Source organism: Apium graveolens, chromosome 11 (assembly GCF_009905375.1).
Source record: "Apium graveolens cultivar Ventura chromosome 11, ASM990537v1, whole genome shotgun sequence".
NCBI lineage: Eukaryota > Viridiplantae > Streptophyta > Magnoliopsida > Apiales > Apiaceae > Apium > Apium graveolens.
In genome coordinates this window covers 11800445-11872533 of record NC_133657.1, presented here as the reverse complement: position 1 = coordinate 11872533, position 72089 = coordinate 11800445, and the positions used below count along the sequence as shown (strand labels likewise).

The 72089-nt window shown below is 34.8% G+C and overlaps 5 protein-coding genes, 1 non-coding gene and 1 pseudogene across 6 annotated transcripts; 6 read left to right on the top strand and 1 right to left on the bottom strand.

Annotated features, from left to right (window-relative positions):
• The first annotated feature begins 20452 nt into the window (after nucleotides 1-20452).
• Nucleotides 20453-20911, top strand: LOC141695350 (uncharacterized). Its single transcript, XM_074499603.1, has one exon. The coding sequence runs from the start codon at nucleotides 20453-20455 to the stop codon at nucleotides 20909-20911; it is 459 nt and encodes a 152-aa protein (XP_074355704.1).
• Nucleotides 20912-24523: 3612 nt separating this feature from the next.
• On the top strand, nucleotides 24524-27187 carry LOC141695349 (putative pectinesterase/pectinesterase inhibitor 41; annotated as a pseudogene).
• A 3046-nt stretch (nucleotides 27188-30233) lies between these two features.
• LOC141699178 (small nucleolar RNA R71) lies at nucleotides 30234-30340 on the top strand. Its single transcript, XR_012565660.1, has one exon. It is a non-coding gene; the product is annotated as a small nucleolar RNA R71 (small nucleolar RNA).
• Nucleotides 30341-38958: 8618 nt separating this feature from the next.
• LOC141695348 (uncharacterized) lies at nucleotides 38959-39543 on the top strand. Its single transcript, XM_074499602.1, has one exon. The coding sequence runs from the start codon at nucleotides 38959-38961 to the stop codon at nucleotides 39541-39543; it is 585 nt and encodes a 194-aa protein (XP_074355703.1).
• A 146-nt stretch (nucleotides 39544-39689) lies between these two features.
• LOC141695347 (uncharacterized) lies at nucleotides 39690-40304 on the top strand. Its single transcript, XM_074499601.1, has one exon. It carries the CDS (start codon nucleotides 39690-39692, stop codon nucleotides 40302-40304), a length of 615 nt encoding a protein of 204 aa, XP_074355702.1.
• A 6865-nt stretch (nucleotides 40305-47169) lies between these two features.
• Nucleotides 47170-48845, top strand: LOC141695346 (phenolic glucoside malonyltransferase 1-like). Its single transcript, XM_074499600.1, has 2 exons — nucleotides 47170-47964; nucleotides 48216-48845. Exons 1-2 carry the CDS (start codon nucleotides 47170-47172, stop codon nucleotides 48843-48845), a joined length of 1425 nt encoding a protein of 474 aa, XP_074355701.1.
• Nucleotides 48846-53404: 4559 nt separating this feature from the next.
• On the bottom strand, nucleotides 53405-54049 carry LOC141695345 (uncharacterized). Its single transcript, XM_074499599.1, has 2 exons — nucleotides 53837-54049; nucleotides 53405-53593 (listed from the first exon to the last, which is right to left on the bottom strand). Exons 1-2 carry the CDS (start codon nucleotides 54047-54049, stop codon nucleotides 53405-53407), a joined length of 402 nt encoding a protein of 133 aa, XP_074355700.1.
• Between the last annotated feature and the right edge of the window lie 18040 nt (nucleotides 54050-72089).

Here is a 72089-nt window from a genome sequence, read left to right as displayed (position 1 = left end):
AAAATCTTCTGAAAATCACTGTCAATTATGAATCAATTCCATCACTTCAATGTTGACACTCGATTTACTGTCTGGTTCATGAGTGACTAACTTCCGTGACGTTTCTTCATGCCTTGACTTTGATACTCTTGATTTTCTTCAGACTAAATCCTTGTAATTAATTGATAGCCTGACGAGATCTCTGTCACTTGATTAAATCCACAATCTTGATTTATATCACTGAGGCTTGATCAATTTCTTGAGCTTCTTCCAGTGAATTAAGTCCTCAAGACTGTAGAAGAACAATGTTACTTAATCCTTTGACATATGTTACTTTGAGAGATCTCTATGACGATAGAACCACTATTTACTTGTTATATTCTTATTTGAGTTGAGTTAAATCCTCGAATAAACAAATAGGCTATGACATATGCCTTTCAGATTATCTTATGCATGACAAAGATTTTCAGAAAAACGTAGAGACAAGGTTAGATATATAAGATCACCTTGCAACGATATTTTTATACAGTTATAAACTGGAACTCTGTGTATATTATACATGTTAGAGGATTTCAAGAATTTTGCAAAGTATATATGTATATATATATACTGAATATTTTGCGACTTCATCGCATTAAGATATCAAACTTGGTTCATATCTGCTTGACCAAGACTTTCATGAGTACTATAAAAATGCTCATATATTGTTAATTACTATACGTGTTATTTTGGTGAGCTGTTTTGCTCACCCTTGCTTCCTTTCTTCATCACACAATAACAGCTAGATAAGATGAATAGGACCAAGCTCCCAATTTGCGAGCGGATAGGAAACGTTCCGCAGTTTCCTGTAGGCGTTGATGTCGCTGTAGTTGAGGTAGGAACTACCAATAGGCTAGGTTTTCAACTGTTGATGTACCAGACTTATATATATTTATAAATTGTAATAATGGCAAAGAATATGTAAATTTATTCAGAAACCCCTTTTGAGGTGTAATGACTTATAATTGTGGAATAAAATGACTTGTGTTATTTTTGGTATTTATCTCTGAGACTATAACTTGTGGTGTGTGTGTATATTGTTGGGTCACAGTATGTAGTAGTTGGTTGTTTATTAAGATTAAGTGTTATTAAGGGAAATGGAACTCGTGACAACCCGGATCCCCGACCAAAGATTTGGGGGTGGTACTGAAATGGTATCAGAGCTAAGCGTTATAAACCTCAGAGATGATGTGGCATTAAAATAATAAGTTCACTAAGGTAATAAGAACTCTTGCCAAGTTCATAGTCGGACTACCTAACGTAGTACTGACAGTTAAAACCCTTATGGGAACCCTTATAAATATAGTGATAGAAGCGTAGTTCATTATCGTATATGGTAGCGGGACTCCGAACCCTGAGGTTGAGGAGCAACAACGCGATGATGTTTTGTTACTTATTGGAGATCAGATTGTGGATCCGATAGAGCGTCCTAACGCGGTACCGGATGATGTTCATATTGAGGATGTAGCGGTTGAGGATGTTGTCCTAAAAGGGATTGTTGCTGAGAAGGATCCAGTGGAGGATCCTGACAAGAATGAATAAAGGACCACTGAGGAATTGATGACCATAGTTACGGCGACTACCAGAGGTAGGATTGGCCGGTCACTACCGGAGGTTCGTTCAAGTTTGTAAAGATAGTAGCCCCTTTAACGCGGCTTACTCGTAAGACTGAGAAGTTCGAATGGATAGAAAATGCGAGAATAGCTTTTAAGAACTGAAGCAAAGATTGGTGACGACCCCTATGTTGGCGTTACCAGATGGAAAAGGAGATTTTGTGATGTGTAGTGACGCTTCACATAAGGAATTAGGGTGATTCTTATACAGCACAGCATGGTAATCGCGTATGTGTCAAGACAATTAAGGGAATATAAAATTCGATATCCCCACCCATGAGCTTGGGCTCGTGGCAATAGTTTTGCCCTAAAGATTGGAGGCACTACTTGTATGGAGAGAAGTGCGAGATTTACACAAGCCATAAGTGCTCTAGTGCATTTTCACGAAGAAAGAGCTCAACATGCGCCAAAGGAGGTGGTTAGAGCTAATCAAGGATTACGATTATGAGATTCTTTATCATCCAGGAAAAGCCAAAATGGTGGCTAATGACCTTAGTTTAAAAGAGAGACTCAAGATGAAAATGTCTTTGGGAGAGTTGATAAGAGATTTTGAGAAAATGGAAATAGAAGTGAAGGTAACCGGAGCCGGTACCGAAAAGCTGTTTGAGATTGCAATACAACCCAAATTATTGGAAAAGATCATATTGTGCCAAGAAAAAGTGATGAATGAAGGCAGAGAGCCAACAAATAGAGAAGAGATTAATACCAAAAAAGATGATAAGGGAATAATGAGGTATTCCTACAGAATTTGGGTTCCAAACGTTTAAGAGCTTAAGGACTGGATCTTAGACGAAATCCATAGTTCGAGGAATAAGATTTAGGGCAAACCCTGAATGTGATAGTCAGGGAGGTCGCCATCAAGAAAGAAGGAACCTATAACATAATGAAGTGGAAAATAAGGATTTTAACGTATAAGATAACCCCGATTAAGGGAGAAGGATGAAACATTTCATACTAAGAAAACAGAAGTCGAGCAAGTTAGGGAGAACCAGGACGGTACTCCTATGGGGCAATTCATGGACCTGCCTCAACAAAACTTATACTTTTACCCCCAACCACCACCCTGAGGAAACAGTATGGTGGGAAATTCTTTTAGGACCTTTACAGTCACTAAGCTCTCAGAGTTCCAAGGAACAAGCTGACCTAGCCGAGGCAAGAGCCTGGCTAAAGGAAATAGAGGAATGATTTTATATTCTAAATAATTGATGAAGCGCAAAAGACTGTTTTTGTCACTTACCTTCCTAAGAGAGAGGCCACCCGCTGGTGAAAGGCGAAGAAAGACACGGGGCCAGAGGTTATAATAAACCGATTAAAGTTCAGTCAATTGTTTTCGGGAAAGTAATTCCCAAGGTTATGGAGATAGTGTAAAATATTTGGAGCCAGAACAAAGGCAGACAAGTATGATAAATTATGAATCTAAGATTATAAAAGTCGTCAAGATTCGTCTGAAGGACACGAATCCATAATGACGGGATGTTTGAAATCAACGCTTATGTTGTGTTGATTCATGAAATAGTTGTAACAGAAACAAAATTAAAAGACTGAAGGGACAAGGAGTATAAAGGGATATAAAGGAAATATAGTTGAGAAACAATAAAGGCGTTAGGTATGTGAAACCCTAAAGAACCCTAGCAATAAATAAAGAGAAGTGTGTCATCATCAGCGCGATGGTGACGGATCATGAGATAAAGTCAAGGTTTGAAGGCGTAAGCGATGCGTATAATTAATCCCCTTTAAGTTGAGAGTATTCGATGAAACTTTGAGATAGACCGATAGATTAATAAGGAAAAACAGATGGACTGAGGGGACAGGATAACAAGAAATTAGGAAATTGGATGAATGAAGTGACCTTCAAGAATGTGAAGTGTAAGTAACGCATGTGAATTGATACCCAAAAAGGGGGACGCCAGGTATAAAAGATATCCCATCATTGAGATGACTGTTGAGATAAACAACAAAAGTAAATGAGGATTTAGTAAAAAGAAGTTCACGCTGAACACGACCAATATCTTCCAGAACATCCCTGTTATCATTACCAAATCAGGAAAGAAAAGCGGATAACTATTGTTATCTTTTGGAGGCCATATGGATTGACCTCAGCGTGAATAAGGATGCTATTGTGAAATTTGGTATAGACTATCGAGGTGGGAATGATTGAATAAGATAATATATCAAGGATAAATGACTTGATTTATCCATAGAAGGATGCATATACCTTTTTAAAGGTGGAATTAATGATAGAACCTCAATAAATTGAGATTAATCCTTGGGGAATGCATAAAGGTTGGCATTTCACCCTTAACAGGGACAATATGAGTTTTGACAGTATGAATTGGAAGAGATTAAGGTAACAACAACCTTTAAGGATCAGTGGGGAAATTTTTCAGAAGTACTAGACAATGGTTCTAGTATTAGTAAATGGTATTTTGATATGCCCTGTATCTAGGGAATACAGGAGGAATAATTCAAGGATAACCTTAGAGGTTTTACAAGGGAAAGGTAATCTTCAAAGTTCTGAAGAATAGAAATTTTGATAAAGAAAATATGACGTAATTATAATAATGCCAGGTGGGGCACGTGTTGAACCATAAGAAAGTATAGATCAACCCAATGAAGGTCGAGATTGGTGAAAACAAGAAGGACCCAAGATAAGAGACGTCCTAAGTATGATCGAGAGTCAGTCATGACAATGTTAACCTCTAAAGAACGAGGCAATAACTTTTGGAAAAATGGTGATATTTTTTTTCTCATCAAAGCTTAAGAAAAGAATTTTCACATAAGAAGTGATTGAAATGAGGTAGAAAAGTTAGTTGGAAGTGGTTAAAATGACATTGATTGTAAGGAAATTTTACTGTCAGGAAAGGCCAAAGAGGTGGCCGACACTCTAAGTGTAAGAGAGCAATTATAGGCGCTCGTGCCAGAGGAATACAGTGATGATGGTTAAAGCCGTGAAGGTTGTATTATGGTGTGAAAGATTGACATTCCTTCTGATGATTGTGCGATACTCAACCGTAATAGTAGTTTGGTAAAGATTTAATTCATGTTAATCACAGTGAGCGGGCTATCTATCTTAGAAGGTCCTATCTTGAGAATAAGCCAGGACCATGTTTCAAAAAGGACTAAACAAACCTTTGAGTTAAGTCTTCTATTGAAGGCATATGATTAAGAATGGTATTAAACCGCTATTGTTGCTTTGATTGAAACTCTTCTGCAATTTTATCTGCTTCATGTCATGTGTGTACGTCAGGATCTGGAGTGTTCTTCATGAATCATGAATGGTGATTATGTTAACTCCTTAAAAGATTTTGATACGGCAGATATGGACTCCGTATGATTTGATATTAAGATTCCGAGGATAACGAATGACTACAGTAGGTCAACAATGGACCATAGTAATGCAGCAATGATTCTGCGAGTAATGAGCCGATTACAACCGTAAGAGTTGTATTAGAATGGATGTTGAGATTGAGTACCACTAATCAGGTCGTGGTGATGTATAAGTTATCATTGATAGACTAATTAAGTCGATTATCTACCTATTGAATATTTATTCTTTCTTATCGACAGAGAATCGTATTACTATACGAGGAAGGTTGTGGGGAAAATGTAGAATTCTAGTATCGATGATGTCTAGAATGAAATCCCAGATTCGATTTTCGTTGTCGAGGGAGTTTCAGCAGTGATTGTTTATAAGCTCGAGCAAGAGCATGGGTCCATAGAATGATGGGCGGAATAGCAAAAATATTTAGGCATGTGAAATGCGATGCTATAATACTTAATGTTGATATATATACATTTATGTTTTGTTCTCCTATGACAAACCTCTATAGTTCAGAGATAGATTCCAAGCCAGATATTTTATGGCAGTATTTTTATACAATTCTCTTCAATTCGTTCTTTTCTCTCCTTTTCCTTTCATTTAAGCTGAGAAGAACAACCCTTCCAGAAAGGGAGGTATTGCCGAATGACTATCTATCTGTGTGATAGAAACCTAGTAGGATACCACATGTTGTTTAATTGCTTGTCAAGTACTAAAGGCTGGCCACCTTCTGTACTAATTATGTGATGTAAAAAGTGTTCATGATCATAGTGATCTCTCAATAAATTCTTTTACTTCTATATGATGGATCAAGCTTTCGAAGATAGAAGCAGCTAGAAAGTAAGTAGTATCAGTACGGTGGTATTCCGAATCTAGCACGTTCGTGATACTAAGGTTGACGCGGTTATTAAAAGGTTATACAACGCTAACGAGCAAAAGTGTAACCAATATAATATTAGGTACGAGAGATAGTATCGATTACGAACTGTAAAAGAGTGGGTATTGAGAAGCAAAAGCTATAACGCTAGAAGTTATGATGAGAGTCTGTGCAATAGACTTGAAAGAATTTGGAATGATCACTTAACACGGATTGAGTTTTCTTACGATAATAGATCGTATGTCAGTATCGAGATGTCGCCTTATGAGACCCTTGAGGGAAGACAATATCGATCTCCCTTATATTAGGATGAAGTTGTAGAGCGCAAGATGCTCGGACCAGCAGTGGTCCAAAGGACCAAGGATATAATAGATCTAATCAGAGGAAGGCCGGTAGTAGCCCAAGATGGACATAAGAAGTAAGCTGATTTGACAACAAAAGGACAAAGAGTATGAAGTAGGGAACCTATTATTGTTAAAGGTATTCCCTTGGAGAGGATTGATGAGTTTCAGAAAGGAAGGAAAGCTAAGTCCATGATTTGTTGGACCCTTGGCTTATTAAGATGTATTGGGAAGCTGTCAAATAAACCGGCCCTACCCCGGAACATGCAGCAAGTCCATAACATGTTCCACATATCAATATTAAGGAAGGATAATCCGAATGTCAGACATATAAGGGAATACGAGCGCATAGGCATGCAACCAAACTTGACCTATATGAAGCAACCAGTAAGGGTTATGGATTGAAATGAGCAAGTGCTTAACAACAGGGTTATCAGACTAGTTAGGATTTTTTTGGTAAAACCACAATGTGGGAAGAATTGACTTGAGCTAGAAAGTGCAATGCTAGAAAAGTATCCCTATTCAATTTCTATCTGATTCCGGGACGAAATCCTTTTAAGGAGGGGAGACTGTAATAACCCCAAATTTTGGAATTTATGAGACACTGATAAATAGTAACTTTTGCTGATTATGCTGATTAAGGAAAATTATCAAACCACGCTATATAGAAGTACTGTTATGGAAATTCTAAGATCGTATTAGTATTCCATAAAGTAAACGAGTGTATGTAAAGGTCGTTAGAATTCGGATCCGGACATTTTGATTTTTCTCGAAAATCCATTAGATACCGAAAGAATTGAGTATAAGGTAACATGATTAAAATGATTTAAATTCAAGGATTATAAGAGAGGATAAAAAAAAGGAATTTAAGATTTTGAGAAAGGTTTAGGGGAACCCAAGTAATAAAATCCCGGATATGATCCCTCAAACGATGAACGGAAATGAAAGTTAAGCGAACCGTAAAATAAATGAACGATCAAGAGACAATCTTGTACAAGAAGCCAAGGAATATGACATCATCAAACCACAAGGAAGAGACATGTGTTAAAAGATGACACAAACAAGATGACACAATCAAGATGACATAAGCATGACAAATGGATATGTTTAGTTGGTTGAATGTGAGCCAAGTATTATTTACCATGGTAAAATTTTAATTAACAAAGCAAGAGAGACAACCAAGCAAAATTATAACACACAAAATTGGAAGTTGACTTTGCCTTCAAAGAAGAAAACTCTCGGCCAAAACAAACTTAGCAACTTCAAACTGCCATATCTCCTTCAATACTCACTCAAATGTTGTGTTCTATAGCTCGTTGGAAAGGTATTGAGATGGCCTACAACTATTGTTCACAATTCTCGTCCAAATAAGCATGGTAATACCCTCATTTGTACAGTTCTTTCAATCGGACTTTTAGAAACTTTAAAACCTAACTTGGTGTTCTTGATTTCTTTGGAAAGATCAAGCTTGTAGGAGGCTCTCTAAGGCTTCCTAGCAACTTAACACCTCCCAAGAAAGGTATAAACTTCAAACCCTAGCTTTGATTTTATGATTCCATTAAGTTTTATTCAAGCATTGTTAGTATTAAGGCTTGATCTTTGATTATAAGTAGTTTTGGTGGATTTGTATTGGTTTTGAATATCGGGTCTTTGATTGGTTGGATAAATTGGTAAAACTTGGAGTTGGGGACTTAGTTTGTAGTATTATGGTTGAATATTGTTGTGTTGGTGGTTGTGAGTGAATTGATGAGGATTTAGAGTGGTAATTATTTTGGGAATCTCGTAAATATAGTCGTCATAATTCCCGATTTTCCTTAACTGTTTCTGTGATTAACTTTAGGACCTGTGAACTCACTATAAGATTCTGACCCTTTCCATGTTAGATAGTTCATGTTACGAGCTTCGTTTTGATATGTCGTTCGCCTAAATCCGAGTTACGAGCGATGGGAAACGACCATTTTAAGTAACGACATTTCGCGAGCGAACCCCGAAACCTCGAGTAACTTTGAGACCATAATTAAGACCCTTAAATGATTAATCAAAACACGAGAGAATTATGTCAAGTGAATAAGGCAATTACTAAAGTTCTCACAAAAGAGTCGCCTTAAAATTCGTAACGGTTAATTTATTAAAATTAGTGGAGCCGAGGGTACGCGAGCGATTAACACAAATCGTTATGCGTATAAGCGACCGTTAGGGTATGAGTGAGTTTTGACTAGTTTCTTAAGCGACCGTGGTCTAATTCCGGCTCATGTTGTTGTTCATAGGTTACCGGACCCACTCTAAGCTTAAGTCTACCCCGAAACACTTAGGCAAGTTTTCTACCCGTTATACTGTTGTTGTGATGTAATATATTGATGCATTATCTTGGGATAAGTGCATGGTTATTATTAGCAAAGTCTTGCGATATATTGGAGCATGTGATATTATATTTATATGCATGGCTGTTTCGTAATCTTGATATTCTATTATCAATTCAAATACTTATAAACTGCATAATACCTATGTTAGAGATAAGCAGTAGTTGCGTATACCCTTAGTATAGGGGACCCAAAGGTGAACATTTCTCTAAACCGGGAGTCGATGTTCCCGATTTATATATATATATATAGTTTTCAATAATTATTAATCGAATAAGGTATATTCGATGGTGTGAATAATAATCAAACTTATTTTCGATTATTCAAATAAAGATCGTACTTTCGTATAAGTATATCTTTTGTTATTTATTATTCATTTCAAGTATGAGTTTTAAAACTTCTACTTCAAATATTTTCATAAAGATTATCCTTATGGGAATATTATTTAAATAATAATATTCAGATATTTCCTAATATATCGGGATTGATTTATTTTATTAAATCATCATTACTCTAAACATTCTTTAAAATATTTTCGAGTCTTCAAAATGATTTTAAAAGTTAGAGTGGGTCCCAAAACTCATTTTTAGATTTAAGATCTTCCTTTCGAAGGGGATTTAAATACTCGCTCAAAACCTGAGGGATCCAACTCTGTGGTGTATTTTATATTCGTAACGAGGTTGCTGTTTTGAGAATACATTTTGATTACTTGCCCAACGTTCGGGAAGTAAGTCCATATATTTGAGTCGGCATAAGTAACCTGGGCTCAGTGGGCGTCTATGAAAGTGTAAGTGGCTCAGTGGGAGTCCATTAATGCGTAAGTGGCTGAGTGGCAGTCCATCATAGATCCTAATGCGGCCAGGGTGATGACTAGTGTGGAATTCGTCCATCTACTAGTAGAAAAGGTGACTTAATTGGTATCTTTGCCTGATCAGCAAGATATCAGGTTTATGCCAAGATTTTCTCCTTTCCAAATTAATTGGATATTGCAACTCTGTTTATAATTTTCATAATAGAGGTTTTCAAGGAGTGTATGAAATGTATATATATAGGTGTATATATATCGGGACTTAATGAAGTATCTCGTAACTTCATTCTTTATAATGATATTTCAAAGATTGAATCTATTCAAGTCTTATCTTATAGTCTCATCTATGTGATGAACTTTTGAAACTGATTATACCTTGAACGGTGGTAGTTCAAGTAGTATTCGGAAAAGATATAAGTATATTGGAGTATCTTGTAAATCTTTTCAACTTATATCTGGTTAATGATTATCTTATGCATGATAAAGATTTTCAGAAAAACATTGAGATAAGGTTAGATATATGAGATCACCTTGCAACGATAACTAGAACTCTGTGTATATTATACATGTCATAGGATTTCAAGGATTTTGCAAAGTATATATGTATATATATACTTAATATTTTGCGACTTCGTGGCATTAAGATATCAAACTTGGTTCATATCTGCTTGACCAAGACTTTCATGAGTACTATGAGAATGCTCATATATTGTTAATTACTATACATGTTATTTTGGTGAGCTATTTTGCTCACCCTTGCTTCCTTTCTTCATCACACAACAATATCTAGATAAGATGAACAGGACCAAGCTCCCAATTTGCGAGCGGATAGGAAACGTTCCGCAGTTTCCTGTAGGCGTTGATGTCGCTGTAGCTGAGGTAGGAACTACCAATAGGCTAGGTTTTCAACTGTTGATGTACCAGACTTATATATATTTATGATTTGTGATAATGGCAAAGAATATGTAAATTTATTCAGAAACCCCTTTTGAGGTGTAATGACTTATAATTGTGGAATAAAATGACTTGTGTTATTTTTGGTATTCATCTCTGAGACTATAACTTATGGTGTGTGTGTGTATATATTGTGGGTTCACAGTACGTAGTAGTTGGTTGTTTCTTAAGATTAAGTGTTATTAAGGGAAATGGAACTCGTGACAACTCGGATCCCCGACCCCAGATTTGGGGGTGTTACACTCCACATTTGTTGGAGCCACATCAATTTGACTTTGAGATGGTGCAGTGACTGGGTCTTTAGCTCCACTTTGCACTGTGTGTGTACCCTGTGCATCCCCAAGGGTTTTAAATTTCTTCTTTCTTGTGTTAGTTTGTGGTAAACTTGTGTCCCTACCCCTTTTGTTCTGTGCTCCTGGTTGAGAGCTTGCTTCAATAGTTACAACCTTTTGGGAGGATGAAACTAGAATTGAGCTTTTGTCCTTATTAACAACCACAGTTTGTTGGGAAAATATGGTGTGGCTTGGCTTGGGTACACTATGCTCACCATCCTTATTCTTAGGGCTTCTTTGATTTTTACCCTGTTTCTCACCTGTCTTTCCCACCTTCACACTCCCCTCTTTGTGTTTAGTGGATTTTACAACTGGCATCTTTTGAGAGACACCAGAGGGGGCTTTCTTTGGCTTTGTTTTTGAGACTTTGGTTTTGGTAGCTTGGGTAGGCATCTGTCTGGTCATTGACACAGATGCCACTACTACACTAGAAGGCAAAGAAATGTTTGATGTTGGAAGAGTAGAGATAATTGAAATTACCTTACTTACCTGAGGGGCTTCCATTACTGGAAAGTAGAAGAGTGGCACCTCTTTGTGGTGATCTGCTCTATTAAGATCTGCAATAATTCTTCTTTCTTGAACCCAACAACTTAACTTGTTGGTTGGGTTCTCAAGCACAATATCCTCATAGAGGTGGTTAGCAAGCATCATGAAAAATCTAGCATAATACACACTCTTACCCCTCTTATTAAGCTCCCCTAACTTAAACCCCAACTCAAACAAGACTAGATCACTAAAATTGAAGTATTTATCAGTTACTAGCATGAAAAGCATGTTGAGCATGGAGATATTAACATAATCAAAATTGCTAATTTTACCAGAAAATACTTTAGTAACTACATCACACAGGTAACTCCATTCTTTCCTAAGACCCAATCTCCTAATTTCACTTAATTTAGAGATGGTGAGTGCATAACCATGGAGTTTAACATGTTAACAATATCAGTGTCTGTGTGTGGAGTAGTGACAGTATTATTAGGGATCCTAAAGTATGCTTTAACAATGTCACTATTAACACAGAATTCCTTACCTTTAATAGTGAAAGTGATGGTCTTGTCAGTCGAGTTGTACACTACAGTTGTCCATATCTCCTCCACAACCTCACAGTAGATAGTGGGAGACTCTAGCATGGCATATTTGAGCTTACAACCTTGCACAAAATCCATCATTTTGTGGTAGTCATTAGAATGTTGAATCCCCTTGTTCACTAGAGTTGTGAAATTGTTCTTCTCATGGATAAAGCCAGTTTGAGACATGATTTTGACGACTGGTGCCATTGTTAGAGAGTAAAAATTGTAGAGAGAGAGAGGGTAATTGCTTTTGAGAAAGAAAGAAGTTAGAGTAGATGAATTGATAATGATAAAAGAAAAGTAATGAAAATGAATTTTGCTTTTATATTCTCTCAAAAAATAACTTTCAAAAATAATAAAGTAAAATAAAGTGACCAATAAAAATTGCCCAAAATAGCCATTAAAAAAAATAAATTGTAAAAATTCCGTCACTTATCCGTCGTGTTATGCTTACAAACTGTAAGTATACTCGATGAATAATGTTCAGAGAATTAACGACTATGATTAAGACAATTCGACGAATGAAGATAATTCAGTTACCTGTCAAGTGATAAAATATTCCAGAAAAATAATTGATTTTATTAACAATAGTATTCCGACGGATGACCAAACTCGATGGATAATGATCATCCGTCGGGATGTAAATTTTGACTTAGCCAAAATTTCATCCAAGACTGACAAATCAATTAAATTTATGGCTGCATTACAACTTACAAAAAAATCTGAAATAATTCAAGAATAATTAAGCATACCTAACTCACTTACCAACCTTAAAAAGGTGGATTCATCCAGTGGCTTGGTAAATATATCTGCACGTTGTTTTTCAATTGGAACAAAATGTAGTTCCACAGTACTATTCATCACATATTCCCTTATGAAGTGTTACTTGATGTCTATGTGCTTTGTTCTTGAATGTTGTACTGGATTTTTAGTGATGGCAATTGCACTTGTGTTATCACAGAAAATAGAAATCTTATCCACTTGTAGACCATAGTCCAACAATTGGTTTTTCATCCATAGAATATGTGCACAACAACTACCAGCATCAATATATTCATCTTCAGCTGTAGAAGTAGAAACTGAATTTTGCTTTTTACTGAACCAGGATAGAAGCTTGTTTCCTAGAAACTGACAGGTTCCTGTTGTACTTTTTCCTGTCTATTTTACAACCTGCATAATCTGCATCTGAATAACCAGTTAGATCAAAACCAGAATCTCTAGGGTACCAAATGCCAAGTTTTGGTGTTCCCTTGAGATATCTGAAAATTCTCTTAATAGCTACTAAATGAGATTTTTCTAGGATCAGTCTGAAATCTAGCACAAAGACAAATAGCAAATATTATATCTAGCCTACTAGTTGTTAAGTACAGAAGTGAACCGATCATGCCCCTATAACTTGAAATATCCACAGACTTTTCAATAGTGTTTAATTCAAGCTTAGTTGCAGTGGCCATGAGAGTTTTTGCAGATGTGCAATCCATTAGATCAAACTTCTTTAAAATATCATGAATGTATTTACTTTGACTAATGAATATTCCATCACTAACTTGCTTAACTTGTAAACCAAGAAAGTAAGTTAGTTCCCCCATCATGCTCATTTCATACTTACTTTGCATCAATTTGGAAAACTTTTTGCAAAGTTTTTCATCTGTAGAGACAAATATAATATCATCTACATATATTTGAACAAGTATACTAGAGCCATTAACATTTCTAAAGAATAAAGTTTTATCCACGATACCTCTTGTGAAGTGATTTTCCAAAAGGAACTTTGATAAAGTGTCATACCAGGCTCTAGGTGCTTGCTTTAGTCCATAGAGTGCTTTCAAAAGATAGTAGACATGATTTGGGAAATTTGGGTCTTCAAAACCAGGAGGTTGACTGACATAGACTTCCTCCTCCAAATCTCCATTCAGAAAAGCACTCTTGACATCCATTTGATAGACCTTGAAATTGGCATGGGCTGCATAGGCTAAGAAGATTCTAATGGCTTCAAGTCTTGCAACAGGAGCAAAGGTTTCATCAAAATCTATTCCTTCTTGTTGACAATAGCCCTTAGCAACCAATCTAGCTTTGTTCCTGACTACTATGCCATTTTCATCCATCTTGTTTCTGAATACCCATTTGGTGTCTATGGGATTCTTTCCTATAGGCTTGGGTACCAGCTTCCATACTTTATTCCTTTCAAATTGGTTTAGCTCCTCCTGCATAGCTAAAATCCAATCAGGATCTAACAGAGCTTCTTCTACCTTCTTTGGTTCTTTTTTAGATAAGAAGCTGATATATTGACATTCTTCTTGAGTTGTTTTCCTTGTCTGAGCTCTTGAAGATGCATCACCAATAATTAGCTCATAGGGGTGATCTCTTGTCCATTTTCTCTATTGTGGTAGATTTTCTCTAGATGAAGAGGCCTCATTGTTGTCTTGATGTGTGACTGAGTTTTGATTATGAGAAACTCCCCCCCTGAGTTAGTGATTCTTTGATTTGAGAGAGGGGAACTTTCTGTCAGTGATCTACCTTGACTTTCAGCTTCTCTCAATGACCCGACGGATGAAACACTTTGAGTTCCGACGGATGAGGCTGATTGACTCCCGATGGATGATGCAGATTATCTCCCAATAGATGAAGCATTTTGTAACTCGATGGATGATGAGTTATTAGCTTCATTAGTTGTAGATTTTTCTGCACTATCCTTAGTTGTAGTTTCTTGATCACTTTCATCATCACTGTCATCACTAACCATCTCCACATTGTCAAATTTGAGGCTCTCATGGAAATCTCCATCTTACAGTCCTTCAATCTTTTTATCATCAAACACAACATGTATCGATTCCACAATAATGTTGGTTCTTAGATTGTAGACTATATATGCTTTTCCCTCAGCACATCCAACAAAAATTCCTTCATCTTCTTTAGCGTCAAACTTCCCATGTTGATCAGTTTGATTCTTCAAAATATAACATTTGCAGCCAAAGACATGAAGAAAATTTAGAGTTGATTTCCTGTTCTTGAACAATTGGTAGGGAGTCATGCATTTTGCTTGATTCACCAAAGAGATATTTTGAGTGTAGCAAGCAGTGTTCACAGCTTCAGCCCAAAAATATGTTGGTAACTTTGATTCTTCAAGCATTGTCCTTGCAGCTTCAATAAGGTATCTGTTCTTTCTTTCTACCACTCCATTTTATTATGAAGTCCTTGCTGCAAAAAATTCATGCATAATCCCAGTTTCTTCACAAAATGATCTCATCACAGAATTTTTGAACTCATTTCCATTGTCACTCCTGATTCTTCTTACTTTAAAATCAGGATGATTGTTGACTTGCCTTATGTGATTGATGATGATTTCACTAGCTTCATCTTTAGACTTTAGGAAATATGTCCAAGAGAACTTTGAGAAATCATCCACAATTACTAGGAAAAATCTTTTCCTTGAGATGGACAACACATTGACTGGTCCAAACAAATCCATGTGTAGCAATTACAGAGGTTCTTCAATTGTTGAATCAAGCTTCTTTCTGAATGATGCTTTGATTTACTTTCCCTTTTGGCAAGCATCACACAATCCATCTTTTGTAAACTACACTTGAGGAATTCCTCTAACCAGTTCTTTTTTGACAAGCTCATTCATGGTCTTGAAGTTTAGATGGGACAGCTTCTTGTGCCATAGCCAACTTTCATCTTGACTTGCTTTGCTGAGAAGGCAAGCGATAGATTCTGCATCCGATGAGTTGAAGTCAGCTAGATACACATTTCCTTTTCTCACTCCAGTGAGAACCACTTTATTGCTCCTCTTGTTTGTCACAACACATGCTTCTGAATTGAAGGTTACGGAATTGCCCTTGTCATAAAGCTGGCTGATACTCAGCAAATTATGTTTGAGACCATCCACTAGGGCAACCTCTTTAATGATGACATTGTCTTTAGAAATCAAGCCATATTCCACAGTAAAACCCTTGCTTTCATCTCCAAAAGAGTTACTTGGGCCATCTATCTCTTTGAACTCTGTGAGCAGGGTAGAATCTCCAGTCATGTATCTTAAATAACCACTATCCAAGTACCACAGATTCTTTATGTTTCCCTGCACACATAAGAACCAAATCAAGTTGATTTTGGTACCCAAGTTTCCTTGGGTCCTGCCTTGTTAGCTTTCTTCTTTTATTTCTTAGGTTTTATCTCATTTGACTTGGGGATATCAGATTCATCCTTGGTCATCTGAGTTGGACCTTTGATACCAGTCATTAAAACAGAATTATCATGTATATTTTGATTAACAGGAAATGGCATGCTATTTGCAAACATGTTATTCCAGTAGGCATGCTAAATGGCATTTGAGGCATACTAAATGCAGCATAATAAGGATTAGGTGCAAATGGCATATTAGCAAATTGTGCATTCATAATCTGTGCAGACATAATATTCAAAGGCATAGAAGGCATATCACTCATGTTGGGAAAAGAAGGAGGTACACTCATGGAAGTAGGCATGACAATTTTGCAATTAACAGACAGATGATTAACACTACCACACTTAACACAGATTTTTCTAGGAGCATACTTATCAGGTGTGTAGTTGTTATGTTTGTTAATCCCTACTTTCCCATTTCTATTATTTTTCTTTTTAGCTTATGTTTTAACCTCAATCTTTTCTAATCTGTCATTCAATTGCTTGATGGACAGATGACCAACATTCACTTTCTTCTCCTTCTTCACTTGACTAGATTCTCCTGAAATAAAGTTTTGGAAACTGATCCATATTTTTCATATAACTTGGCACGTTTGGCTTTACTCACAGCCGACGGATGAGGATTTATGTCACTCGACGGATAACCTTTTTGATTATCCGACGGATGACTCTCATCATCCGTCAATCTACATTTGTTAGCAATCCTTCAACCAAATTGGATTCCAGCTTCTGTTTACTCTTTTTCCAGGCTGCATCACAAAAGGACTCAATACCTTGAACTTTGGTGATTTGAGCATGGACATCTCTAGATGATTTTCATGCCTTAATCACCTCATGTTCTCGTTCAAGCTGCTTCTTCAAAATATCTTCTTTCTTCAAGGACTCAGTTAATTCATCCTTAGCAATCTTACATTATATTCTCAATTTTTCAAATTCAATAAACTGAGACTTTAGCACATTATTCCTCTCACTTAAAAATAAATTGTTTTCTTTGATTTTAGCATTTTCCTTAGTGAGGGACTTAAGTGTAACACGCAAATGATGTAATTCTGTAGACATGTCATTTATTGCATCATTACACTCAGCTTTAGATAAATGTGCAAGGTTAGTAGTGATTACCTGATTACTTGAAGAACTTGTCTCTGTTTCATCAGACTTGGCCATTAGGACTAGATTGACATAACTGACATCTTCATCCTCATCCAGACCATCTGCTGCCCAGTCATTTTCTTGTGTTATAAAAGCCCTTTCCTTTTGTTTGAGCAACTCAAAATACTTCTGTTTATAATCCACAGGCTCAAACTTCTTCTTGCTGGAATCTGACTTTCTACACTCACTGGCAAAGTGCCCTGCCAAGCCATATTTGAAACACCTGAATTTTGATTTATCCACCATGTTTCTATTTAGCTTAGCTGCTCCAAAGTTCTTCTTGAACTTGAGCTTGGAAAATCTTCTGGAAAGAAATGCAAGATGTTCATCAATATCATCCATATCATCTTGGCTCAAAGAATCTTCATTTTCTGCTACCTGCCCCTTCCCCTTGTTTTCACAAACCTTTGAAGTAGACTCAACAACTTCTATCTTCATCTCTTTCTCTTTCTCTAACTCAGCTACCAGTGTAATGGACCCTCCTTTCTTCCTCCTTTTCTCCATTCTTTCATCTTGCTCTATTTCAAGTTCATAAGTCTTTAGAATGCCATACAGTCTCTCTAGTGTAAACTCCTTGTATTCTTGTAAATTTCTCAAGGAGACTGTCATTGGTTTCCATTCTTTTGGAAGGGATCTCAGGAATTTGAGGTTAGAATCTTTGGTTTGGTAGACTCTTTCATGCAGCTTCAGAGCATTTAGTAGCTTTTGAAATCTATTAAGGATATCAGTAAGATTTTCACCTTTTCCAAAGTGGAAATGCTCATATTGCTGAATTAGTAACTGCATCTTGTTTTCTCTAACTTGTTCAGTGCCATCACAGATTATTTGAATGGTATCCCAAACTTCCTTGGCTGTCTTGCAGTTAATGATATTATCAAACATGTCACCATCAACTCCATTGAACAGAATATTCATGGCCTTCTTGTTTTTCCTGACTTGTTCAATATCAGGATCTGATCATTCATGCCTTGGCTAGGGAACTGATGGCTCATTTCTAGTTGCAGCTCTCATTGGTACATGAGGACCTCTCTCTATGCAATCCATATAGGCCTCATCTTGAGAAAGTAAATGAAGATGCATCTTTACCTTCCAGCGATGGTAATTATCTTTGTCCAGAAAAGGAATCTTGACTCCAACATCCTTCTTGTTCATCTTGCTGTTTGTTGTGATCTTTAAACTATTTGTGCTTCAAGAGCTTGCTCTGATACCAATTGTTAGTCCCTAACAATGCAGCAAGAATTACAGAAGGGGGGGGGTTGAATGTAATTCTAGTAAACTTTTTCTTGAACTAAAAATGTTCTAACTCAAACTATATATATAAGTGTTTTGATTTGCAAGGTGTGGAATCACAAGTTAAATAAATCAAAAACACAAAGTAATAAAAACACTAGTCTTTAAAACTTTTTGGTGGATTTGAAAGTATCCACCATATATATATATAGTTATATATATATCGAATTAAGAACTCTTTGAAGAACAAATTGTCTCACAACTGCTTTACAAGTGAACAAACAAACTACAGAGAAATTCTTAATAGTTACAACTTTTTCTATTTCTCTTCTAAAAGTGTTTGCTTAGTTGTTTGTTCTACTAGTTACACTTGGTTTATATACCACCAAGTTTACATGGTAATAAGACATGATAATAAAACAAAACTATCAAGTCAAACTCCATGCTGCTTCACTACTCTATTCCAGCATCTTTGAAAATCTTCTTAACTTGCATGGAAATGGTAATGCTTCTTTATTCTTCATTTTCTGTTAAACAGGCTGCCACATTCCTTTCGCAAACACCCAACTCATGTGACTGTGTTGTCATTGTCAACAGATGTTTGAATTGATCATCCGTCGGGTACATGCTTGTCATCCGTTGGGTTGCCTTATTGATCATCCGCCGGGTAGCTTTGTTAATCATCCGCCGGGTAGCCATTTATCACTTGACTCCATTTTATTTGTGCAGAATTACAAGACATCTTATATTTACATTTAATCAACCTATTCTGCACATTTACTGGTAGTCTACATGACTCATAAACTACTACAAAATCTATACAAAGATGTTTGCAAAAATGTGCTACATGACTTATTGTTACATAAGCTACTCACCCGATGGATATCAATTAGTGACTCGTCGGGACTATATTGAATCATCCGTCGGGACTATAATTGATCATTCGTCGGGTGCTGCATTTCTCACTAAGTTAAATCTACTAAGGTGTTTTGTTAATGAAATTATCAAGTTCACAACATATTCCCAACAATAAACATATATTCCTATGAAGAATATACAATCTTCATGTATTTGATGACCCGATGTAGCAATGTTAATGTCTATTCGGTTTTTAGTAGCATCGTTTGAAAACCGATGCCAAGTAACTTCTTGGTTCTTTTTAACGAGTAAGGCTAAAATCGGTGCCAAGCTACTTTTAGGTTCTTTTTAATGAGTACGGCTACATAACTCTCTCGCACCATGTTATAAGTGGACCGTATATATCAGATATGTTTAATTTATTTTATTTTAGTTAATAACCGTTATAAGCATGAGACAAAGATTAGAAATATTAAATTAATATCTATATCTAGTTGGGATCGTTGTTAGAGACACTTAGTATCATTATGAAATATTATTTATTGTATATAAGATTAAATTCTAGCTGTAAATAGTTACATTTCAAACAACTTTTCCGGCCATCATGATTTGTACATATACATGAATATTTCCTTCTTCTGAAATGTAACATTTTCCGCAATATACAAAAATCTTCTCTCTCTCTCTCTAGGTTATTGAATCTCTCTGGTTGTTCACTAAATTTACATGGTATCAGAGCTATGAAATAGTGACGATCTACACTTCTGCATTCAAGTTCATCATCGCATCTCAATTGAAAGCTTCTGATTACACTAATGGCAATTTCTTTATTACGATTCTTGTACTGTATTCGCTTGATCAGATGTCTTCATTTTCCTTGATTGATATATTTTACAATTCATATTCTTGAGATTGTTTACAAACTATAGTTCATGTTATACATGTAGAATTGACCTATATTGATCGCATCTTTAATTAATTGATCATTTTCGGTTTGTGTTTAATTGATCTGATCATTTCTCATCACTCCTTCAATCTATAATTTACTAATTAATTACTGTTTGCTTTATCATGCTTCGATTTGCTCATAGTTCTCCTTGGCAATTTATCAAACATCTTATCTTCGTAACTGTTTATCTTGATTGATCATTTGTGTGCATTATTGTTATCACTGTGATGTCAGAAACTCCTGAACACTCTAATTCTCAACAATCATTCAATAATCATCATGATTCCACACCTCAAGATAATCATTTTTATCTTCAGTCTTCGGATAGTCCAGGGATGAAACTTGTAGGTGATCCATTCGATGGCAGTGGTTTTGGTAACTAGAAATGTTCTATGACAATTGCATCATCTCCTCGTAATAAGCTAGGGTTTGTTGATAGTACTTTACCAAAACTAGACATTAACAGTGCTTCATTCAAGAGTTGGTCAAGGTGCAATGATATGGTCATATCCTGGATTCTTGGTGCATTGTCAAAATCCATTGGAAGGAGTGTGATTTCTACAGATTCTGCACATCAAATTTGGATAGAACTGGAAGAACGTTATGGTGTCTCGAACGGAACACAACTATTTGGCAATGAATTGAATGAACTGTCTCAGGAAAGCATCAACATTGATGATTACTTTACTAAACTGAAAATGTTATGGGATGACATTGATTCTCTCACTCTCATACCTACCTGTACTTGTGGCTGCAAGTGTGGTGCATCTCATAAGCTATCTAAATTCCAACAAGATCAAATGATTATTCAGTTTATGATGGGTCTTAATGACACATATTCAATCACGTGAGGTTCTATGCTGATGAGGTCTCCTTTACCTACTGTTAGTCAAGCATACAGTCTTATCTTGCAAGAAGAATCACAAAAAGAAATTCATTCAGGAGGACACTTTAGTGCTGATTCTGCCTCACTAAATGCTAGACCTATAAGCATCAATTTTAGGGTGAAAACACTCGCTAATATTCACGCAAGTATACGCGTTTGCAAGTAGTATAAGATATAAATCAGATTTGTTCCCATAAAGACTGGTTTAGGTTAAGTTCAATTTATGAACCTATGTAACAATATTTGGTTATCGCTCAATGCTAAGACAAATAACAAATTGGGTTTTGATTAAACTAAGAGATTATACTAAATAACATTAACTAAGAGAATTGAGATTGAATTACTATATATGACAAACATGGGATTCTAACTTCATTAAATACTTCATTCAAAGTCATTGTTCTTTACCTTAGCATGTGATGGTGATGACACTAATCAGATAACACGAAACTGATAAACGCCAACTTTCGTTGCACGAGCACCATTCTACTAGATATCCACAAAAGAGATAGAAGCTGAATAGGCTCCAATTATATTGAGACCCTATATGTCTATAGAATTTGACAACATAACGGTTTAATCATAAGTTATCTATCTTGATTACATAGGGCAAGTAAAACGGTTAGACTTACCCACTAATCATGCATACAATACATGAACCTATGCTAGCATGGCAAGTTCTAAATTTCAATATTCTTTGTCGCTTCAATAGAAATTAACACGCTATCTTATATGTTAGCTACGCACATAAGATGAATAAGCACAACCAATACTAGGATATCAATCAATCACCACACACCAAGATATCGAAATAAATTAACTATAGAAATCCATAAGTAAATCCACTAGAATCCCATGACAACGATTAGCCCATAATTGAACTCATCGTCACCATGGGTTTCAATGAAAGCATGGTATAAAACAAGGTCTTAATAAACTGAATAATAATTAAAGTACAAATAAACGAGATCTAGGTTCAACAAGAATGAAAACGAGCATCCAAAGTTACAACTAATTCAAAGAATCACAAGTTGGAAACAAGATCTTCTTTTTCGGAGTTGTTTTGTGCTTCTAGGTCTTCTCCTTGGTATCTCAATCTTCCCAGATGATGAAAACCTTTTTTTTAAGTATATATAAGCCCATATTGGACCTGAACCCTTAAAATCGTCAAATTCCACTCAAAAAAGGTTTTTTCAGCGAAGTCAGCGAAGTCAGCCGCGCATCAGCGCGCGGCCGCGTGGCACACCAGGCGGGCGCCTCCACTAGCAGGCGGCCGCGTGGTACCTTTCTGGAAAATTCTGATGAATCTTATTTTGGCCATAACTTGAGTTCTACTCGTCAGAATTAGGTGATTCAACTGCCCACACGAAGCTAACGAGATTCTCTACAACTTGACAATGGCCTTGGCTTCCAAATCTGATCACTTTCCATCATATTTCCTTTAAAATCTCATATCTTTATATAATTGATACTTGAAATACAATAACACAAAAATACATCAAAATACCAACAACTTGAGTCCAAAACACCAATTTAAGCTTGTAATGAAGCGTTCCAAGTGGATATAAAATTCACTTATCACACCCCTAAACTTGAATCGATGCTTGTCCTCAAGCATAAACAGACTCAAAACTACAAAACAAACCTAATGCATGAATGAAACTACGTGAATGCAACTAAATGATAATGCAATCGATCCCCTCAGAATAACCATTACCAAATGAATAAGCCAATGCCTCTATGAATGCAATGACTTAAAACAGAGCTCGAATAAATCCCACAAACCAACTCATAAACCAGAAATGTGCGTGTGTGGAATGCTTAACAGATATCTCTCAAAACTAGATCAATAACCATAACTTATCTATCATCGAAACAATCAAAGGTTTATAAACAGAATAGACAATAAACACATTATGACTCACAACACCTCCTTTCTACTAGAGTTATACAAGGATTTACACTATTATTGAACACATAACGAAGATGCTTATTTGACTGTGTAATAAATGAGGTCCCAAAAGACTTATACAATAATATCCATGTTGCGAGCGTTACGTTAGCGGATCCCAGACTATAAAAGCCTTAGGTCACTAGGCACAAAGTCCCCTAGAACTTAATAACTCGAGTATTAAAGAGCTCACTCTTGATCAATTATGCATAAACACATACTTTTTTTCTCTTTTTTTTCTCTCTTTTTTTTCCAATAATTTCTGAATGAGTGCATTTCGCTCCATCTCATTCAACCCTAGACTACTCATAAAAATATGAGCCGGCTACTAGCCATTTGACGCCTAGCCTTACAACAACTAGCAATGAAATCCAAGTTTTTCTCCAGATAAAAAAAATCAGTGTTTTTACGTCATTACGAGAATATCACAAATTCTAATTATAATCAAGTGATTAAATCTCAACAACAAACAAGTATGATCATAATCTAGATCAAAAGCAACCCTATAAGACTTTGTGAAAATATTTGTTTCTGGCATGCAAATCAATTCATTAGGACTTAAACATCCCTCTATTCGTCATCACCACACTCAAATCAACATCAACTTTTAAAATATCATAGTTCATCTATAAGGGATCATGCTAAATATGCATGCAAATGAAACTATATGAAATCACATAAAAATAAAAAAATATGTCCTAAATGAACAATCACTACTAGAATTATGTCAATAGACATCGGTCCTTAGACATCGGTTGCTCAGACGACCGATGTTAAGGTTCTTTTAGACATCGGTTATTTTAAAACCGATGTTATTGCTTATATTAGACATCGGTCGAGAAAATAACCGTTGTCTATAATTATTTTTCAAAAATGAAAATGTTAGTTAGACATCGGGTTTTCATATAACTGATGTCTTTGTTTTATAGATATCGGTTGTAGTTTACAACCGTTGTCGATGATTAACTAAAAAAAATTAAAAAAACACGCGGAAAGTTTCCCCCCTTTTATTTCCCAATTATTCCCCCCTTAACCAAAAACTAAACCCATGTTCTCTTGTATATCTCTCCTCTCAACTCTCTTCCTCTCCGGCATCTCTCTCTTATTCTCTCTCATATCTCTCTCTGTATCTTTCTCATTCTCTCTCATACCTCTCTCTCTCTCTCTTTTCTTCTTTCTCATCTCTCTATCTGTGACCATATTTCCATAATTAAAACCCTAATTTATATCACCATCTGACATTGCAATTAATTAGGGTTCTAATTAAACACCAAATTATAAATTTTCAATTAATCAAACTCCTGCTATGAGAAACCCTAATTTCTCGACCCGGCTTGGATTAGTTGTTTAATTGGGTTTTGTTTTCTTTATCAAGATTTGTTTTTCTGTGTTCTTATTTTTTATTGGTGTTTTCAACAAGTTTTGAAATATCAGTACCCATCTCAAATTGGAGGTTCCAAAGCTTGTGGATGAGATTTATGAGAAAGTGAAGGAGAAAGCTTGGGGTAAGTAATTAAAAACTTTACTCTCAAGAAAACCTCTTTGGTCTTGATTTATGAATGTTCTATATCTCTCTTATGCATTTGAATTTTTTTATCAAAGAGTGAGAGAATTTGAGCAAGAGGGATGTTAGCTCCAGATCGTCTGGATTTGAAGGATATCAAGGTTTTGAGAGAGCGGAGTTTACATAAGATGAAGAAAATGGTCGAGAAGAGGCGACAAGGAGTTGCATTAGGTTATGGTGAGTACATGGAGATTTATGTCTTGAAGGTGTTCTTTTCTGTTGTTAAAGCTAGTGATCGCGTTGTTTGCCAATTTTATTGTGAAAATTGGCCTTTCAAGGTATGATTATTATGTGTATCTTCGTGTTCATAATTAATTTTATGTTTTGTGTTGTATATGATGTGTAATGCATCAAGTTTGATAGTGTATATGATGTCAATCTTCTCTTCTGAATAACAACAACGCCAAAGTGCATGGCTATGGACGCTCATCCTTCACCAACTCCTTATCAACTGCTCGTACATTTTTGTCATTGACACAAAAATTTCTTCAGCGAAGCTCTGGTTTGACAACCGGAGCTATTGCTGGTCTTAAAGATTGTAGTTTACTAGCTGAGCTTAATGTTGATTATATATAGTCTTCCACAATAATCAAGCAAGCTCAGACCTTATTTGTTTCTCAAGCAGACACTGTTCATACATTAATGATATCTATTTTAACCAATACATAAACTTGTTTAGACGGGCTCGAAGAAACTGCTTCTTCTTAGAGTTTGAAAGATAGAGTATCTGTTCCTCTTGTTAATGCAACTAAGTTTTATAGTGTTTCTTTATCTCTTTTCCAAACAGGTTGGGTTCCAACTACAAAAAGAGTTTTATCTCGTACTCCTAAGAGGAGAGGAGCATTTGCACACGTTAGATTCCCTTTTAAAACATCTGACAAAAATAAAGCAATTCTTCAAAAGATAGGTCGCAGACATCTTCTACAAGATGATAATGATTATATAATATTGAGTAACATTGTTATCGTGAGTCAAGATGGAACAGGGGACTTTACAACCATCAATGACGCCTTAACTTTGGCTCCCAACAAAACTGTAGCTAGTGATGGCTACTTTGTGATATATGTCATAGTTGAGGTCTATGAAGAATATGTGTCCATTCCAAAGAATAACAAGTACATTATGATGATTGGTGATGGAATTAACTAGACAGTAATCACTGGCAACCATAGTACTGCTGATGGCTTGGCAACTTTTAACTCTGCAATATTTGGTAAGACATTATTAATTTCTTGATTTAATTGAGTCAATTTTAACTTGTAATATTTTATACTTCGATATTATATAATACTTGTAACATATACTGATTCAATGTTGTTTATGCAGCTGTAGTGGGACAGGGATTCGTAGCAGTAAATATAACATTCCAGAACACAGCAGGGGCAGTAAATCACCAGGCAGTTGCAATGCGAAGTAGGGCATATATGTCAACATTCTATAGCTGCAGCTTTGAAGGGTATCAAGATACCCTGTATCCCCACTCCAATAGGCAATTCTACACAGAATGTGACATATATGGCACAGTCGACTTTATATTTGGCAACGGAGCCGCTGTGCTACAAGATTGCAACATCTATCCACGTAAATTTAAATGTATTTTCAGTTTTTTTCTTTTTATTCAGTAGATGTTGGCTGTAAATTATTCATTCAGCTCTGATACAGTGTATATTCTACAGGTGATGAAAGAAAGAGCAAAGAATAGAGTGGATGATCTACAAGGTATGTTCTGTGATCTTAAATTAGCTAGAAAAGAGAGTCGTACTAATGATGTTGCTTTATTAGAAGAACAAGTTAATCAGATGCTTGGAGAGTGGCAATCTGTACTTAATCATCCTTCTCCTGCTACTTCTTTTTAGGTTATCACACCCACCCTCTTATATATGTATTATAGTGTTTGCTGATTGTTTTGGTTTTTGATTGCGTAATTTTTTTTGTTGTTTGATCTTTGTGTGATTCGACAATTATGATAAACGGGGATTTGTGCGCGGGATAGGATAATTTAATATGTATTTATGTTTTGATTAAAATTATAACTACTTTAAGTTGAATCAGAAAAAACACTTTAAATATACTTTAAGGAATATATTTTCAGGTAGTTGCAAAGGGCATGAAACAGGAAGCCTTGGCTCGACTAAGAAGAACCAAACTCAACGGATCGCTGAAGGCCGCTGCTATACTTTATATGGCATGTCACAGTTCTATTTTGAGTATTATATCCATAACTTTCTTGCTGCTATTTAATTTGATTCAGAAAGTCTTAGTTTTTTAATCACAGGTTAAGATTAATATGTGTTTATAGCCAGTTTTTTAATCACAGGTTACATGTCTATAATGTCGTAAAATTAGTGTTAATTTCTATAATATAGGCCAATGTCTATAATACAGTTTATAGCCTTAGAAAGTTTTTGATTCAAAAGTAATTGAGATAGTTTCTTCCCAGGATATTGTATTTACCCTTGTGCAATCTGGTGTTTGTGCTGCATTTAGCCGAGGTAATTATTTATTTAGATCTTCAGATACAAGTTAAAGCTGTCTTTGATATGAAAAAAGGTAAATGTAACATTTGAATTGTTGAATGCAGAAACCAATGCAAGGATATGCTTTATAAATGTCGTGGCAAGCCCGATGCCGGCTTCCCTCTTTTTCAGTTCGAGTCATTGAAATGGTCTGGCTTTGTCAACCCTGCTGACAACCCTGTTGTCGCACAAGGCTTGGAAAAGTTTTAGGCGAGATAGAATCTTTTTATTGATTGGAAGCATGGTAAAGAAAATTGGAGCCCGCATGAAAGGGGATGACTTGAGTACTAGAAATATGGTTGATTTTACACATTAGTTGTACTTTGTTTAGAATGATAAACATATTTGATATTAGTTGTACACATTGAGAATTTGTTGATCTTAAATTCAATTGAGTAATAATGTATATATATATATATTGGTTGAGTTTTGAGAATTAAGTTTTTTCAGTATTTTGGTTAATACATTGTCTAATATTCGATGTTAATAAAAGGATATTAACACATCTAAACAAGGCAATGACATCAATTCAAAAATAAACACCTGATGTCTATTTATCATATTAACATCGGTTATTTAATAAACAATCGATGTCTATTGTTCAAATTGACATCGGTTATTTAGAAAACAATCGATGTCTATTGTTCAAATTAACAGTGATTCTTTAAAAACAACCAATGTCTAATACGTTTGAGACATCAATTTTTTAATTTTAATCGATGTTAATTCATAAATATTGTTTGTGTGTTATAGTTTTAAATAGGCCTAATCGTTCTAATATTGCATTTCTGAACTTGACATAACTCAATTAGAAAACAATAATGTGAATTAGACATCAGAAATTTTCCAGAAACGTTGTGTAAGATTACTTAGACATCGGTTTTTAACCGATGTCTATGAGAAAATATCTTTAACATCAGTCACGAAGACATCATACATTTTTTACATAGACATCGGTTTTTAACCGATGTCTAAGGTGTTTTTTCTAGTAGTGAATCATGCAAAAATATGAATGAATTACAACTAAACATGCAATATGAATCTATACGAATTTATATGGACACACACTACTAATCCTTACATTATCACCCCCAAACTTAAAACTTTCAATATCCTCATTGAAGTTAATAATAAGGATTTCAGGCATACCTAGTCGTCAGAAAGATCACCCTCCTCGGGTGGAGGATCAGGTGGCCAATCAACCTCGCCACAAGTGTCTCAGAAAATAGTGCTCAAAGCCTGTGTCAAATCTGCAGCAAAATGACGGTGAATGTCGTGCATGGCCTCCATACGCCTAATTACTCGCCTGTACTGCTCATCACCAACTCCAGTCCTATCAACTACCTGTTGCACATGAGAAGAACCCTCTGTAGGCACTGTAGGATTCGTTCGACTACCCTCTACATCATCAAAGATATATCCCAAGCCCTTATCATGTGGTGCACCTCAGAATGTATAACTCAAGTGATCTGGTAGTGGGTGAAGCTCAAGTGTGGAAACATCTTCAATAGACGGCTCGAGGCGCTCCTGAGAAATTTTCTGCTCTGCTAACCCAAGAGAATCGAATGGAAAATCCAACTTCCTCTTCCAAGGAGGTTCATTCAAAACCTGCATTTGCTGTACTTTAAAGCACTCCTCTTTAGCTGTGGGTAACTTTATTTCCTTGAACACATTAAAAGTGACCTTTTGATCGTAAACCTTAATCGAAAGCTCTCCTTTTTGTACACCGATCATTGTTCGACCTGTAGCCAAGAATGGTCTTCCCAAGATAATGGGAATCTTCTTATCTTCCTCAAAATCAAGAATTACAAAGTCAGCAGGGAAGAAGAGTTTATCCACCTTGACCAAGACATCCTCCACTATACCTCGTGGATAAGCGATGGAATGGTCAGCTAGTTGCAATGACATGTATGTTGGTTTCGGATCAGGCAGACCAAGCTTCTTGAAGATAGATAAGGGCATCAGATTGATGCTAGCTCCTAAATCACATAAACACTTGTCGAACGATAAGTTTCCGATGGAGCAAGGAATAGTGAAGCTTCCAGGATCTTTAAGCTTCGGAGGCAACTTCTGTTGCAGCACAACACTGCATTCCTCCGTTAGAGCAATGGTCTCTAAGTCAACGAACTTCACTTTCCGAGAGATAATACCTTTCATAAACCTTGCATAGCTAGGCATCTGTTCAAGAGCTTCAGCGAAAGGTATGTTGATATGAAGTTTCTTGAACACCTCCAAAAACTTCTCAAACTTCTTATCCAGCTTTTTCTTCTACAACCTCTTAGGAAAAGGAGGTGGAGGATAGATCTGTTTCTCCCCTGTATTACCCTGAGGAGGAGTGTGTTCCACAGTAGTCTTCCTTGGTTCCACCTCTGCTTCCTTCTGCACTTCTTCTTCAGCCACAACTGCATTTTCTGAAACTTGAGATTTTTCAGGCTCTTCGTCTTGCTGAATTTGGGGGCTTGCGACATTTTCAGACCTTAAGGTGATGTCGTTCACCTGTTCTTCAACTTCCCCCTTGTCTGGATTTGTTTCCGTATCACTAGGAAGCGTTCCTGGTGGTCAATTCAATAAGGCATTAGTAATTTGCCCTATTTGGTTCTCCAGAGTCTTGATAGAAACAACCTGGCTTTGGCATATAAGAGCCTGGCTTTTGCACATAAGCCGCAACTCCTCCAATTCAGATTTTTCATTCGAAGATAGACATGCATCATGAGTTTGTTGTTTTGGTGTAATTTGTTGCTGAAAACCAGGAGGGTTGAATAGCTTATTTCCAAACTGCTGGAACGGCTGTTGCATCACATTCTGATTGTTGCTCCAGCTGAAGTAAGGATGATTTCAGTTGTCAGGATGATAAATGTCTGGAACCGGTTGCTGCGATCTCTGAAAGTTGCTCACAAACTGAGCTGATTCACTAGATATAGCGCATTGCTCCGTCACATGCGGACTTGCACACAGCTCACAACCACTAATTAACTGCTTAACACCATAGTTAGCCAGATAATCGATCTTAATAGACAACGCCTTTATTTGAGCAGTGATAGCCGTAGCTGTATCCACTTCAATAAATTTTGCTACCTTGCCCTGTGGCAATCTCTGGGTTGGATACTGATATTCATTAGCAACCATCAGTTCAATTAGATCATAACCTTCATCGTAGCTCTTAACCCATAAGGCTCCACCTGATGCTACATCGAGCATGGGTCTGGACTGTGCTCCTAACCCATTGTAAAAATAAGTGATGATCATCCAATTAGGCATTTCATGATGAGGACACATCCTAAGCATCTCCTTGTAGCGCTCCCAAGCTTCACATAGCGATTCTCCCGTTTGCTGTGCAAATTGAGTAATAGCATTCCTGAGTGCAGCTGTCTTCGCCATAGGGAAGAATTTAGTAAGAAATTTCTGAGCAAGATCTTCCCAAGTAGTAATCGAACCAGCTGGTAGAGAGTGTAACCAGCTCTTAGCCTTGTCCCTCAGAGAGAATGGGACAGGTCTCAGCTTAATAGCATCTTCAGAAATACCATTGAACCTGAAGGTGTCGCAGATCTCTATGAAATCCCTAATGTGCGTATTGGGATCTTCCATTGGAGAACCCCCAAACTGGACTGAAGTCTGTACCCATTGAATTATGCCAGGCTTGATCTCAAAAGCATAAGTTATGATAGCTGGCCGAACAATGCTAGATTGAATGTCATTGATCTTGGGTTGAGAAAAATCCATCAAGGCTTTCGTTTGTGCTGCTGGATCTCCCATTGTAATGAGTACCTGAAACACAAACAAATAAATCGTGAAAGTAAAAGAATCCGAGTCAGTGAACTTTAACGACCACTGATGACAAGCACATAAACTAAAAATTAACATCGATTCCCCGACAGTGGCGCCAAAAACTTGTTAGGGCAAAAACACGCGCTAATATTCACGCAAGTATACGCGTTCGTAAGTAGTATAAGATATAAATCAGATTCGTTCCCACAGAGACTGGTTTAGGTTAAGTTCAATTTATGCACCTATGCAACAATGTATGGTTATCACTCAATGCTAAGACAAATAACAAATTGGGTTTTGATTAAACTAAGAGATTATACTAAATAACATTAACTAAGAGAATTGAGATTGAATTACTATATACGACAAACATGGGATTCTAACTTCATTAAATACTTCATTCAAAGTCATTATTCTTAAACTTAGCATGTGATGATGATGACACTAATCAGATAACACGAAACTGATAAACGCTAACTTTCGTTGCACGAGCACCATTCTACCAGACATCCACAAAAGGGATAGAAGCTGAATAGGCACCAATTATATTAAGACCCTATATGTCTATAGAATTTGACAACATAACGGTTTAAGCATAAGTTATCTATCTTGATTACATAGGGCAAGTAAAACGGTTAGAGTTACCCACTAATCATGCATACAATACATGAACCTATGCTAGCATGGCAAGTTCTAAATCTCAATATTCGTTGTCGCTCCAATAGAGATTAACACGCTATCTTATATGTTAGCTACGCACATAAGACGAATAAGCACAACCAATACTAGGATATCAATCAATCACCACACACCAAGATATCGAAACAAATTAACTATAGAAATCCATAAGTAAATCCACTAGAATCCCATGACAACGATTAGCCCACAATTGAACTAATCGTCACCATGGGTTCCAATGAAAGCATGGTATAAAACAAGGTCTTCATAAACTGGATAATAATTAAAGTACGAATAAACGAGATCTAGGTTCAACAAGAATGAAAATGAGCATCCAAAGTTACAACTAATTCAAAGAATCACAAGTTGGAAACAAGATCTTCTTTTTCGGAGTTGTTTTGTGCTTCTAGGTCTTCTCCTTGGTATCCCAATCTTCCCGGATGATGAAAACCCTTTTTTTAAGTATATATAAGCCCATATTGGACCCGGACCCTTAAAATCGTCAAATTCCACTCAAAAACGGCTTTTTCAACGAAATCAGCGAAGTCAGCCACGCATCAGCGCGCGGCCGCGCGGCACACCAGGCGGGCGCCTCCACCAGCAGGCGGCCGTGTGGCACCTTTCTGGAAAATTCTCATGAATCTTATTTTGGCCATAATTTGAGTTCTACTCGTCAGAATTAGGCGATTCAACTGCCCACGCGAAGCTAACGAGATTCTCTACAACTTGACAATGGCTTGGCTTCTAAATATGACCACTTTTCATCATATTTCCTTTAAAAGCTCATTTCTTCATATAATTGATACCTTAAATGTAATAACACAAAAACACATCAAAATACCAACAAATTGAGTCCAAAAACCAATTTAAGCTTATAATAAAGCGTTCCAAGTGGATATAAAATCCACTTATCAATCAACAATCACATCAACTTGGTGTTTCATTCTACAAGAAGTTTGATGGTGATTCAAGGAAAGTTACTCTTCAGTGCAATTATTGCAAGAAGTCAGACCATTCAATTGACAAATGCTACAAATTACATGGCTTCCCACCTGATTTCAAATTTACAAAATCCAAGAAATTTGCTGCACAAGCTGAAGTCCCATAAAAATTTGCTGCTGATCAGTCTTTAAACAATGGGATTCCCAACCAAAGCACTCAATCTGCCAATACTAATTCTGGAAGTTCTTCTGGAGGTCTCACACCAGAAATGTATGCTCAATTAATGAGTTTTTTTAAGAACTCTCAGCCTTCAAACACTACTCCAACTTCTGCTAATTTTTTTGGCAACTCTGTTTCCACTACTTGTCTCTCTACTACTGTCAACATTAACTAGATAATAGATAGTAGAGCAAATGATCATATGTGTGCCTATAAAACTCTTTTTTCAACTATGAAACCTCTTCTTCATCCTTTAACTGTTTCATTATCAAATTGTCATATTATAAACATTTCTTTCATTGGTAATGTTCCTTTAACTCCTAATATCATTCTTCAAAATGTACTTTATGTGCCACATTTCAAACTCAATTTGTTATCTGTGCATAAGTTCATTGAACAGTTTCAATGTACTATCAATTTTACTCATTCTAGCTGCATTGTGCAGGGTTTTTCTCTGAAGATGCCACTGGCAATTGGTAAGCTTTAGAAGGGTCTCTACATTTTGCCTCATCCTCATGCTTTCATGTCTACCAACTCTTCCTCAGCTCTGTCTATTCAAACTGATGTTCATGATAATCTTTGTAATAAGGATAACTCTGTTTTACTCTAACATACTAGATTAGGGCATTTACCCTTTTCTAAGTTACAAACTTTGTCTCTTTGTAAATCTACTGATAAATAAATTATGATGACTTGTGATATTTGTGCTAAAGCAAGGAAACACAAACTCCCTTTTCCATATAGTACAATTCATACAACTAAGTATTTTCAATTGATTCATGTTGATATTTGAGGACCATATCCTGTCCAGACTTATAATAAATATAAGTATTTTCTTACCATAGTTGATGACTTCTCCAGGGTAACATGGACTCATTTGCTTAGTTCTAAGAGAAATGCTTTCAATTTTATCAAATACTTTTTTGCTATGGTTACTACTCAATTTTTTGCTAAAGTATAAACTATCAGAAGTGATAATGCCTTAGAATTAGGTTGAGACATGATGCCACTAATTTATTTCTTTCTCAAGGCATTATTCACCTAACATCTTGTGCCTACACTCCACAACAAAATGGTGTTGTGGAGAGAAAACACAAACATCTCATAGAAACATCAAGAGCCTTATTATTCCAATCAAACTACCTATCAAATATTGGGGGATTGTGTTCTAACTTCTACATATTTGATCAATAGATTTCCTTCTAAAATTTTACATGGTTTGTCCCTTATGAAATCTTATTTGGCAGTAAACCTTCCTATACTCATCTTAAGCCTTTTGGTTGTCTATGCTATATTTCTACTGTTAGTGAGTGTAGACATATATAAACTTTCTCCGAGAGCATCTCCTTGCATTTTCTTAGGATACCCATATGGGAATAAAGCCTACAAATTCCTTAACATTGGAACTAATACAATTCAGATTTCTAGAGATGTTACATTCCATAAGCATATTTTCCCTTTTATTTCCAGTTCTTCTTCTACATTCATTCCTTTATATATTCCTGATTCACCTAATTCACACTATACATCTGATACTATTTCTTTTGCTTCTACACCTCAGTTAGTACCTTTTTTTATTATTAATGATACATCATTCAGTCAGGATTATGCCATTTCACCTGTTAATGCTGAACAGACTGTTCAGATTACCCCACCACAACCTCTTTAGACTATTTCAGCTGTTAGAAAATCATCCAGAAATACTAAACTACCCACTTACTTATAAGATTATGTCATCCTTATTTCACACATTGTTCTAGTGCTATCTGTGCTTGCACACCAACTTCATTATGTGCACAAACTGATGTGGTGGGTTATTTTCATGTTGTTTCCTGTCATAATGCTTCACAACTTACTTTATCCCCAATTCCTGAACATACATCTTAAGAGGAGACCATTTTACTTCCAGAATGGCAATAGGCCATTGCTATAGAATTTGATGCTTTAGAAGCAAATAATACCTGAGAATTAGTTCCATTACCCACTGGAAAGAAATCCATCTCCTCTAAATGAGTTTTCAAAATCAAACATAATTTTGATGGTTCTATAGAACGGTACAAGGCTCGTCATGTTGTTAAAGGTTTTACTTAAAAACCTGGTATAGATTATACATAAACTTTCTTTCCATTTGTCAAGTTAACCACTATTAGAACTCTTGTCGTTGTTTCTGTCAAAAAGGGTTGGCATATGTCTCAATTGGACGTTAATAATGCATTTTACATGGAAATTTACATGAGGACATCTATATGAAGTTACCACCCGGTTTACTCACTTCTCATCCATTGTTAGTTTGTAAATTGATTAAGGCTCCGTTTGATATTGCTGTTGCAGACAACTACAACAGCTTTTTCATGAAAAACTGTCAAAAATGTGTTTGGTAAATTCTAAAAGTTGATGTCTGGAAAAGCGCTTTTGGTCTAAAAGCCGCTGTTAACAAAAGCATGTCCCTCATTCTTCTCGAAAAAGCCGTTTTCATCTTTTGTAGGAAGTAGCTATTAGTTTCATCATCAAACCTTCTCAAAAATATTATTTTTATATATTATATCTCGAAACATGCATAAATTAAAAAAATTACCAAACAATCATCTAATTTTCCTGACAGCACTTTTTCCACCAACACTTTTTCTCACAGCGTAGCGGTTTTCAACAGCACTCCCAAACAGAGCATAAGTCCCTTTATGGCCTAAAACAGGCCTCTAGGGTATGGCACTCAAAACTCATCATTGCATAATTTTCTAGGGGCTACCATACCTCTAAGAATGACCCTTCTCTGTTTTACAAAAGTAGTGGTACTTCAATTCTGTTTTTAGCTGTTTATGTCGATGACATTCTTGTTGTTGGTAATGATCTTTCCGAGGTTAAGTCTATCAAGAAATATTTAGATTCTACATTCAAAATCAAGGACTTAGGACCTCTGCATTATGTTTTGGGTTTAGAATTTAACCATGTACCCATTGAAGTGGTTGTGTCTCAAAGAAAGTTTATTATTGATCTTTGTGATACATTTGTTGCTCCTGATTCCACACCAGTAATCAACCCTCTAGATCTCAATCTCAAACTGCTTTACAGTACTGGTTCTCCATTATCATATCCTTCACTTTACATAAAACTTGTGAAAAATTAAATTTTCTTACTAATACTCGACCAGATGTATCTTTCTCAGTTCAACACTTGAGTCAGTTTATGTTAGACCCTAGACAACCTCACTGGGATGCTGCTCTCCATGTTCTTAGGTATCTTTAAAATGATCCAGCAAAGGAATTGTTATTGAACAATTCTCCTACTTTTGGTATTGAAGCATATTGTGATGTTGATTGGGCTGCGTGTCCACAAACTAGAAGATCAGTTTCAGGGTTTATAGTTTTACTTGGTGGTAGTTTGATCTCTTGGAAATCCAAGAAACAAAATAATATTTCTTTATCATCTGCAGAATCTGAATATCGTTCCCTTAGAAGAATAACAGCTGAACTTGCTTGGCTTTCCAGATTATTGAGTGATTTTGTAGTTCCTGATACTGTTCCTATTCCGGTTAAGTGTGACAGTCAGGCAACTATATACATAACAAAGAATTTAGTATTCCATGAACGGACTAAAAATATTGATCTTGATTGCCATTTTGTTAGGGAAAAACTGAGCTTTGGTTTAATATCTCTGAGCTATGTTCCAACTATTACTCAAGTAGCAGATGTTCTTACTAAACCTCTCACAGGACTGCAGCATCATTCCATTCTTGGCAAGCTGGGTGTGCATTCTTCACCCTCCAACTTGAGGGGGGTGTTAGAGATACTGATACTGATATCACTTAGTATCACGACATATTATTTATTGTATATAAGATTAAATTCTAGCTGTAAATAGTTAGTTACATTTCAAACAACTTTTCTCGCCAACATGATTTGTACATATACATGAACATTTCCTTCTTCTGAAATGTAACATTTTCTACAATATACAGAAATCTTTTATCTCTATCTCTCTCTCTAGGTTATTAAATCTCTCTGGTTGTTCACTAAATTCACAATCGTTTGGTTCAAAAAATAGTATCGGGTTAAAATCAGGAATTTGGTTAAAATGATATGTGGTTGATATATCATTTATGACATCGTGTATATGGTTGGGTGTTCGAAAGAATTTGTCTGATTTAAATGATTTTTAGTTAATAATTTTAAATTTATGTTATTATTATTTTTAAATTATTAATTTATTTTTCATTAAACATTTAAATTTATTTGCTCAAACAATGATGAAAATAATAAAAATAAAGTTGAACTTTTTTATCCAAATAGATAATAAGTTGGAAATAAATAATGATTTAATTATTATTGTTAATATCTTAGAGTATCTTTATATATTCCCAAAACTCAATAAATAATTAAATAAAAAATATTTTTATTTATGCAATTAGATGTTGAAATCGAAAATGTGCGTATATTCATTTTATTATTATTATTAATTAAAGAAAGTTTTGTTTTGATCAAAGCGAGACAAAGGTTTTATTTTATGATTGACAAACATTAAGGTTATATTTTTCAACTAAATCTTTCATGAAGGTTTCATTTTTCTAAAAATAAATTTTAAGATCTGAATTTCAAATTGAATAAAACTTCACCATTTTTAAGTCTTTGTTTTATTCATAGCATAAATTATAGTATTTTACTATTTTATTTAATCAGATTGATAATTTTATTTTTGATGCTATAATAATACGAAGAGTTATCTTCATTTTGCATCCCAACAGTTTCAGGTAAATGCAAATTGGGTGCTGAGCTTTAAATATATACAATCTGCACCCCTCAACTATGAGACCCCTGGCAGAAGACATCCTTTATGCATATCCCCGTTATGTTTGACCGTGAATTAACGGTCAACCGAGTAAAGACATAAATTTGTACTCCTCTACTTTTACCCTATAAACTACTCAAATGGCTTTGACACTATAGATCATTCTTCTCCGTCCATGCAGCATACCATATTCTTCTATCCAACTTCAGTGCCTTTCTCAACTTCCAGCGCCAATCATTAACTCTCGACAAAGAATATGTCATCACCGTCATCAGAGTCGTGTACTAGAGGTGACATTTACACCGTCTCCAAACTCTTCAACCTTTGTCAATGTCATTGAAGTTGTTTCCGTTCCTGAAAAGTTGTACATCATAGAAAATGATGATATCCAAACTGTAATTAGAATGGTGGGTCGATATTGCTGCACCCAATTCTGGACCTATACCATCACCACCAACGGAAACTAATAAATCTGGAGGCAACCAAAAGAATGGTGTCTCTCACTCTCTATTTGTGGGAGCTTGTATTGGAGGTTCACTCGGCGGGATGATTTTGTTCTTGTTCTTTATAGGTTTTCTATCATTCTGCAAGAGAAAAGAGAAATATCAGGATGTTGGCGCCAAGTCGATGTGGTATTCACTGCGGTAGGACAAGTGAAAATCAACTAACACAAACATTTCATCATTGCCGTCTGTTAAAAGCCGAAAATTTTCTTTGGAGGAGATTAAACTAGCTAATAGCAACTTTGATGACAAGTTTGTTATTGGAGCAGGATGATTTGGTTGAATCAGTCATCACGGCAAGGGGAACTTGAGTTTCGAACGGAGATCAAGATGCTTTTAAATTTGCGCCACTTCCATCTAATACCACTGATCGGATATTGTGATGATGGTGACGAGATGATACTGGTTTAATTTTCTGAGTGTATGTACAATAGTTACAATGCAGAATTACCTTATTACCCTCTGCTGACTGTTACTTCACGGTCAAATATGACGGGGATGTGCAGAAAGGGTGTCTTCTGTGAGGGGTCTTATAGTTGAGAGGTGCTGATTGTATATCTTGAAAGTTCTGTGCCAATTCCGCATTTACGTTAAACCGTTGGGATGCAAAGTGAAAATAACTCTCAAATATAAATAAAACACTAAGTTTAGCATACCACTGTTAACGTGGTCTAAGATAACATTTGTAATAAGAGCATATGCACCCCTAAATGCCATTAATTCATCAATTCAATCAATGTAGTTGATTACTATTCATGTTAGAATCACTTATTTTCTTAATTTTTATACACCCATATAACTCCATCAATCCATCAATTACTATTCATCAAATAAATAATTATATAATATATCATAAATTTAATTTCATCTCTATTATTTAATGATCCCACAAATAGTATCCAATAATACATTATTGGATAATTTTATATTCTTGATAAGATAGTGGATAAATTTAAATTTTTGATAAGATTTTCGTGGAATCACATTATGACACGTGTCATGATCTAGATTTTTAAGATAGAAAATTGTCTATAAATAATATTATGATCTTCATATTATAGTCATCTCAAAATCAATACAATCTTTGAAATAATGAATGCATTAAAAAGATTACTGCGTCAGAGACAAAAACACAGTGAAGAAGAGACTGAAATTATGAATACCAGGGTGACCGAAGCAGCGATGATGAAGGAGTTCATCGATACCCCAGATGAACCACAAGGACGAGGCTCAAGACCTGGAAAATCTTCTAATCATCATAGAGAAAGGCTATCGAGAGGAAAAAATCTCATGAAAGATTATTTCGTTGATCGTCCAATATTCAATGAGGATGATTTTCGTCGGAGGTATCGAATGCGCTCTCATATTTTCAATCGCATCATGACCGCTCTTTGCACTCAAGATTCCTATTGGCATCAAAAAATATATGTAATTGGATTACCGGGGTTGTTACCACAACAAAAAATGACTGATGCACTACGAATGCTAGCTTACGGTGCAGCATCTAATCAGTGTGCTGAAATATGTCGAATAGGAGAACCAACCACACTTGAGTGTATGAAATTTTTTTGTCAACAAGTGGAAGGGCTCTTTGGTGAAGAGTACCACTGTGCTCCAACACCAACAGATTTACGAAGGCTTCTAACAGGAGGGAACAAAGGGGATTTTCAGGTATGATTGGAAGTATCGATTCTATGCATTGGGAGTGGAAGAATTATCCAAGCGGGTGGGGAAGGGCTTATAGTGGTCGAAAAGGACGACCTACTATTATTCTAGAGGCAGTCGCTTCCTATGACACTTGGATCTGACATGCTTTTTTTGGTATGCCTGGAGCTCAAAATGATATTAATGTTCTAGGCCAGTCTCCTGTATTTGATAAGGTCATCGTAGGAAATAGCCCAACGGTGGTTTTTCACGTTAATGGAAAAAGATACAATAATGCGTATTATCTTGCTGATGGAATTTATCCGAGGTATTCAACATTTGTAAAAACTATATCAAATCCTGCCACTCAATCACATAATTTGTTTGCTAAGAAACAGGAGGCATATCGCAAAGATGTGGAGAGGTGTTTTGGTATCTTGCAATCTCGATGGGCTATTCTTCGTCATGGTGCTCGAATGCATAAGCGTTCCACACTTAAAAGCATCATGATGACTTGCATCATATTACATAACATGATAGTCGAGGATGAATTCGTGGAAGAAGAATTTGTAGAGCCGGTAGAAGAAGATTTAATGAATCCATTAACTTCACAGGTTTATGATGGGCCAGTCGATTGCAATGGAGTTCGAATTCCTTTTGCACCAGTACAAAGAAATGGAACAAATCAACAAGTATTTTGGGATCGTATTGAGAATTTGGAATCAGCTTATATTCATACAATGCTTCAAAATGATTTGGTGGAGCACAACTGGGCAATAGAAGCTAATCAATAGTTGTCAGTTTATTACCTCTTGAAATGTTCAACTTGGAAATTTAAATAAATTTATTTTATTGAATTTAAAAGTAGTCAACATAATTAAAATTAAAAACAGAGAACATAATTAATTAAAAACATAATAGCTAAATCTAATAATAAAAATCATCATCAAAGCGAGGAACATAAGCATTGCCAGTAGTAGTCTCATTCACTTGTTCCATGATCTCAACCTTCTTTCTTTTAAACCATCTTTTTGTGTTAGGCGTCATTTGGCTAGTATCCATTATCATGATCTTTGTGTGCTCCCTTAATTCTTCAATAGCCTCGTGTTTTGCCAATCTTGCTTCTTTCCCTTCCTCAAGTGCATCAACTCTTGCCTGCCTTGCTTCTTTTCGTTTCTTAAACTCCAGCATCTCCCTCAACATTTGAAGGGTTTCCTCGTCTCTTTTGATGTTGGCCTCCACTATTTGTTTTTGGTGACATTGCATATTATTAAAGATAACCATAGACATCTCTTCTTTTTCGGTCATCCGTTATTTTCCTTTCTTTTTTACATGTTTGGACGCCTTTACTCCCATCGGTCTAACCGGACTGGAAGGACTTTCTGTTTCTCGGTTTGACTCTAGAGTTGTGAAACCTTCTTCATCAACGCAATCATCACTATTAAAATTGATTGGTGATTCCATTTGTGTTGGAAAATTTCGTTGAAATGGAGGAGATGTAGTGGAAACATCTACAAATTGAGGATGTGTTGCAACTGCTTCATAGCAGTTCTATTTGTCAAATGTCTTATTCATTTCCTTGAAATATAGTCCTTGAGTTTGAGTTATCTACAAAAAATAAAACCTGAATACTAAATTATCACATGAATAATATAAAAGCGTATTTTAAATAAATATATATATACATATATATATATATATTATTACCCCATCTACCAAATTGGTTCCGCTTGCACTATATCTACTAGCTTGATTCTTTTGCACATTGCCATTTTTTTAGTTCTCTTTTCAATGGTGTCCAATGCGAGTCAAGAGTAACTTTTGAACGAGGTTCGGTATGAGGATTTTTCGGAGTGTCACACTAAATTTTTGCATAATCCTCATGAATTCGCACCCATAAATTATTTTTATTTGAATATCGACCAGTGATCGGATCAACAGATTGCCTAGCCCACGAAATACATAATTGTAATTCTTCGGAAGGGAGCCAATTAGTACCCATTATATATTTATATATGTATAATACGAAAATAAATAAGGTCGAGAAGATAGAAATGTGGGTATCAAATATTTTTAGTGAATAATGAACACAATGAACTGGTTTTTATAGCCAAATATATGACCGTTTTCTAGCCGTTGTTTACTCAGAATATGTAACCGTCGTAATATAAAAATAAATTAAAGTTGTTGCTACAAGGAAAATGTGAGAAATAATAGGCCCCACTGAATTGATGGTCGTTGCTTGGTCTGTCAATTTTCAAAGTTCTGCTCGCTTAATCAAAGGAGCATTGATTACCGTTGGCCGCAATTTTCCTGCGGTGCATGCAAAGAATATTACAGTACATTGAAAAAGGGGCTGAATCCCTTTTTTTGAATCCCCGGTGCATATGCTCTAATGGTTCTGAAAAGGTTATCAAGTTAACGTGGCAACGATGCCTGCTATTGGAGTTGATGGGTTAATATGAAATTGCCAAGGTAAAAACACCTATATTTAAGTGCATATAATATATAAAATAAATACTCTTTTTACTTTTGTCATTTGTTATTTAATTTACCTGATCATATAGGCAATTGTTTGGATTGTTAATTGTTAAAATAAAAATATTGTTAATAAAGTTAAAATAGAAAATTAATAGACAAGGGGTGTACGCGGAAATTTGATTTGACTAGAGGATAAAAATCAATCAAAATCGTAAAATGCGGTTTTCAAAAATTTCATCTGCAACCAAATTGTTGATAAATAAAAACCAAGCGTATCCATCTATTTAATTGCAGTTCGTTGCAACATGACTTTGCATTTCAATCGCTAAAATAATTATATATAAGAAGCCAATTGTTTTGTATATTCAGAATGATTTATAAGATTTTAACTCACAATATATCCATTATCACTTAAATTGAGTATAATATTAATAGAATAAATATGATAAGTAACACTCAAATAGTTTCTATACACATGTATATTTAATATATACTAGCGTATAACCTGTGCGATACACGAATTATTTTTAACATTCGATAGTATTTAATAATATATTTTATAATATAATTTTCAATAGTTGAAAAATAAATCGAAGAATATAATAAATTATAACAATATATGTTTTATAATAATTTGAGACTTGACTGAAAATAAATAATATTATAATATAATATATTGTTTAAATAAAGAATATAAAAGTTTAAATATAATAAGCTGTTGACGGGGTTCGAACCCTAAATCCATGAGAGCAGTTTAAATATTAATATAATAATATTTTATTATTGTTTCCAATGATTCTCATTTTTCTGACTTTAGATCTGACGGTTGTTATTTGCCGTACCAAACAACTATACCGAGTAACTACCAAACAACTGTACCGAGCAACTACCAAACAACTGTACCGAGCAACTACCAAATAGAGGGTGTTCTGCTTATAATAATATAGTATAGATGTATATATAATAATAATTAATTTATCTAATGTGCGGTTGGCGGCTGCGGGGTTTAAAAAATGAATCTATAACCAAATTATAACATAATAGTTATCTAAAATTTTATCTACGATCACCCGCATTTTACGATTATATGTAATACATGGATCGATAACATGCAGTCTCATATATACGATGATTTCGCAAGCATTTGACAACTATTTGCAACCCGGAGATGCAGTGTTACATCGTGCCAACTGGGTGATTGTAGATAAAATTTTACAAAAATATATATAAAAAGAGTGAAAAACAGGGTCTACAAAAATAATAAAAGAAGGGTACCTGCTACTTTCAACAAGCCTGCAAGTCAAAATGTTGGAACCGGGAAAGGGAAAAGAAAAGGCTGTCCATCATCCCACTAACCTTTAACGGAGAAAAGCGAACGCCCTTTTGCTTGCTACTCATTCCAAACTCCAAGCCCATTTTTCTAAACCTGTTTATCATTTAAAATAGAGTTATTTGCAAAATACATTCCGTGGTTTGGCTAAAATACATTATTTTACCTATACTTTAGATAACTGCACTTTGCATATCCTTACTATTTCGGCGCGACAAATTGCACCCTTTTTGTTAATTTTGTTAAAATTCTCAGGGGCATTTTAGGAAATTAAAATATTTAATTATAATTAGATCATTATTTAAGTTTTTTGGCACTCTAAATAATACTTTTCGAAAAAATTTAAAGAACGAAAATTATAGAGAACGAAAAAATCTTTTCAAAACAATAACATTCAAAATAATATACAAGTGTCTCCTAACACGTTACTTCACTTACTTTTGAATGTATATAAATAATATTAATATTAATTACAAGCAAACACACCAAATGGAAGCTAATAAAAATTTGTTGAATTTTTCAAAGATTTATAATACTCCCCATTCAAGTGTCTCCTGGAAAAAGAAAGATGATATTACCTCAATAATTCAGGCAAGCAGATGGAGTTGGTGATCTGAAGTTTGAGGGACACGTACAAAGTGCATAAAGAGGCAGCTTTTTCCCCCACCCCACCATATTATCAACTAAAAACCCCCCACTACGTAATACTAAGACTCCACCGCATACACAACCATAAAAATAAAAAACTCTGAGGACAAAATCAAATTAATGATTGTTAACTTTCAAGATCAAATTAGGTTGTCAAATTATGCATGCACTGGTTACTGTCTTCCAATATATGGTGTGTTTTTGTTTGCTTGTATATAATTTAACATTATCATTTAAACTTACAGGTCCACCAACTTTCAGGTATGGGGATTATGTGCTCCTTTACTTCCTTGTCTTTTCAATCATCTACGTAATAATGAAACCAAAAGGTTTCTCGGTGGAAATGGAATCATCAGTATCTCAGGGGATTTTTGAGGTTTTTTGAAAAAACTTAAATTATCACTTCAAGTTGAAAAGGTTCTCATACGAAGATGATAACTTATAAGTTATTTAAGTATTTAGATAAATTTATATATAAGTTATTTATGAGTTGATAATTTTTTTGGTAAATCATAACTTATAAGTTATATTTTTTTTGAAACAAAATTAAAATTTAAATTACAAATTTCATGAATGAATAATAATTTTAATACATAAATATAAAATTAAAAATAAAATATTTAATAACCTTGGGATAAAACTATATAATACTCTCCTCGCCCCTTTTTAGTTGTCACATTTGCAAAAAAATACATATACTAAGAAAATATAAATTATATAGATTGTTTTCATGTATACCACATATTATTGTATTAAACATTTAGTTAGATGTGTGTACTAGATATAAAATGAAGATTGAAAATAGAAATAGAGGGGTAGACATGATTTTTTTTGATAAAAAGTGCATCGACATAGAAATGTGACAACTATTTAAGGATAATTGTTTTTCCAAATGTGAATATTAAAAAGGACAAAGGGAGTATATAATATTCATCTCGACCAAAAAAGTTACTATATTTGTCAGGCTAAAAATTCAAAACTAAATATAATTAGATTAATTTTGTTTGATCAGTATAATGATATCAAGTTAAAACAAAACTATATGTTTAAAATGGGCTAAAATAAAATTAAAACAAAAAATAACTAATCATCATTTAAAAATTTTAAATAAACAAATTTTATATTTTAAAATTTTCGTCAAATTAAATTTGAAAAATCATTTAATATTATAAATATTTTGTATATCGTACAAGTTTTAAGTTAATATAAATTAAACAAAAAATAAAAAATACGAGTTGTAAAGAAAATGGAGAATGAGAATGAGAATGTTAGGGTTGTTTACTTGTAGAAATTTTTTCCATTTTTCTATTTTCTGTTTTTCTAAAATTTTCATTTCTAAAAAAACAGTTGAAAATGAGAAAATGTGTTCCAAATGCTAAAATAATATTTTATCAGTTTTCTGTTTTCTTAAAAATATTAAATAAATGACGATATAATTTGAGTAAATATATAGAAAAGTAACCGATAAAACAATTTAAACATTTCACTATTAGGTAAATGAGTGGGCATATCTTCAAGTAAGAATAATTGATCTAGATCATCCTCAAAATCTAGAGTGACATTTATATTTGAAGTGTCAACCTCTTCACCATCATTAGATACTATCTCATGGACAGATCCTTCATCAACAACTTGTTTTTGATTCCTAAAAAATGATCAAATATAATTTATAAAAACAATGTTAAGATTCCTAACATTCTCATTTAGGCTCTAAAATAATTAAATATAATTTATAAATGATATTACCAAACAAATATATCAAAAATGATATGGGCTTAATATGTAAACGGGCTCCAGAATGAGTGCCCCAGACAGGCACTCAATCTCCGATTGTATATTTTGTTTACAATTCATTCTCTTTCAGTGGAATGTACATTACAATTTACAAGTATTGGTTGAAACGTGAAAACATAGTGATAAACGAAAACACTATTTTTTGCAGTACTATTTCAAACTAACTCCTCCATAAATTTTTTGCATCATCTATGTCGTCGGAAAGATCAATATCCTTTGAACTATAATTGTTTTTAAAGACTCAAAGGGGCTGAATTTAATTCCAGTGCGAAACGCAAGAGATTGCTATCAGAAATTTATAATTGTAAATGATCGCTGAAGTAGAAAGAAATCAAAGAATGATATAGAAGTCCCCTAAATCCAAAAGCCCTACATTTCGGGTTGAAGCATCAATTATCATATATAAAACTGATTTCCGGAGACTAAAGAATGATAAATGCCAGAGTCTCCAAAATTGTTCCCAAATACTGATCTGTCGTAGTGCAATTGGTTATTTACTCATTAGTCAAATAGAACCTGGTGCATTAATATGAGTCCCACAAATAAAATAATATATATATCATTTGAGAATATTTTTGAGATCATTTTCGGCAACTCTGTACTGTATATCATCTTTAAAAGCCGTATGCAATGATTTATAGACTTGAGTGATTAAAGCACGATTTCCGCCGGAAGTCAAGTCAAGTGAAGCCCTGCAATTTTCAATACCAACAGACTGTTTATGCTAGATTGGATCCCTCGTAACTAAACAATCATATGATGCTTTAGATAGTGAAGATAGAATTCTCAAGCAATGTAAATATATACCGGAGAAATGTAGTGGCAAAATCTCTCTGTCTTCTACTTAAATCAAACTATACCTTTTACATGGTATTTGGTAACTGGGAAGCAAAGCAAAGTTAGCAAGATACAATAGTTGAACTGATGACTAAACCTCTGCCATCAATAATAACTTAAGCTCCTTTTCTCACGTCATAATTCAACAAAATGGCTCTTACTCTAGCGACATCACCCTCGTTCTTTTTTCGGGAGGTCCATGTTTCAAAACTTGTCAAAGAAAGATGGATGCTTCATGCTTTGACCGGTTCCAGTCGGGGAAAAAACGCCCTGAGAATATTAGTGAAAAAATGGTTTGTGCCGGCCAATAAACAACGCATTCCTGTTATTTGCCAAAATGATTATTTCATGGTCTATCCAAGGAAACTAGTAACATGATTAAAGAAAGCAGGCCGTTTGTCTCTACTGAGGAATTTACAAGAAATAGTGTGCAGGCAGGGTTTGCAGAGAAATATAATTAATCAAATTATCATATACTTAGAAATTTGGAGTATTGCCTGATGATCATAAAAAGCAGAGTTTTTTTTGAATGAATGGCCATAATTTTCTATTGACTGCAACAATATTGAATGGCTTTGTCCACCCACCCTGTGATCACCACGCTTGAAGTTTGTAGAATCTCACCACCGAATGGTACAGTGGATGGAATTTCTCTCCCCCTCACTTACTTTGACATAATGTGGCTACCATTTCGTCCCCTGAGCCGTGTTAGCTTCTATGATTTCCCCCACTCCACCGCCTACTTCAACCAAAATGTTGTTCCTGCTCTCAAAACTTCATTATCACTCGTTCTGAAACACTTCTCGCCATTGGCTGGCAATTTGGTAACTCCCTCCAATATAAAATCAGACACCATCCTCCAAGTTCGTTACCTGAATGGTGACTCTGTATCCTTAATCATTGCAGAGTGTGCTAGTGAGAATTACTACCATCTTTCAGGAGATCAGGCCCGTGATGTGGATGACTTGTTTCTCTTCGTTCCTCAACTCCCATCAGGGGTTCCTACTGATAGCTCTGGGGAAGATTGCATTGCAGCGCCAGTTTTAGCAATCCAAGTAACAATATTTCCAAACAATGGCATCAGTGTTGGAGTTACAAATTCCCATGTTGCTGCTGACGGAAGTACTATGTTTAATTTCACCCAGGCATGGGCTTCAATTGCCAGACAAATTATCTGCGGCCACAAAGATGATGATAGTGCTAAAGAATTATTAGTATCACCATCATATTTGCAGCAGCTCCCATTTTATGATAGGAGTGTAATCAAAGACCCCAACAACTTATACAATATATTTAAGAAAGCAATAGGAGAGCATAGTGAGGATTTGCAGCAAGTTTACAATCCTCAAGCTTCCACTAAGAAGGTATTTAGTTACTCTCCTATTGAGTACAGGGAATCTCTCTGAAATGAGTACAATTTTAAAATAAAAAACTGAGAGCTTGTGATATGAATGCAGATCACTAGATATTTTGTGACGGTAATATGTATTCAAATTGTCACTACTTAAATCACCAGTTTTCAGTTCTAGTTTATTATTAGTTCTCATTTATGCACAAATTAAATTCTTGCACTATTATTTTTGATCTTGTTCAATACAAATAATTTGTGTAACAGGTTCAAGCCACATTCGTCATAAATCAAGCTGAAATCCAAGCGCTAAAGAAACTAGTATCAGCAAAACAACCAACAATATCACATGTATCATCATTCACAGTTGTATGTTCCTACCTCTGGACTTGCATTGCAAAAACACATGTAGCAACTGCAGAAAATGAGAATGAAAAAGACGAAACAATGCACTTCAGTTGCATGATGAACTGTCGCGGTCGTTTCAATCCTCCAATCTCTACAACTTACTTTGGTAATTGCATAGTAGCCTGCATGGCAACTGCAAAAAGGACACAATTAGGAGGAGACGAAGGCCTATTTACTGCAGCACAACTGCTCGGAGACGAGATACATAAGAAGATACACAATGCAGATATGTGGTTTGGGAACATGAAGGGGATTGGCACTGGAGAATTCATAGTTGGAATTGCAGGTTCGCCAAGGTTTGATTATTATAACTGTGTGGACTTTGGATGGGGTAAACCTAAGAAATTCGAATTTGTTTCGGAGCCATTGTCCATTTCGAGGTGTAAAGACTCAGAAGGTGATCTGGAGATTGGGGTATGTTTGTCCCACGAACAAATGCTTGCTTTCTCTTCTATATTTGTAAACGGGATCAGTGATCTCTGCTTGTAACCTGAAATATTTGCAGTAAAATGAAAATTACAAAAATACAACTCCTTGTCTGAATTTGGATGCCATGATTCAGTTCTACTCATTTTTAGTTAAAATTCAATTGCCAGTTGTGATGTACCCGAATAATTTATTGAATATCCAAATATAATATACTAACAAGCCTATTCTTTATTCAATAATCCAATACTTACAAGTTATTATAAATATAGTATAGATACACTAACAGAGAAAAAGAGAAAATATATTATTTCCAAGTGAGTTTATAAACTCCATTTAGATGGTTATTTATAGGTGTAGGATATACAAGATACATGAACTTGATAACATGAACTTGAGAAGTCAACGAACTCATATTTATGAAAGATCAAAAGATTAAATCTAGAATGTTTTAGGATCGTCCATTCACAACACCTAAAAAGTTCTAGGGGCATCCATTCACAACACTCCCCCTTGGATGTCCATTTTTCGATAATCGTGCCTCGTTAAAACCTTTCTAGGAAAAAACCCATTGGGAAAAAAATTATAGTAAAGGAAAAAGAGTACACCGATTATGAACATTTAGTTCAAGTAAGTCGACGCATGCCAATCTTATGTACCAACTTCTCAAAAATTGATGGAGGTAGCGACTTCGTGAATAGATCTGCAAGGTTTTCACTTGAGCGAATCTGTTGGACTTCAATTTCTCCATTCACTTGAAGATAATGTGTGAAGAAAAACTTGGGTGATATATGTTTAGTATTATCGCCTTTGATATATCCTTTCTTTAACTGCTCGATGCATGTTGTATTATCTTCGAACATTATTGTCGAAACTTTCCTGTCATGATGCATGCCACATGATTCCCTAATATGCTGACATATTAATCTCAACCAAACACATTCTAGACTAGCTTCATGGATTGCAAGAATTTTTTGAACGATTAGAAGAGGTAGCAACCAAAGATTATTTCACTGATCGTCATGAGATGGTCGTATCTCCATTAGTAAAAATATAACCTGTTTGTGATCGAGTTTTATCGGGATCAGATAAATATCCTGCATCTGCATAACCAGTTAGCACTGCTTTGAATTTATTAGAATAAAATAATCTCATATCAGTTGTGCCTCGAAGGTATCGAAAAATATGTTTAACTCCATACCAATGCCTCCGAGTTGGAGCGCAACTATGTCTTACTAATAGATTTACTAGAAAATGCAATGTCTGGCTGTGTATTATTAGCAAGATACATAAGTGCACCGATAGCACTAAGATAAGGTACTTCAGGACCGAGTGCCTCTTCATTTTTCTTCTTTGGCCGGAACACATCTTTTTTCTTATCAAGTGATCGAACAATCATGGGGGAACTGATGGATGTGATTTATCCATGTAAAATCATTTAAGTAATTTTTGTCAGTGTATGTTGATTGGTGAACAAAAATTCCATCTCTCAAATGTTCAATTTGAAGTCCAAGACAAAATTTTGTTTTCCCAAGATCTTTTATTTCAAATTCTGCCTTAATATAATTAACTGTTTTCTGGAGCTCTTCAGGAGTTCCAATTATATTTAAATCATCAACATACACAACAACTATAGAGAATCAAGACTCATTCTTCTTTATAAATACACATGGACAAATGGGATCATTTATATATCATTCCCTTAACAAGTACTCGCTTAACCTTTGGTACCACATTCGACCAGACTATTTTAATCTATATATTGACCTTTGCAATTTGATCGAGTAAAGGTTGCGAGAATGTGGTCTAAATGCTTCTGGTATTCGGAATCCTTCAGGGATCCTCATATATACATCTTTTTCAAGAGAACCATACAAATATGCTGTCACAACATCCATCAGACGCATTTCTAATTTTTCAATCACTGAAAGGCTGATAAGATAAAGAAAGGTCGTTCCATCCATTACAGGAGAACATGTTTCCTCATAATCAATGCCTGGTTTTTGCGAAAAACCTTGAGCAACTAGACGTGCTTTGTATCTTACAATTTTATTTTTATCATTTCTCTTTCGCACAAATACCTATTTGAAACCAACAGCTTTTGTCCCTTCAGGGGTTCGGGCTATAGGTCCAAACACTTTATGTTTATTAAGTGAGCTCAATTCATTTTCAATTGCTTCTTTCCACTTTGGCCAATCATTTCTACATCGACATTTATCGACGAATTTTGGTTCAAGATCCTCATTTTCTGTCATTATATCGAGCGCTACATTATATGCAAATTTTAGTCGACGGTAGTGTCATATCGGTTCCATCTCTTTCCTGTGACAACATAATTAATTGATATCTCTTCACTTTCAACATTTTCAGGTACCTGGTCCTCTTTTGAGGTTTCATCTATCGTGTCACTGGTCTCTTGAGGAGTCTCTTCTGGAGATTTTATTTCCTCTATTTGGGCATCTCCACTTTTTACCCCTTTTCTTTTTCGAGGGTTTTTATCTTTGGAACCGATTGGCTTACCTCGCTTCATGTGAGGTCCCGATTCACTTGCTTTGATTATTTGTCCTTCTGGGACTTCTATCTTTGCAGGAGCATTTTTAGCTGGTATGTGTGACTTAGTCACTCTATTTATATCAGTGAATGCATCAGGTAATTGATTTGCAATGCCTTGTAACTGAATTATTTTCTGAACTTCTACTTCACACTGATTTGTACGAGGATCATAAATATTTAATGTTGATGCATTCCATGTAATTTCTTTTTCCAACAGTTTATTTTCTCCCCTGATTTTAAAATAATCTTGTTTTCTCCTCCTAATCTTGGAAAAACTGTTTCATCAAAATGACAGTCAGCGTACCTTGTTGTAAACATATCACCGGTCAAAGGTTCGAGATACTTTATTATAGAGGGAGATTCATAACCGATGTATACCCCTAATCTTCTTTGGGGACCCATCTTTGTACGTTGTGGTGGAGCAATAGGGACATATACCGCACACCCGAAAGTCCTAAGATGGGAAATATTAGGCTCTCTTCCAGAGGCCGATTGTAAGGGAGAAAATTTATGATAACTTGTGGGTCTGATGCGTATAAGTGCTACTGCATATAAAATAGCATGCCCCCAAACTGAAATTGGGAGATTTGTTCTCAAAATTAAAGGTCTAGCAATCAATTGGAGTCTTTTAATAAATGATTCCCCAAGACCATTTTGTGTGTGAACATGAGCAACATGATGTTCAACTTTTATTCCAATTGACATACAATAATCATTAAATGCACGTGAAGTAAATTCCCCAGCATTATCTAAACGAATCGTGTCAATATTATGATCCGGGAAATGTGCTCTTAATCAAATTATTTGTGCAAGTAGTCTCGCAAACGCCAAGTTACGAGACGATAATAAACACACATGTGACCCCCTTGTTGATGCATCAATTAGTACCATAAAAATATTTAAATGGTCCACATGAAGGGTGAATGGGCCCACATATGTTACCCTGAATACGTTCCAAAAATCTCAGAGATTCAACTCATATTTTTGTTGGAGAGGGCTTAATAATCAACTTACCTTGAGAACAAGCAGCACAAAAGAATTCATTAATCTGAAAAATCTTCTGATTTTTCAGTGAATGCCCATTTGAGTTTTCAATAATTCTCCGCTTCATACTTGATCCCGGATGTCCCAAACGGTCATGCCAAATCATAAAATTATTTGTATCAATAAACTTCTGGTTTATGATAGCATTTGCTTCAATAGTACGAATGTTTGTATAATATAATCTGAAATTAAAAGCGGGTAGTTGTTCCTTGATACTTTTCCTACCCGAAATGATGTATGTGATATTAAGGAATTCTTTATTCTCTTTACTCATTGTTTCGACATGATATCCATTTCTGCGAATATCTTTAAAACTTAATAAATTTCTTTGTGAGTTCGGAGAGAAAAATGCATCATTTCTAATAAATTTTGTTCCTTCAGGTAACAAAAGATGAGCTCTTCCAGAGCCTTCGATTATACTTGTACTTCCGAAAATTGTATAGACATTACTTTTATATTTTTGTAGATGAGTAAAATATTTTTCATTTTTAAGAATGGTGTGAGTAGTTGCACTATCCACAAGACAAATATCTTCGTTTATTTTTTGATCAATGCGAGAATGAGAAATATCCATAGCACTTCAAATAAAAGTAATAGAATTAGTAACTTAATAATAATAATCATAGAAATAAAATATCTTACACATAATAAAAAAAAACTTTCATTCAAATAATATTTTATATCATATCGGTATCATTCATATTGCCGCTTCCTTCAGGAATTTCGTAAAAAACCGACGCATCTATATGTGTCATGTCAGAGGGGTTGTACTCGGGTCCTTCATTCGGGAAAGCTAAATTTGCTTCAGCAATATTTCCTTTCTCCTTATGGCATGCTTTGTATAGGTCAGCTAAGTGCTTAGGCGTACAATAGGTACACGACCAATGACCATTCATACCGCATGTATAACAAATATTCTCAACATTCTTTTGCCCTCTCTTATCTTTCTCCACCTTTTCATCTTTTTTCAAAAACTTCGGGTTGTAATTTGATTTTTCTTGTTTACAAGGATAGTTGTTTCTTATTTAATTTCCTCGACCGCGTCCACGTCCACGCCCAAAACTATAAGTTGCCACATTCACATCAGGGAAAGGGCTATAGCCAGGTGGGCGAGACTCATGATTCTTCATCAAAAGCTTATTATTTTGTTCAGCAACAAGAAGACAAGTAATTAAATCTGAATATTTTGTAAAACCTTTTTCACGATATTGTTGCTGGAGGAGTACATTCGAGGCATGAAAAGTTGAATAAGTTTTTTCTAACATATCCGCGTCAGTAATATTTTCTCCATATAATTTTAGTTGAGAATTGATTTTAAAAAAGCGCGGAGTTATATTCACTGACGGTTTTAAAATCTTGAAGCCTCAAATGCATCCAATCATATCGAGCTTTTGGAAGAAACACAGTCTTTTGATGCTATCTTTCAAATTTTTCCAAAGTTCAAGTGGATTTTTCACAGTAAGATATTCAGTTTTAAGTCCTTCGTGGAAATGACGGCGGAGAAAAATCATCGCTTTTGCCCGATTTGATTCAGATTCTTTATTTCCCTCTTTAATGGTGTCTCCAAGACCTTGTGCGGCCAAATGAATTTCAATGTCTAGTATCCATGATAAATAATTCTTTCCGGTGATATCAAGAGCCTCAAATTCAAGTTTGGTGAAGTTTTCCATTCTTAGAAAAATAATCACAAAAATATATTATTATTTCAAACATGTATGTATATCTAATTTTACAACAAAATAAAATTGTGATGTCTAAATACATGCATGTGAAGTTAAACAAATTATATATGCTAGAAAACTTATAATTATCATTGATGTGGGTAGAATAAAATATTTCCAGAGATTACCATATAATCTTTTGATGCCTATTATATCATAGGTATCATATAATCCATAAACAACTTTAATCACTTGCATCCATGATTTAAAATAAAACTATACATATACATAAATGCTTATAAACTAATGATTTTGTATATTTTGGGCACATTAAAACAACTTATTTTGGTAATTAAGTAGTCTAACATATGATAAATCTTCTAGCTAGGTTTAACATTATGTACATATAAAACAAATTACAAGGCGGGACACATGCATGTATTTTTTCTTTTATTATATGTCTAGTGCAAAGAAGTATAGTACCAAAAATGGACATATTCTGAATATATGTTTATGTAAAGATATAATAACAAATCAAGTTACCTTAACATGAAAGAGTACATACCTTAGGTGAGATAAATAAAGAAGATAATTCTTGTACGGTAAGTGGCCTCCAAACTTTTTAAGCAAATCGTGCTGATAACGTATTATAAATATAGTATAGATACACCAAGAGAGAAAAAGAGAAAATATATTATTTCCAAGTGAGTTTAAAACTCCATTTAGATGGCTATTTATAGGTGTAGGATATACAAGATACATGAACTTGAGAAGTCAACAGACTCATATTTATGAAAGATCAAAAGATTAAACCTAGAATGTTCTAGGATCATCCATTCACAACATCTAGAAAGTTCTAGGGACATCCATTTACAACACAAGTAAGATAATGTCTCTATATTTATATTTGGGATTTTCTATGGTGTGCCCAAGGGCACACAATAGTCACTAACTCCCATATAAATGGGCTCTTCTTATTGGTGGTTGAATAATAAATGTTAATGGCCCCCCTGCATTCACATCAATTCCACCAATAAAAAGATCCCATTTTTATTGGAGTTAGTGGCTAATGTGTGTCCTTGGGCACACATTAGAAAGGCCGTTTATATTTATAGGGAGTTCCATGAAGGCCTTCCTCTTATAAACGTGCGGCCCCTCTGCTAATGTGCCTCTACTACAAGTGGCCTATTTGTGCTTAATAAAAAAACATACTCTATTTTATTAAAATAATAAGGTCTTCTTGGGCCTTGTCCTCGGTTCATGGGCCAACATTTAGCCCCCCAAAAAATATGTATTTCAATATCTTTGGATTTGGCTTGATGTGTAATTTTGTCCTGAAATAGAAATAGCGAATTAAGTAAAAAGAGAACAAAATTTAAGAAAAAAAGAAAAATGCGACTGGTTATTTTTTCTTTTATTTTGCTTTATTCCATTAATTTTTATTTTCCCTTCTCTTTTTTTGCGCGCTTGGCCTTCAACATAACCATTCGTCTCATTTGTTTTTTTAAACAAAAGGGAGAACTGTCGCTGCCAAAAACTCATAAAAGTCTCAGTCTTTCTCTCGGTTTTTTTCACTGTAAGACCTCAACTCTTTACTTTCTATTAATTTTAACTAGCATTTCTTTGATTTGAGTTCGTATCTGATTAATTCTCTGCACTTTATATATATAGCATCCATTAGTTCTTTGTCTTCAAAGACTGTTCTTGATCGTAATCTTGAAAAATGACCTCTTGAAGAAGGCGATGAAGAATCTTCCTTGAATTTGAATCATTTGGAAATTCCAAATCTTAATTTGTGTAATTTGTTGGACTTCATGAATGAAGATGATGTATTGCCGGAGGTTAGCCAAATTCCTAAGGAACCACCACCGATGAGCCCAGAGACGGTGGCGTATAGAGTGGGTGTGGTTCGAGAGTGTTTTAAACCGGGGAAAATGAGTTTCTTATCGGGTATAACCTATATTACATAATCCATTATGCTAATTATAGATTAAACATGGTTAAACTGGGTTCTTGGGTTGATTTTTTAAGAACGGGTGTCAGAATCGATTGCCGAGTGTGGATGAGCGGGTTTCAATTATGCCTGAATACGGTATGCATAGGGTTTCTATGATTTTATTTGAGTATGGTCTTCGGCGGCCGATGTATCCTTTCCACCTGTCTATGTATGAAGTTATCGGGTGCGATGTTGCGCTAGTGGTACCGAATATGGTGGTACAGATTAGTGGCTTCATTGCGTTATGTGAAGAGATGGATATGATTTCTTCATTTAAGTTATTCTTCTATATATATGGTGTTCGGTATTCTGGGGGTCAAGTGTATTTTAACACGAGGGGTAAGAGATCAAATATTGTTAGCGTGATATCTTTTAACTCAGGCTATCACCTTAAGTGGACATTCCTGCACTGGCCTGGCCTAGTGTTCGTGCATCCTTGTCGCAAAGTGACAAACACAACCCTCAAGTATCTGAACAAACTGGAAAAATATGATACTGAATTCTTGGATGCTTTTCAAGGATCGAGGCATGTTATACTCATTTAAATTTGAAGGATGTTATTTTCTTGAAAGAGCGTCGTCGCAAGGATAATTAGTTACTTATGTTTTAATTAGAGCTCTTCGCGAACCGAGCCGTTCGCGAACAAGCTCGAACTCGGCTCGTTAAGGGCTCGGTTCGGCTCGGTTCATTAAGGGCTCGAGCTCGAGCTCGAACACAAAAATGTGTTCGTTAAGAAAACGAGCTCGAGCCGAGCTTTTGACATGTTCGGCTCGAGCTCGGCTCGAGCTCGGCACGGCTCGAAAAAAAATTATAAAAAAAATATTTTTTATATATTTAATTATTATGAATTTTATTCAGATTTTTTATAAATATTTTTAAATTATTGAACTATACGAATGTCAAAATATATATTTTAGTAATTTGAAAAAATTCAGGTATTAAAAATAATTTTTTTAATTTGATATTTTAATAATTAACAAGTGATTTGACTACTACTTATAACTAGTATTTATTTCCTAATCGGTGTTTCGATTTTTTGAAATTATTTATAAATGATCCAACCGTACGGATGTCAAGATCTATATATTTAAGTGATATAATAAAAAATTAGGAAAAATAAATATATTTGGTTTGCTATTTTAACAGTTAACTAGTAGTTTGACTAGTACTTCTCCCATATTAATGTTTCGATTTTTTAAAAAATATTTATGAATGATCCAACCGTACGTTTGTTAATATCTATATATTTTAGTGATATGACAAAATTTTTAGAAAAAAATAAATGTATTTGATTTATTATTTTAACGGTCAACAAGTGTTTTGACATTTACTTGTAACTAGTGTTTAGTCTCATATTAATGTTTCAATTTTTAAAAATATATTTATGAATGATCCTACCGTACGGATGTTAATATCTATATATTTTAGTGACATGATAAAAAATTTAGAAAAAAATAAATTTATTTTGTTTGTTATTTTGACAATCAACCAATTATTTGAACAATACTTAGAACTAGTGTTTAGTCTCATATTAATGTTTCAATTTTTTTTAAAAAATTTATGAATGATCCAACCGTATGGATGTTAAGATCTATATATTTTAGTGACATGACAAAAGTTTTAGAAAAAAGTAAATGTATTTGGTTTGTTATTTTAACAGTCAGTCGGTGTTTTGACCTGTACTTGTAACTAGTGTTTAGTCTCGTATTAATGTTTTGATTTTTTTAAAAATATTTATAGATGATCCAACCGTACGGATGTAAATATCTATATATTTTAGTGATATGAAAAAAAATTTAGAAAAAAATATAACAGTCAACCGGTGTTTTGACTTGTACTTGTAATTAGTGTTTAGTATCGTATTAATGTTTCGATTTTTTTAAAAATATTTCTGAATGATCCAACCGTACGGATGTTAAGATCAATATCTTTTAGTGATATGACAAAAATTTTAGAAAAAAATAAAAGTATTTGGTTTGTTATTTTAACAGTCAACCGATGTTTTGACCAAAATTTTTTAATTAAGCTCGGCTCGGCTCGGCTCAACTCGGCTCGTTTTGATGGAGAAAGCTCGTGTTCGGCTCGGTTCGACTCAGCTCGATTTTGTTCGATAAAAGCTCGTGTTCGGCTCGTTCGTTAACGAGCTCGAGCTCGAACACATGTTTTTGTTCGTTAAGAAAGCTCGGCTCGTCAGAAAAAAAATTAAACCTCGGCTCGGTTCGATCAAAACTCGGCTCGGCTCGGTTCGTGAACAGCTCTAGTTTTAATTTTGTTTGGCTTATTGTGGATATGCAGTTTTCCTTTTAATTAGCTCTCATTATTTGTTTGTGATGTGTACTTCAACTGTTGTAACATATTCGTGTATTTTAGTCACAGGTGAACCTTTAAAGAAGGCTTTAAATAGTGGAGTTTTGAACAATATGGAAAAAGTGATGATGATTTTGGTGCAGAAGTCTAATTCATGTTTTGTTGACCAAATGAGACTTGAGACCTCGCGTCCTAATCATTCTATTTCCATTGAAGCTTTAGATGAGGTAGAGAACATGGATGAGGTGGAGCCTTCAGGTGTTGCTCCTAAGTATGTGTGTGAGGTTGGTGGAGGAAGTGGGGTGAATAAACTATAACCATTATAAAAAATTGGGTCATAATAACACATATCGTCGATCCTCAGCGGGTAGGGAAGTTGTTTGTGTAGAGTTAAGCCCTTTCGAAAGGTGGACTGAGGGTTCTACTATTTCTTTGAGTGCTTTCCAAATATTTAATCATCCCTAGGATGCGATGATATATTCTAAGAGATCACATGACGAAATTATGGGTTAATGTTTGAGCCGAGCTGGAAGGGTAAGATAATTTATTTTAAGTGTCTTTATTCATACTTTTCCTGATGCATTGTTAGATCCTTGCTGACCTCCTTCCTTCATGTATTATCTTGTTGTTTCTTCTCTTTTTTCTTTCAATTGTATGGCTGATTTTATGTACATCCTAGAGTAGTTTAAGGCTGAGGTTGAGAGAGAACGACCCTTTGGGCGATGGAGCTGAACTCATTGTAGTTAAAGAGGAGAAGAAATTGCTCGAGGGCCAACTTGATATGTTAGATATAATTGATGATATCAGGACAGAAACTATGAGAAGTTCTTATCAAGACTTAATATCAGTATTTACTGAAGAATGATGTCATCAATACTTATATCGGTACTTGATGATCAATAGTTGATGTCATCAGGATTTGTCACTTCAGTAGATATACGAGGAGGAAAAGGAAAGTAGAAATTCAAGGCGGTGAAGGACCTTATCTCAGAAACAATTATACATGGATATGTAATAGGTTTCCTTATTAGGGTAGGTCAGATTCGATCCCACAGAGACAAAGGTACCAATCACTATTAATTCTTGACTCGATTTAACTAAGCAAGTAACACAATAAAAATTGAGAGATTGATTAACTAAAATTGTACTAAAGCAAATACGTTGTATTAATCAAATAACTAAAAACATCCAAAGTTAAGTATCCTCACTAGCATGAATCAATGCAATAATGACTTCCCGCCCCAAATCAATCATATACTACTCAAGAGGAAAGATGCGCCCTATAAAATACCAATAACCTCTGTCGAGTATTAATGGCTTCTCTAAAATACAATCAAGCCTATTTTCATGGTATCATGCAATTTAGAGACATTAAATACAGTATCCTAAGTTCCTAATAATCCGTTCTACCTATTTTCATGGAGAAGTTCATGTGCTTATTGGATAAATCACAACTAGGTGTGTGCGTGGTGCGGTTTGGTGCGGTTTTTAGCATTAACCGTAGCCAAACCAATACATGCGGTTCGGTTCGGTTAATTGCTATTAACCGCCACCAAACTGCTTAAAACGGTTTTTTTGGTTTCGGTTAACCATTCATCGGTTTCGATTTTTATTCAATTTTTTATACATTTTTTATTTGTACGATTTTTTTGTTGGTAATATGTTGGATAAAAAAATAACATCAAGTTAAATGATAATATTACATAATCACCAAAGATTTGTCATTTTATAATTCGTTAAATAAAATTGATATATTTCATAAAGTTATTTTTTGGATGTATAATTCATATTATCTTAAATAATAGATACGAAATATGATAAAAATATATGTTCACAATAATGAAAAAAAGTGTATATATCAAAACATATGATAAAATTGATTATATACATATTAAAAAACATTATAATTTAAGTGTATTTACATATTAATCTTAATTAATTTATGATATTATATTATACAATTTATCATACCAAGGTTAAATAAATATTTAATTAACAAAATATTAATACCGGGTTATAAAAATATATACATATATATACATAATATTATATATAAATATATATAATATAACCGTGCAGTTAATTTCGGTTTGGTTTTGATTGAAAACCGGAACCGAAATCGCACCGCTAATTCGGTTTTTGTCGGTTTGGTTTTCTTCGATTTTTTTAGCGATTTGGTTTTTTCCGGTTTGGTTTATCAGTTTTTTCAGTTATTTTTTCGGTTTCGGTTTTTTCTGCTCACCTCTAATCACAACCACCTAAATCAAACTTTCGCTGATAAATATATATTGGGTTCAAACAATACACATATATGTAATTGTTAATTAAGCACAACTCAATAAGAAAAAGCATGCAATATAACTAAATTGGGGGAATTGGAAAAATCATGCATCAATCATAACTAGGTTTAACTTAGCCCTAGATTTAAAAATCTTCTCAAACATAACTAGATTAAAAAAATACATAATATAATAATAACACATAATTGATATTGATGTGAATAGAGAAGAAAACCTTTAATCTTTTTACAAGATGAAAAGTAGTGATCTCCCTTCCTCTGTCTATGTACGTATATGTATATTATAGAAGTCTTTTAATGCTTTTAGAAAAATGCAAGTACGTTTCCTAAACTGATTGGGCTTCTATAGGAAAATTCGCAGCTGACTTTTTTTTCCCAATAATTCTGGGCCGCTAAAGTTGTAATTTGATACTTGGACCTTTGTATAATGAAATATAATTCCGTTAGCTTCGCGTGGGCTATTAAATCATCCAATTCTGACTTCTAGAACTCAAGATATAGCCCAAACAGTGAATTGTGCGCATGCAGTCCAACACATCCGAATTTCCTTCTAATAAATCTCCAAATTAAACTCTTATTCTCCAATCCATCCAAGTTTAGGATTTACTTACTTCCTATAATAAAATATTAATTTCTAATTAATATAAATCCAAATCAATGCAAAATAAAATAAATATGAGGTATAAAAAATTATATAAAAAATATATAAATATATACCCTATCAAATATCCCCACACTTATCACTTTGCACGTCCTTGGGCAAAGAAGAAATGAAAACTAATATTAACTAACTAACTAACTCCACTTCCGTAGATGACACGATTGCTTTGAGCATATGCAACAAGCCGGTAAACCCCAAGGCAGCCCAGTAGGACGCGTTTTGTCTCGTGTGGGTTTACTGAAGATGTACCCACAAAATAAAATATTTTTAATCACCAAGTTTCTCAAACATGAAATATATCACAGTACTCCACACATTATAAACCTCATTCACATAACATTTCGAAACTGTCTGAAAGTATAAGTAATCTCACTTTAGGCAGCATTAACACATAATAATCCAAGTATGCACAGAATGTCTTGATAGATAAAAATATCATGAAATAGACATCAAAGCCGCATTCAGCAAGCAAACACGCTATGGATAGAAATCTCACATGACTCTCATCTCACACAAGTGTATAGTGCAAGTGTTTCACTCAAGTTCAATTAATTTATATGTGCTACCATATGTTTGATTGTTCACCAAATCTCCATTACTTTGTACATATGCATACATGAATCAAAAGGTCTTTGTCAAAGGTTGTAACGGGGCTTAGGTAAAGGGTAGGGAATCAAAGAAATATGCTAACAACTGGCTAAGCTTGATAAACCAATAGAGCATAATGTTCATTTTTAATTTTAGCACCCAACATGAAAAGCAAATAATGTAAAAGTTAAGTACATATAACCATGTATTTCCCCTATTTCACATTGTAATAATCAATGAACACAAATCCTACTTGATCTTCTTTTTCAATTTTTTATTTATGTTTTTCTTTTCTCAAAGTCGAGTCATTTTCCAGTAATCAAGGACAGTGAAAAATCGCCAAGATTGCGCTTTATACCAGCATATGTACATGGATCGTCCTTTTCATAATACATTGCATTTGCTACCCATTGATCTCAAAGGAGGACTTGATACTTTATTTTTTTCTAAGATTAAGTTGCTCCATCATATTAATTTCCACCAGTTTGTAATACTTTAACAAAAGAAATCCCCACTCTAAATATTCACCAACCATGAAGTTGAATCAATATGCTCTTCCAATAAATCAATACAAGAAAGAACAAGTAGGCTCAAAAATTTTAGATTGGTGATATACGAAAAAAACGGATATAAGCTCAAGAGGGTTCACTAAGGATTATTTTTTCATGGGTATTGTTTAGGTTTAATGAGGTTAATCCTAGTGCCATTATCATATTCATGCATACACATATCATGTAGTCTCAAAATGATTTAAAGCAAGTTCTAGAACAATATGCCTAATAATGAACATTACACAACAAAAAATGGATTAATATATAGTGTACCAATCATAAATTAGGCTCAAATCCTGACAAGGTGAAAGCATGCTCGACTTACTAAAATTAACTAAGAAGTATCTCAAGTTTTAAAAAATTTCACAAATACACACAAGGAATTATCATGCATAAAATGATTTTTCATAGATTTAAAACTCAGAATAATCATGTGAAATAAATCTACACAATGTGTACTTATCCATGCTAACATACTCTTGAGACAAGACAATTATATACATTTTTTTAAAATTTTTTAAATTTTGGATTTTTTTAAATATTAAGAACAAATCCCCACACTTAAATGATTCATTGTCCTCAATGAATAATATATAATATAATATAATATAATATAATATAATATTTAATTAATTAATACAATTTTAAAAAAATACAAAAAGAATATATAAAAAAAATACAAAGAAAAGTTAGAAATACTCCCCTATTACATAAGCACAAAGTATTAGTCCAAGAAGAATTGAGAAGGATGGGCTTTCCATGCTCTAAATTAATGCCCAGGTTGTGAATATATAATTGGGAGTTCATTTCATTACCAAAAAAACATCACAGCTCAAGTGGTTGGAAGACCCAAGTAGAAGTCTTTTCTCTTGTGAAGGTCATGGGTTCAAATTTCCTCTCAATATTTAAATATTTTTTAAAATTTTTGTACCAACAATCACTCAATAAGCTAAGTAGGTGATTATGATGCTGACTAGGGCGCCCCGCAGACTTGGATGTTGATGACGATGTGGCAGCTGCTGACTGTGCGGTGACGTGACAAATGACACCATGCTGAGTTGGCGGGGCTGATAACATATAGACGCTGACCAGGGTGTAGTTAAGCAGGTGATTATGATGCTGACTAGGGCACCCCACGGACTTGGATGTTGATGACGATGTGGCAGCTGCTGACTGTGCGGTGACGTGACAAATGACACCATGCTGACTTGGCGGGGATGATGACATATAGACGCTGACCAGGGAGTAGTTGGGATGATAACATGTCGTGCTCCAAATAAGCTAAGCAACATGGCTTGTGGGCTGGGCCAATGTGGATGGGCCTTATGTTTGGGCTATAGGCTGATGTGTTGTATGTGGCAATGATGAACTGAATATATGGGCCTCCAAACTAGGTACAAAAACAGGTACGGGAACTTATTTTCTAAAATAAAGACGCAAAGCAACATGGCTTATGGGCTGGGCCAATGTAGATGGGCCTTATGTATGGGCTACAGGCTGATATGTTGTGAAGGGAAATGATGAGCTGAATATATGGGCCTCCCAACTACCATGCAAGAACAGGTACAAGAACTTATTTATTTTTCTAAAATAAAGACGGGTAGCACACACGCGTGAGAGAGGAAGTGACGTGGGATAGAGCCTCCGCGCGCTTTTGAACAGATTTATTGACTTGTAATGCGCTCCAAACTAAAGAAACAAATAGAGGCTTGGTGCTCGTGGGTAGTATAATTCACCGCGGATATATGTCTCGCCTAATTTATTAACCGGACAGAAAGTGTGCACACTGCGGGTTGGATAATGCACCGAGATGTAAATTATTAAAATTAAAATCAACTTCCGCGAAGATGAAAAATTGCACCGCAGTTTACTTTTTTCTTTCCTTCAAAAATGTATTTCTTACACAAATTATTCCTGAAACACTTCACATAAAATTTAACAAGGCACCTTGTGGGAATTAAAATAAATACAAAAAATAAATTAATTTCCTAAAAAAATATAAAAATATTTAATAACAATAATTGTATAATAATAATAATAATACAATAAATTACATTAGCAACACATTGAGATGCCTCCCAAGAAGCGCTTTTTTAAGGTCTTTAACTCGACCTCCTTATCAATCATTCTGAAGAAGGGGTAGAAAGCGGAATATCCACTTTTTCTTCGATCAGCTCATCAGCTCTATAATGTTTAGCTCTTTTCCCATTCACCTTAAATGATCCTCCATGTGTATCCAACAATTCAACAGAGTCAGATAAACTTTAATAACCTTAAACAGACCAGACCACCTAGAACGAAACTTTCCTAGAAAAAGTTTCAACCTTGAATTAAAAGGAAGAACTAAATCTCCTTCTTTGAATTCTCTTCGTAATAGCCCTTTGTCATGCCATCTTTTTATTTTCTCCTTGTATAGCTTGGAACTATTATAAGCTTCAAAACAAAGCTCATCTAGCTCGTTAAGTTAGAGAAGTCTTTTCTCTCCTGCTGCTGACAAATCAAAATTGAGACTTTTGATAGCCCAAAATGCACGGTGTTCCAATTCAACCGGTAGATGACATGTTTTTCCATAGATTAATCCGTACGGAGTTATGCCAATAGATGTTTTAAATGCAGTTCTATACATCCAAAGTGCATCATCAAGCTTCATAGACCAATCTTTCCTTAATTTTGTGACCGTCTTCTCCAAGATAGTCTTGATTTCGCGGTTAGAGACCTCCACTTGACCACTTGTTTGGGATGATAAGAAAGCCCCACCTTATGATGAACTCCATATTTCTTCAACATAGATTCAAACCGATTCTCCAAGAAGTGCTTTCCTCTATCAGTAATCAATATTCACCGGCACTCCAAATATGAGAAAAATTGTCTTCTTAAAGAACTTGTCTACAACACGAGCATCGTTAGTGGGAGTTGCAATGGCTTCAACCCACTTCGAAACATAGTCAACAACGACCAAGATGTATTTGTTCTGAAAAGATGAAGGGAATGGTCCCATAAAATCAACTCCCTAAACATCAAAAGTCTCTACTTCAGGTATGCTATTAAGAGGCATCTAGTTTCTTCTTGAGATATTTCCAGTTCTTTGACAACCATCACAAGATTAAACGTATTGGTGGACATCTTTAAAGAGAGTTGGCCAATAAAAACCGCATTAAAGAATCTTAGTAGTAGTTTTAGTGGTAGTTGCATTACCACCACATGGTAGATCGTGACAATGTGAGATTATTGAGGCAATTTCATTTTCTGGAACACATCTTCTAATGACACCATCAACACAAAATTTATAGAGAAAATGATCACCCCAAAAGTGCTTCCTCACATCATAGAAAAACTTCTTCCTTTGTTGTGATGAATAACCATGAGGAATAGTACCATTAGCTAAATAGTTAGCAATATCAGCAAACCAAGGAACCTCAATACTTGTAAGAGAAAATAGGTGATCATTAATTAAAATATTTTTACTATCATCACCATTAAGAACAAGGTATGAAAGATGATCATCAACCACATTCTCAGCTTCTTTCATGTCTTTAATCTCCAAATCAAATTCTTGAAGGAGTAGAATCTAACGTATCAAACGAGGTTTAACATCTTTCTTGCTCAACAAATATTTCAGTGTTGCATGGTTTGCGTGAACAATAACTTTCGAACCAACAAGATACAATCGAAACTTTTCCATAACATACACCACTGCTAGTAATTCCTTCTTAGTTGTTGCATAGTTGATTTGAGCTCCATCTAAGGTCTTGCTTGTATAATATATGGCATGAAGCTTGCCATCCTTTATTTGACCTAAGACTGCACCAATAGCTTGATTAATAGCATCAAACATAATCTCAAATGGCAAATTCCAATCTGGTGGTTGCATGATTGGAGCAGAGATATGAGCTTTCTTTAACCTGTCAAAAGCCTCAATGCAAGCATCATTAAAAATAAAAGGGACATCTTTGCCTAAGAGTTCAGTTATAGGTCGAGCAATTTTTGAAAAATATTTTATAAAATGATGGTAAAATCCCCCATGCCCAAGAAAACTTCTTACTCCTTTAACCGAAGTTGGGGGGTGGTAAGCGCTCAACAATCCCTATCTTAGCTCTATCGATTTCGATGTCTCTTTTCAAGATAACATGACCCAAAATAACTCCCTCTTGTAGCATAAGGTGACACTTTTCCCAATTTAAAATTAGATTAACTTCTTTACATCTATGCAACACTTTTTCCAGGTTATGTAAGCATGCATCAAATGATATTCCACAAACAGAGAAATCATCCATAAAAACTTCCATTATATCTTCAATAAAATCAGAGAAAATTACCATCATACATCGTTGAAAGGTTGGTGGGAACAACATAATCCAAATGACATTCTACGATACGCAAACATACCATATAGACATGTAAAAGTCATTTTTTTCTTGGCCGTTTGGATGGATGGGAATTTGTAAGAAACCAGAATATCCATCCAAATAATAGAAAAAAATGTTTTGCCAACCTTTCAAGCATTTGATCGATTAAAGGGAAAGGAAAATGGTCTTTTCTAGTGGCTTTATTCAATTTTTGATAATCAATGCACATTGGCCACCCTATCACAGTTTTAGTAGAAATCAACTCACCCTTATCATTCTTAAAAACAGTCATTCCTCCTTTCTTTGGAACTACATGCACATGGCTAACCCACTTACTATTAGAGATAGGGTAAATTATACCTGCAACAAGAAGTTTTAAAACCCCTTTTTGACTACCTCCATCATATTAGGATTAAGTATTCATTGAGGTTCAATAGAGGAGGCTTGCTAGTCTTCAAGAATTATCTTATGCGTGCAAAATGATGGATTAATGCCCTTAATATCATCAAAAGTGTACCCAATGACATTTTTTTTAAATACTGAGCAACAACTCAATTTGAATGTCATCAAGCTCAACATTGACAATAACATGATATGAATTATTAGGGCCCATGGACACATATTTCAAAGATGTAGGAAGTGGTTTTAGTTCTACCTGAGGAGGCGTTGAACTCTCCTTAACTTCCTCGTGACGCAACATAATAGAATAATCAAGCATACCTAGATGCGCTACATCCAAAAGTTTCTCGTAGCCCATACACTCCCGTTATTCCCTAAAAATACAACAAGAATTACAGAAGGGGGGTTGAATGTAATTCTGGCTACTTTTTTAAGATTTTAAAAACAGTTCTAACTCGACAAATATATAAGTGTTTGATTTGCAGATTGCGGAATGAAGTAGTTATATGAATCAAAACACAAAGTAATAAAAATACTAGCTTTTAAAACTTTCTGGTGGATTTGAAAGTATCCACCGAATATATATATATATATATATATATATATATCGAATGAGAATCCTGTGAAGCTTGAATAGCTCACAGCTGCTTACAAGTAGAATAAGCAAACTACAGAGAAATTCTTGACAAGTACAACTTTTTTTATCTCTCTTTAAAAATGTGTTTGCTTAGTTGAATGTTCTACTAGCTACATTTAGTTTATATATTACCAAGTTTACATGATAATAAGATAAGATAATAAAACAAAACATATCTAGACTAACTCCATGCTGCTTCACTACTCTATTCCAGCAGCTTTGAATATCTTCATAATAGCATGTAAATGGTAATGCTTCTTTGTTCTCAAATTCCTGCTTAACAGGCTGCCACATTCCTTTCGCAAACACCAACGCATGTGACTGTGTTGTCACTGTCAACAGATATTTGAATTTGATCATCCATCTGGTACATGTTTGTCATCCGTCGGGTAGCTTTGTTGATCATCCGTCGGGTAGCTATTTGTCACTTGACTCCATTTCACTTATACAGAATTACAAGACATCTCATATTTACAATTAATCAACCTATTCTGCATATCCACTAGTAGTCAACATGACTCATATGCTCCTACAAAATATACACAAAGTTGTTTGCAGAAATGTGCTACAGATCTTATTTTTACCTAAGCTACTCACCCAGTGGATGTCAAATCGTCATCCGTCGGGACTACATTAAATCATCCGTCGGGACTATATTTGATCATCCGTCGAGTGCTATAAAATACACTAAGTTAAATCTACCAAGGTGTTTTATTTAATTTATCATCAAGTTTATAACATATTCCTAACAATCTCCCCTAATTTATGTCTACTGGAATTGTAGCCATAAATTAAGAGAAACTTGATGATAACAAAACATCCTAAAGATATAAAATGAAAATAGTAGATGAAACTGATAAGTGCTGTATTATTTACAGAAAATTGAACAAAGCAAAGTATACAAAGAAGTTGCTCACAATCATTATCAAGGTGCTCCTCTAGTCTGAGCAGATAAGTCTATTTCCTTGATTGTCTGGATTTCTTTCCAAGCCTCCCGTTGTTCTTTTCTATCTGATTTTGGAGTTGTCTGTAGAACTCAAGTTCATCAGCTTCTGAGAGATCTAGCATTTCTTGCATTTCCAATAGTCTCATTGCTAGAGATACTCAACTGGTCCTCCAATCTGGAAAATCTTCTTACTCCCTTTTCATCCCTAAATTCTATCAGCCAATAAAGCCTCAAATGCACTCTCTTTCCTGTGAAGGGAATTGACAGAGTTTTTGGTAGTGCATCTTTAGCTTTATTACTCCTCAGCTCCAAAATCTTCTTTAGAACTAATCTCCTTGCAGTCACAATGTATCTAAAGTTCTTTTTGAAAGATGAGTAGATCTTTATTAGAACATATTGGATTTCGAGAAGAATCCTGTGAAGTGGCCATATTATCTCTTTTCCTCCCTTATATTTAAATACCAGCCTTTCAGGAAGATGTCTGTGAGCATCAATTCCTCTTACTTCTTCCAATTCATTTAAGTAGAGGTTTATGTCAGAGATCTCCTTGATGTCACAGATATTTAACAAATCTCCCTTGTTAACTGTAGATTGAGATTTAGTTAGGGTCTTGGATCTGAGAGTCACAGACTTTACTTTTTTGCTTGCTCTGGTCTTTGTCTTCTTTGGCTTGTTGAAGATTGGAAAGTTTAGTTCAGGAATTGGTAAACTATCCCAGTCTACTGGCTCATCCTTTGGAATTATGGGCTCACCATGAATATTCCTTATTGGATCCACCACCTTGAATTCTTCAAATACCATTGAGGGTTTTGATGTCTGAGTTGAAGTTGTAGACTTTTTGGGAATATAGTCTTCCATTTCCTCATCACTGAAGTCCAATTTTCTTTTGGAGTTGAGCTTGTATCTGAATCTTCTTTTCTGTTGTGGTTCATCTTGCACTTTTTGATCTTGAGGTTCAACAATTACAGATGGTTGTGCATAAATCTCAGTTGTAGTCTTTACAGCTTGAAGTTTGGCCAAGATAACAGCTTGCTCCTTCTTTTGTTTGAGATTCTTAGCATCTAAGGCAACTTGCTTCTTTTCTTGCCTGATTCTTTCCTTCTCTTCCTTTTTAGCTTCCATAAACTGAGGGTGTCCAGCCACCACACAAATTTCTTTACCATTTCTTTAAATCTTGGCAATTCTTCTTTTAAGTGTTGAATCTGTAGGATCCTTGAAAAATGCAATTGACCTAGCCAACAACTTCTTCTCATCTGGCCTAAGTATTTCATACACAATATCCGTAGGATTTTTGTCTGAAAACTTTGAGTAGTTTCTTTTAGGCTTCATGATCAGCTTTGCTTTTGGAGATTTGATGCAAGATGTTTGACCATTTTCCAGATAATTCAAACTTATTTCATTCACATAGATGCGCTTGACTTGAGAGTGATGATTGAAGACTTTGTCTGGTTTCTGAATTGGTCCTAATTTCTGTTGAATTTCTGTATCTATTTTCCTCCATTTTTCTTTTAACTCCTTCTCAGTTGCTGCTACATCAATCTTTAGCAGTTTGTCATTTGTTTTCAGTTTTGCTGCTGCCAGATTTATGATATCAATGTTGTCCATGGCTGGTGGCTTTGTGAAAGTAATTATTGGCACAATTACTTTGCTGACTTGGATGTTGAGATGTTTCTCCCCCCACTAGATGAGCCTTTCTCCCCCTTTTTGTTAGCATCAAGTTGGAGAGTGGAAGGGAGTTGACTAGTGTTGGAGCAGAGTAGTCTGAGTTTCTTGATTAGCAAGTATCTTGGCCATTGACTTCTCCACATCATATAATCTAGAGTCCATGGCCTCAACCTTTCTATTGAGATCAACCTCCTTCCTTAGCTTCTGAGCTATCTCAGTCATGGTGGTTCCAGGAAGTCTAGAATTCAACCTTGCTATGAAATCCTGTTTTACTTCAGAGACTTCCTGCTTGATTTCATCCACACTTTGACTGTGTTAGAGAGCTTGAATCTTATACAGCTAGAGTGTTTCAAGATGTGTTATAAGTAGCTTCTTTGTGTTTGCATTTGTAGATGCTTGAATGGTTGTTTAGGTGTTGATTGGAGATGTGAGTAGGAACATTCTTTTGTTAGCATCCAGGCAGGAACATCTGCATCTCCCCCTATGCTCATGCTATCTTCCTCATCATCCCCACCAACATCCCCAAATGAGTCTTCAGCCAGTTCAAAATCACTGCCAGTAGCTAAAGGCATAGCAGTGATTGCATCATTTGCTCTTTGTAGAGATTGAGTAGTGTGTACCAAATTGAGTATTCTTTCAGCCTCATCATTGCCCTGTACAGCTAGAGTTTAATAAGCTGTAACAGGATGAGTAAATGTCTCGGCATCTAGGGAAATAGAATCTATGACAGCTTGATATTCTTGCTGAAATAGTCTTTTCCTTTATGCATCATTGACATTCATTGACTCACTTGCAATGGTGTCCATCCTTATCTCTCCGATACCTGCATTTCTCTCAATATCTCTCTCTTTTTGCATCAAAGGCTCCCCTTGGCTTCCCACCCTCACACCCTCACCTTCACCATCTAAGGTGGGACTCCTCTCACTCACTTTTACCAGTCCTAAAGAAATGGACTGCATTTGTTCACTCATATTCTGTCCTTTTGCCTGGGAGCAACCCAGCCTCTCACTCAGTTCACTCCCTTCCCTCAGTCCTAAGAGTGATTGCATTATCACTAAGTATAACGACTCGTATATTTTTATATTATTTAAAAGTGTAATTATTAAATAAATAGTTGAATAAAATATGTGTATTGGTTTCGATCGCTATGTGTTGTTTTATTATGATCCTTGTGTGAATTAGGGTGTACCGGGTTGTTTGTGTAATTAGCTATTGAGTTATATTGAATCATTTTCACTTTTAAAAGTGAATTTAGAGAAAATTTATTTGCATAAATATTTCGAATATCTCTAAAATTGTTTTTATGGTTTTGTAATTATAACAATTATTTTTGGGACTTTATAAAAGTTAGAAATCAATATTTCATCAATTATTTAATCCTGAATAATTTTCCGAGTGCATTTATTTGTAAAATCCGTATTTAATTCTAGAATTCTTCAAAAATTATGAAACTCATATTTATTTATGTTTGGAATATTCCGAGAATTTTAAAATTATTTTGGAAATTTTCAAGATTAATTTCATCCGCGCCTTGTTTCGTTAATTGTTAAAAAGCGGGTATAAATTATATTTCAGAAATTACTCTAAAAAATTCAAAATTTATGTTTTTATAAACTTCGGGATATTTATAATATTATAAAACTATTTTGGTAAT

Bases quoted from the DNA above. Each gene is read 5' to 3' on its own strand.
- LOC141695350 (XM_074499603.1), top strand. From the start codon at position 20,453: ATGACAATTGCATCATCTCCTCGTAATAAGCTAGGGTTTGTTGATAGT.
- LOC141695348 (XM_074499602.1), top strand. From the start codon at position 38,959: ATGAATGCATTAAAAAGATTACTGCGTCAGAGACAAAAACACAGTGAA.
- LOC141695347 (XM_074499601.1), top strand. From the start codon at position 39,690: ATGCCTGGAGCTCAAAATGATATTAATGTTCTAGGCCAGTCTCCTGTA.
- LOC141695346 (XM_074499600.1), top strand. From the start codon at position 47,170: ATGGCTTTGTCCACCCACCCTGTGATCACCACGCTTGAAGTTTGTAGA. The intron at 47,965-48,215 runs GTATTTAGTTAC...TTTGTGTAACAG, and splicing joins CTCAAGCTTCCACTAAGAAG to GTTCAAGCCACATTCGTCAT.
- LOC141695345 (XM_074499599.1), bottom strand. From the start codon at position 54,049: ATGGAAAACTTCACCAAACTTGAATTTGAGGCTCTTGATATCACCGGA. The intron at 53,594-53,836 runs GTGAAAAATCCA...GTACTCCTCCAG, and splicing joins TTAAAACTGAATATCTTACT to CAACAATATCGTGAAAAAGG.